Genomic DNA, 71,895 nt, shown 5'->3' with positions numbered 1-71,895 from the left:
TGCTAATCAAAAATTTGTTAAAGTTTTACAAAATATGAAATAATTAACGGAAACAATTCGAAATTCAAGATTTGTTCTTCCAGGTGCCCATTTTATATCCTTCAGCTTCAGGTGAAAGACTACGTTATAGAAAATTTGATGGCTCTATGTACCCTTATTTTTTCCACAGTGCGAGAAATATGATTCATCCAGATTCTTCATTATTTAATTTTTTTAAAATGGTGGCAACAATTTGAAAAGTGATACGCCGTTTATAATGATTCAATGTAAAATGCTGTTTGGAGATTAATATCCCATTTGGGCTAGAAATCATGTTTTTTTTTAGTATAGTTAATGTTTATTAGTATGCAAATTAAGCAAATATACCTGTAATATAGTTTTATTAGTGAATTATTATCTCTCAACTCTCTTAAAACTTTTATATAGGAATAATAAATCATTGACTGAAGAATAGAGAACTGTAGTAAAAATTCTTTCATTTTTAGCTCATTTTTTTTTAAATTTTGTCTTTCTAACCCCCCCCCGCCCCATGCGTGTTTAAAAATGTTTTCGTATGAATTTTTGCCCATATTTTCTTCTGATTCTTTTAAAACTGATTTAAAATTTTAGAACTAAAAAATGATTAAAGGACACATTCTAAGTACTGATCCCAAGTAACTTGTTTTAGTATTAAAACAAAACCTTAGATTAATTGAAACATTTTACTGATAGCAAGAACTTCCGATGAAACTCTGTTAGAATGAGTTGACCCAAAAAGATTCGAATACAGTGATAAAATAGCACTTCAAAAAATATGCTATGTAATTCGACAAATATTTAAACCTTCTCAAAAGCGCAGAAAAATTACTCCTTTTTTCAGATGAAAATTGATAGTTTGGATTATCCGAGTTTTTTAATTATCCGTGAACTGTTTTCCGGCATTAGCCTTGATGATTGAAAGTGCACTGTAAATGGATGTTGCCACGAAATGCTGTCACTATTTACTGTTTTTAAAGAAATATTATAGCGAATATAAAAAAATGTATGGCAGTATTTAATAATCTATCGTAAATTTTAAAAATCTGCTGCTTTTAAAAATTTTATAATTTTGTTTTTGCATTTAATGTGGCGTAAAATTGAAGAAAGTGATGTTTATTAAATAAAATTAAAAAGACAAAATGTTAATAATAAAAATATAAAAAAAGTTGTGCAAGTCCATCTTACTAAGAAATCTGAAGTTGATATGATAAACTGAGAAAAGACTGAAACAAATTAAATCCGAAATATAACATTGTATCGGGAATTCTAAAAACGCGCGGCTTTTAAATTTTTGAAATTTTATTGTTGAATTTTATCCGACATTAATGCAACGAAAGCAGTGTTTAAAAATAAAGCTAAAAAATGAAAACGATTGTGTTAGTGTTAGCAAGAGTGAGTCCAAGAGCGGACTGGTAAATTGCGAACTCAGCGAGAGCGTAAAAGATCTTAGAAAAAACCCTCTGACGCGATGTTAAAATCTGATTCTTTTCATATTTTTTTAGCTTTTTAATTCTGATCTTGAACTTTTTTTCACAAATATTTTTAATTAAGAAAATTCTTAAGATAAACCGTTGCTTCCGAAACTATGTCGTGTACCTAAGTAACTAAAAAATGGCCTCCCCACACAGAATATTCCAAACTTGAGGTCGACGAAAGATGCATTCCTTTCGCAATTAAACTGCGGTGCATTGTGGGTAATTGCGTGCCTCCATGCCTCGCCTTGATGTTTCAATTACATGTAATTGACCATTAAATGGAAAAGCGAGGTTAATAATTTGCCAGACCTTTCAAACGGATCTTTACTAAACACTTGTCACGCTTTCTCCCACACGTCGGACAAAGACGTTTGTAGGATAGGAGGCCGATGCCTACCACCCAAGTTTACAAATTTCCAGACAGATTTTGGTCTCGGACGTCACAAATAAGCAGAGTAAAACGCCAGTTAGCCAAAATAACGGAGGCGGAAATATTTCGGATAAAGCATACCTTTCGAAAAATTTAGTTTGGCCAGTTCGTTTTTATAAAACTATCTGAAATCGCACCTTTCACGCTTGGTATTTTTGATGATAATGCTATTTTTATATATTTTATACAAGAAATGTATGATATTTCTGCTTGTATTTTTCTCACGTTCCAATTTTAGGTTGAGTAATATATACTGAGATATGAAAAATCGGTGAATTTATTTAGGTAGGGCTATGAGACTATTAATCCTTACAGGATACTTTTATTTACACAATATATTATGATGTTATGATAGTCAGATTTAGTATTTTAAAATTACGTTCATAATCAGAACAATTTGCGTTCTTAAACATGAAAGTAGTCGCTTTTGCTAGGTATGTCCTCCCCCAAAATGCAGTGTAAAATTAAGGTTCCGGACTATACGAGAGGAGGTACGGTACGTTACATTTACCTATTAGGAATTTCTGTCTTTTTCATTTGTTGTTGCTGTTATTGCTACTACTCTCGCTTATCTGAAATCAGAGCAAGCTTAGAAAATTCAGGCAAGGAGTCAAGATTGCGCCTGTCGTTGGCAACGAGCCATGGGCACCATATAGGTGATAGTACTAGTTTGCTCAGTTCCAGTCCCAGATTTGAAATACAGCACCCCGGGAACACAGGTCTAATGGTCTTCCCTCCCTTCTTAAACTGAACGAATAATACTATAAATGTTTGTTTAAGACATTAAAATTATGTTTCGGAGTATGAAACATTTTATTTTCCGTATCTGTAGACATTTACTATTTTTTTAACTAATAAAAGTCAGTTCTTTCGAAACTCTTACTGTAGGTTTGGTTTGGTTTGGTTTATTTAATCATGGAAAAGCACACTAGGACCATTTGCCTAAGAGTAGGGATGCCCTCGTGGAGGACTTTCTAAGGAAGTCCTCCACGAGGAATGAACCCCGAGGAATTTGTCTCGTATACATGTTACACATTGGGGAAAACCACGATAACGCCCATGCAGTCAGCCCGTTCGCGGGATTGGAACCTCAGACCGAACTACCAGTGTTCAGCGACTTTACCGCTCTGCCGCTGGTGGATCCAAAAACTCTTACTGCAGAAACTTGGTAAACTGTTCATGTTGCAGTCAGCGTCTTATATTACAAAAGGAGAAGACACACAAACACCCCCTCTAAATAAAACTGTGTGTGAGGGAAACATTTAGCTAATGAATGTTCCCGTTTGCCGCCCAACTGGAATAGTGGTTAGCGACGCTAATGCCTCACGGAAGGACCCTGGTTCGAATCCCGGAAAAGACATGGATGTTCGTAAATGTATAAGTGTCTGTGCGCTAAGTATGTGGTGAACCGAAAGTCCTCTCAAGAGGCTGATGGTAGGGGAAAGGGGTCGGAGACTTCAAAATTGGAGGCGTTGCTGAGCAAAGTCGTACTGTCACCTCTATGGTGCCCAACGACTGGCACAATCTTGGTTCCTTGCTACAATGAATTTGTGGGCTTGTTCTGATATCAGACTAATCGAGATTAGTCACAACAACAACATGTTCAGTGTTCAAGTGTTGCCTATAATTTTTATAGTTGCTGCATCATTTATCTTTGGGATGTAAATTCATCAAGACATCAGGATTTGCTCCGGACATCTTCACCTGTAAAAATTGTTATTGCTTGGAATTCTAAAATTGTCTCATTTTTTTAATTCCCCTCTTTTCTGTTTATTCACAAATTCTATACGAACTCTTAACATACAAAAATATTAATTCAGCATTTGAAAATGTTGAAAAATATCAAAATGTTTAGTTTGATTATTCTTTGTTTTGAGGCTGAGGATGGCAAGGATTTGAAAAGCAATTTAAAATGGAATCTTAACCTTTAAGGCACTTTCCTTTTGGAAAAAGAAATAAGATGCTGCTTTTATATATTTAAAACTGTGAATTTTAAATATATAAAAATAACAACTTACATGTTTTTGTTAAATTTTAATTTTAAAAATTTAAATTTCAAATTAGGAATTTTAAACTTCTAGTATTATAGTCAATAGGATGTTATAAACCTTATTATTATGATCTAATTTTTATATGCCTTTTGCGAACAGTTTTAATATTAAATTGAAAATATTATGAGATGAGCTTTAAAGTATAAGCTGCCTATTTATTGTTTACTTTAGTTATTATTTATTGTTATTTTAATTATTATTTTCAGGATTACCAGTAACATCAGCCTCTTGGATAATATGAAAATGGTTAAATTTGAATTTATCCATTAATTTTTAATTTTGCTATTTTCTTTCCCATGCAAATAATACGTTACCGAGTTTTTATATTTTGCTTATTGAATTTTTTAGAGAATCTTGGGCTTAGTTTTAAAGAAAGAATGCCTTGGAATCCCCAGTGTTCTTAAAGCAAAATGGCTTAATGTGCCTTCTGAATACAAAATGAAAATCGCAACTATTTCATTAATATCAAATCTGTTTACTACCGAATCAGTTTTTCTATTAATATCAAAGCTTTTATCTATCATGCCTGAAACGTATTTAATTCCTAACATCTCATATAATGATCTTCAGTGAAAAGAAGGCCTAAATATAAGTGCTTTTGCAATTTGAGGTTTATAAAGAGGCAAATAGACAACGCAAACAGACTCCATAACCTTGATCGAGCCGTTATTATAAACTTTTGAAAAATGGCCTTTCACTTACTAGACACCACCAAAGCGTCCATTCGATTACAACCCATTCGGATAAACTTTTCAGACACAGCCCATCAATCAATCTTAATTTCCTAACTGGTTCTTTCTCTTTATATGTGAGTGAATTTAGAACAAGCTACCTTAAGGTTACGGCATCAAATTACAGGCTGGAACCTCTGACAACGGTTCATTATCCAATAGGCCACCATCATTTCTCAAAATGTATTTAGACTGCTTGTCCATGGGTAGAGATTAGTGGATCTCCTGAAGATACGTCGAGGGTGAATAAGATACTATTAGCTAATCACAACATATTTTGTCATGATTCCTCTGTACTTTCTTGACTTGGATTTGGACTGGAGGTGGAACCCCGATTCCCAGTTATAATTCATGATTTTCTTTTAAGAAGGCCAAGAAGTCAAGATGATAAGTCAGCTGGTAATGTAGTCTCTTAGTTACAGCGAAGTAAGCACTTTTCCAGACGGCCGAAAGGTATATTAAATTTTGAAGATGAATTACGTAAATATACCATGCCATAAAAGCGAGGTGTGACAAAAAATTAATTATTTGTAGTATAATATTCACTGTACGTCACCATATGCATTTAATTAAAAAAAGGTTCACAGCTTTGTATTTTAAATTACTCTAAAAATATTCATTTACAGAAAATGTTATTTCTCGATTTTTTGGAGTAACCATCATAAAAAAAATCTGATCATATTAAATGATTCCAGCTGTCAGAATCATTTAATTTCAGTTTCTTCTTGCCATTTGAAAGAGCATTTTTCGATGAAATCATGCAATAGAGTACTTGATGAAATCAAATATATTTTAAATAATATTTGACACACATAAAGACGACAAATGATTTTTTAACGGCGAATTATTTACAGTCTTTCAAAATGTAATGCACTGTATGTTAACAGAATATCTAAGGAAATTGAAAACTATTTAGCACTATTTGTCTAACACTCAGTTGTTCATTGAGCGTGAAATTGCTCTCTAAAATCAATTTTGATACCAATTTATCTGTTATTTAGTCGTAATCCATTTAACATAAAATAATTTGAAATAAATTATTATCAGTGGTCCGAAAATATCTATGAAATTTAAAAATTCTTAAATCGGCAATTCTTTCTGATATGACTTCTCACAATTTGGCATTCTTGTGTTATTTATAATATTTTCGTTCCAAACTGAATCAGATTCAACTTCAAGAGTAGGATAGAAAAATGTTTTATCAAACTTTAGCAAACCAAATTACATTTCTTCCAGTTCTGATCCCTCAATTGATGTTTGACAGCAAAATTATTATGCAGCTGAATATTTTAAGCAAATGATTCTGCCACTTTGGAAAGAACACTGTTTCATTAAATTATATTAATAAATGATAATTTTTGGTTCTATGAAATATATCAATAAATTTTACCTGAAATGGTATAAATCCCTCTGAAATGGTAAAAATCTGAAATGGTAGAATTTATTCGGATTTCATGTTTTCATTAGCTTTTTGATTCAAAATAAAATAATATAACTTTAAACAAGTAATTTTAAGCAAACTTTAGTTCCATGAAATCTAATAAATTATATTTTTAAGCTTACTTTTTTTAAACTTTATTTGTTATTTACCTGAGATATGAGATAAAAAAATTATGTAGTGTTGTTCATTGCAGTTACATTTTAGTTATAAATATTTTGAACCACCTTGAAACAGTTAACAGATAACAAAATTAAATGAATTTGTAATGACTTCCTTAGCATTTCATATATGTACTAGTGGGTCCATGCTATGTAAACTGCTAACTACTCTGTACATACTCTGGTGGATACACGGTCTATAATAGTCAGTTTGAACGCCTTGCAAGCACCAGACCACTCATAAAACCACATGTAACCACATAAGGAGATATAAAGCACCGTGCTTTATTGTATTGGAATTAAAATGCCTATATATATTCTGTAGGTTGGGTTATAATAATTGTTAGATTAAAAATTTTATGGTTATATTGCTCCAAACGTTTGCGGCTACAAAACGATCTTTGATATGCATTACATGAATGAATAGTTAGTTTGGTAATTTTATTTATGTTATAGCATACCCATTGTCTATTTCGCTCGCTTCTTGAACCTTCTAAGATATTATCAAAGAATGCATGAAGTTCGTTAGTTGAAATTTTATTATTGTACTTATCTTTCAATTTTGCATAGCTATCAGCATATTTTTCAAGAAAGGAGGAAAATCTGGGTTTAGAGGGTCCGCGAAGGCAGCTTCCTCGATCCAAACGGTTAAACATGGTTTTTCGAAATTTTTTATTTTACAGTGCATTTTGGATTCTTTGATATATTGTTCTGTGATCATACCAACATTAAGACATAGTAAGGAATAATGTCTTCCTGAAAATCAACGTGTTCTGATTTGATGGTATTTTTTCTTCATCCGTGAGAAAAAGCTAGTGTTTATTTTCTGTGCATTGAGCAGAATACTAAATTGTAGTTAAAGTTGTAGAGGCATTAGGATTTTTTGGAAGCAAGAGAGATTGAAAAATTAGCAACGCCTTCGCCGGGAACTGAACCGCGGATCACTGGAATACGCGTCCAGTGTACAGACCACCACACCACGAAGGCATGCCAAGAAGGCGGGAGAAATACCTTATAAAGTCTTCATGAAAAATAAGAAAATCTTATCAATTCTTTTAGGTAACAGAAAACTTTTGTTAATCGGACGTCGGAGGACTAGAGCTTCACTGCATTGGATTCATGAGCATCACAAATCCCAGAAGAATGCTATAACATGCTCCTTTCCAGACGACAAACTTTAAGCAAATTTTATACATATTAACACATAATTAAAATATATGAGATAACTTTATTGCTAAATTTACTCTTTATCAATGTTTTAAACACGCAAAATCATTTAAAAACCTAAAAATTATCGGTTGCTCCTCGACAAATATTCATCATAATCAGGCTGCTATTCTGTCTCACCTTTTGGGCGTTAGCAAGTGGCAATTTAAGGATCCAAGTCGAATTTTAATAAAAGTTTTCACAAAAGTGATGGATTAAAAAAATTTATAAGATTACGAGTTGCTATCAAGACTGATTTACTATCAATCACTTTTGTATCGACTTATCTTGCTGTACGAGGGTACACTTCCAGTTACAATATTTATTAATATCGAAACTGTTAAACATAAACATTGGTTGTCTCACGAATATTTATGTAAGCACTTGTATTACAGAGGTAAACTTCTCGAACACTGGTAGTTTCACCAGGGTTTAAATTCCGTGGAACGGGCTGGCTGCAAGAGAATTATCTTGGTTCCCCCCCTACATTTAGTACTCCACCAATAGCAGAAAAGTTAAGCCTACTGAATATTGAAAGTTCGATCCCACGCAAACAGATTTTGATTGTATGGTTGTTTATTATGTTTAATGAGCAATATGCCCTCGAGTTCTTGACCATATTCGGATAACCTAACCATTTCCGTTATCCTTAAAAATGTCTTCAGAAAAGCATCCCTTTGCTTAGAAAGTCAGTTTCCCTTTGAAATTCTTCCCATAGGCAGATAGCGCTCGAGTTATTTACCTTAACCAGTTAATCCATAAATATTGGTTTGATATCAAGCTTTGTATATATCTTAAACATTTAAATCTGATTTTGATGATATACACTGCTCGACATTGAAAATGCAACACCAAGAGAAAGTGGTCAGAAATTTATGCACATTTTAGAGTAGACGCACGTCACTGAGTTATGCGAATGATGTGAAATGCGCAGCTTTCCGACGCACGTGAAGTAAGATATAAGGGAAGGAACGTGCAGAATGGGCTTAAAATAAAATAATCTCCAGCGTGCGAGACTCTGTATCGGAAATTCTAAAGGATATGCTCAATTCAAAACTATTTTGGAATATTGCTCTTGAGCTGAATTTTATGGTTTAAGTGCAAACAACGTGATATTTAATAAATAAAGGTAACAGACAAAATGTTAAAAAAACGCTCCTTTAGACGTAATTTAAAATCTGAAACTTTTCAGATTTTCTTTTCTTTTTTTTTAAATTCTTTTTCTCCATTTTTCAGTCTAAAATGATCTCTTTGTCTCTCATTAAGAAAGAAAATATGCAACATAGAAAAGATAATAAAGATTATTAAATATTTACATTAAAAGGTTTTTTTTGTCTGTTCTTTCTATTTCTTGAGTCACGATGCGTTGCATTGTGTGTAATCGTAGTATTAGTCATTCATGCGGCTTTACAAATTGCTGGTTCTGATAGTTGTTTTCATTTAGTGGGAATAAGACATTTGTCTTTTAAAATTTTTGCAGTGTCCTTTGTTGATCAGTGAGAAGCCTGAGAAATTTGAACAGAGTAACTTTGCTTCTTGTTAATTTTACCTTAAATTTTTCTTTCAAATTAGCATTGCATTATCTTTCGGCATAGTATATTGAACTATTTAAGAGCAGTGTTTATCTGAGCAAGTTTTATGTATAAAAAGGAAAGTATTACGGATATTGTTTACGATATTTATACATTTTTACATCATAAGTAATATTAAGAAAAAACTTTTTCAGTATTTTATGCTATGTATCTCGCTTATAAAAATAGTCATATGTTTGTATAAATATTATAGGTATACATTTTTGTTCTGCCTTTTATAATTTTAAATTTCGAAATGCTTCAATAGCATTTATGCTCCCTTCATGCCTGTGAATTTTTTCTCAATTCATTATTGTAATTTATTGCGGCGATTTGTGTTCATTAAAATATTGTGATTTGTACATCATGCTTGTAATTTATGCTTATTTCATTCTCGTGATTTGAACTCACTAAATATTGTGATTTGTGATTAGTGTTCATTTCACAGTTGTGAAATGTGTTTTCCTTACTTTGGCGATTTATGGTAATTAAACCTTGTGATTTGCACCTTGTGATTTGCACCTTGTGCTTGGATATGAAATTCATGAAACTTTGTAATTTGCGTTTACTTCATTTTTATGATTGGTACTTATTTCCCTGTTTTGATTTGTATTCCTCTTGTTTTCCCGATTTGTGCTCACTAAAATCTTGTGATCTTTAATTACTTCATATTCATAATTTGCACTTACTTCATTCTTTCCATTTGAATCTTTAAATTTGTGCTTACTTCAATTTTGTGAATGGCACTTGTGATTTTTATTCTCCTTTTCGGTGATTTACGTTTACTAAAATCTTGCAATTTGAACTTCCCTTTTTTCTTTATTATTATTATTATTATTATTATTACGGCGGGGACTAGCCATTTCTAGACTTTCGTCACTACTAAGGCCAGAAGTGGTGACCATTTTTACTATGGAGTTACCTAATAGGCGGCCACCGTTACCTCCTATGAGAAGACAGACAATTTACGTCCATACCTTCTCCAGGATTCGGCCCTTCGGTATCGCAAATGGCTTCCCTAACCACTATACAGTCTGGGCGGCTATTTGTGCTTCAGACCTTGGGATTTGTGCTTACTTGATTCTTGTGATTTGAACTCAGTCTTGTGACTTGTGCTTCCTTCATTTTTGCAATTGGCACTTAATTCACAGTTTTGATTTATGTATAACCTTGTTAATTTATGTTCACTAAACCCTTTATTGGTAACTGAAATTTTGAGAGTGACTGACCTTTTAGAATTTGGCCTAGTTTTTTTCAAGTAAGGAGGAAGAAGCAATAGCATAAAGTCTTGTGTTTTATACACACTTTTCAACTTTGGACTTGTTCTGATTATCTGTTGTAACTTTCACTCATTTCACACTTATGATTTGTGTCTGTGATTTATGTTTATAAACTTTTTATTTTATGTTCATTTCACTTATAGTGACTTAATTTTACTTTTCCCTTGTGATTTTTACTCGTTTGATTGCGATTTGTGTTAATGAGTTGAAGTGTTTGTTTATCAACGGAAAGGAAATAAACAGTAGATATAAATTTTTATTTTAAGATACTTTTTGTCAATATATTCAAAACTATGTTACAAAAGTAATTATATCAATCATAAGAACAGAATGAACACATTTAAAGGCACTTCGAAAAGACATTGCTCATTAGATATTAAATGCTAATGAGATTACTTCTATCACAATGAATACATGAATGCAGTCCCTGATACTTGCTTATTTGAATAGAGGTAGAAAACAAGTTAACCGAAGCTGAAAGGTACAGCAAACGACAGCACACAAAAAGGAAGACGCTTTTAAAACAAGTGTGAAGATTCATTTTCAACGACTTCATAGCATTTCTTTAACAAAATTTATAAAAGCCGATTTTTGAATCATTTAAGAAAGGTTTTGAGCCATATTAATTCGTTTCTAAGGATCTTATATTTACTATTATCCTTCTTTAATTAAGAAACATTCAGAAATGTGTTATTTGAAGCTCGGTTATTCAAAATTACGATCCATACGGATCGAAACCGCTTGAAACCTTTTTTACACTGGTACTTAAAGGTTAGAGATAATTTTAAATATCAAGGAAACATATCAAGAGCTCTGAACAGTCAATTTTAGAGTAGAAATTATAGTCTCCGAAGTCATTCCGAGTCATTAGATGAGACAAGGATTTACAATAGTGCATTTGTATTGTGGAAAGAAGAATTAGATCAGTTACACTACCAGTAGGTTGTGATCTTTTTGCCCTTCGAAAAGTGGCACTTTTAGAGTCAATGGAAAAAAAAAAAAAAAAAAAAGAACTGACATGGCACTTAATTCATAACGTAACCAGTTAAGTTACTACGTCTATTGGAATGAATCTTACCCACCGGTAGCACAGACTCTGGCGTCGGTCCTGATCTTATACTAAGTATTCTTGCATTCAGAAACTTCAGTTGAATTGGAAATTCGTGCTGGAAAATTGATTTACTCTGAACTCTATACAGGTTCTAAAAATTTAATGATTAGATTCGTCCTGTGAATTAGATCTTATGTGGATGCTTATTTTCAGCCTATGTCGCTTTCATTTTTTTCATGAGCGTGAACGATATTAAATGATCAATGAAACGAAAAACTAAAAGTTCAATGTATTGCCGGCTAAAATCCTCTTCCAAAGACCGTAACAGTTATTAGTCTTTGTTTCTTTCTGCAGTTCTGTGTTGCCATTTAGTATTTTCTATATTTTGTTAGCTGTAAGAGAAATAAATTTAGAAAAAATTTTTAACTCTACTTCTATTTACAAGGAAAGCTCTTATATTTGGTAATAAAACAACATTTTTCTTTTCTCTGACATATTAGGTACTAAATAACGTATTGTGTTTATATATACATGATACCTAATACTTTCAGCTAGTCATTAATTTAACATCATCTGAATTAATTGCATTGAATAAAAATATTTTAATCTATAACAGAGATAAAAAAATTTCTTTCAATTTCTTAACTACTTACTGTAAAATTAAAAACAATTACATGTAATTGATGGGAATTCATAATTTTTAGTGTAGTATCTCGCAAACGAAAAGAAGAAGTGCTTTAGTAGCACCCAAAGTTTTTTCTTTGTATTCCTTAATGTTTTGTTTCAAATATTTCGAAATTCTGATTTTAAAGATGTACTTTAAAAATTGTTCCAGTATATAGCAGAAAGAAACAGAAACTAGTGACTTTTACGGTATATAACGTACGCTTTACAGTTTTTCATCCCTACCTTAAAACACTTATTACAAGGATTAAATATGAAGATGAATCTTAACATCATAACCTCTAAGTGAAATTAATTTTAAAATGCTTTATAAAGTAAATCACAATAGATTTTAAGCAATAAATATCATTGCTGCTTTTTAACGTTAATTATGTTCCCAAATTTAAAGAAATAAGAAAAGTGTTTACTTAAAGGAAAGCTATTGGACTTTCCGATGGCTATTGCCACGAACTTTTCAGCAGTAATCCAGCAACTGAAAAAAAAAAAAAAAAAAAAAAAAAAAAAAAAAAAAACACCCCATTTAGCAGTCGCTCTTAAGCCCCACCACAGGGCGTATTAAATGGTGTAGGAGCCCACAGTATTTACAGTCATACATTGATAAGAATAACGACGTCTTTATAAAATGCATTATTGCAACTAGTAGTCGCGTCGTAAGGCAGTGACTATTGCTTGAATAGTGTGATATGAGGCATGGACATGGACATGCTAACAAGTAACGTTTTGGAGCCTGTTGTACGATCAGCCAAATGGCTCGTATTCTTCATGTTGTGATACAAATTTTAGTGCTGGAGGTAACGTAGAAATGCCAATAGATGGCACTGTTCCAACATATAACTGATAAGCAATTTTCGAGAAATTGTTTATCCCGTAGGATGAACAAGAGCGTTTAACAGCAGTTGCCAGAAAATTCAGGTTAATACCGAATACTGGAACGAATTTGCCAGCTTATGTACATCAAATTCGGAAAGGCTTGTTTTCGATGACAATAAAACGCTGCATACTTCACAAATATAATAACGTATGTCAATTCTATGGCTATGAATGCAGCCACCAAACCTGCCTTTCTATACACCGTGTACTGAGGGTTGCCAGCAACTGCGAAATACAGTATTTCGCACCTGTAGTTTTGTTCATATACTTAATTCCGGCTGAAAGTTTTGTGGTAGTTGTCGTGGAAACGTCCAATAGGTTTAAAAAGAGAAAGTTATTTTAAGAATCATGCATACTGCAATATGGTGATAACAAAAAATATGAATTAGTTCTTTGCCAAACTGCCTTCCAAGTGTATTTCACATAAATTTAGGACGCTTAAGTTATATGTTAGACCTAAGCACGCTTAAGTTATATGTTAGACCTAAGGCCAAATTAATTATACAAATTAGTTTCATAGCTAAATAATAATTATAAATATCAAAATATCTCTACAGTTTTACAATAATAATACAACGGATACTATTAGATACATTTTATGGTTATATAATTTGCTAAAATGATGCATCACCAATATTACAGAATTATAACTTCTAATAACTTTATATATAAGTGATTCGAAATTAAACTTGGACGACATATAGAATAAATAATTATATGCAAAATAACAACAATAATAACTCGAATATCATATATGCATCAATAACATGTAAACTTGAGAACCAATGTTGTGTTACTCATTTACAGTACAATTTTTGTGCTGGTTTTGTATAGCATGAAATATGGATTTGTATATCTGAATCGTGAAAAGTAGGCAGTTTTATTTCCATGATCAAACCTACAGAGCTAACAATTTGTAGTAACTATAAGGAAAGACAATATTTCGGGCGCTTGCACAAATACCTCTGTATAAAGTGACAAAATTCAAAGAAAAGAATGTTAGTTATTGATAGTTAATAATTAAAATTATATTTCAAATAAAATAATAATTATCTTTACATACAAACAACGTTTAAAAACAATTATCAGATATATTTATGATGTAATTTTCATAAAAATTCATAATACAATAACAAATTTTAAAAAATACTTTATAAAATTTTCAAATTTAAAATGAATGATAATTGGGTAAAATACACATTTTTCTCCATATTTTTTAACTGCAGATAAAAATGAAGCAGGTTACGCAACAGGCTTTCTAATTATATAGCGCTGTGTATGACAAAAGGTTGTTGATGCATCAATCAAAGTTGTCAATGTTACATCAATCAAAGTTTATCACTTCTTGTGAATAAATCACAGATTAATTCACTTGTAGATAAAGCAATAGATACCCTTGCAACAGTTGAAAGAGCAGCTGTAAAAGGTTTCGGACAGGAGAATCTCCAAATATATTCCTAATGACCATTGGCACTGAAAGGCTCTTATTATCTGAAATGATAAAAAGTATATAGAACGTTACAGTACAGTCCAATGTAATCGAAAAGGAAGCATTTACTTTTTTTTAATAACTCATTTATAAAAATAAGAAACAGTAATTTTAATAAAAGACAAAAATACGTTTTTTGCGTACTGCAATAAATAACAATATTAATAATAAACTTATAGGAAACTTATAGTCTTTCAGGATAAAATCTAACATTTAACAAGGATTTCATTACATTAACAGAGGATAAAACCCAACTAATACATTCCCCTCCCTCCAAACATGTCGCCAGGTTGAAAGGTAGACAAAAATTGTTTCCACTCTCATAATGAAAAGAATCTTGTATTGAAAACATTCCATTTTTGCATCATAAGAATCAGATGATAAAAAATAAAATGCACACTAAATTTTAAATGGTAACAAAGAAACTAACATGCATCCCTCCACTGGGACTGTAAGAATTGCTTCGAAAATAGTTATCCAATATGAAATAACAGTAAAAAGAAAACGGAAACATGTAAATGACTAAAGTAACTAATTTTATTAGCATTTTTATATCGTTACTACAGCCAAACTTCCTTACCAGGTTATAAGGAATCTTTGCTTTTCCTACTGCGTGCTTTCGTTGTGTAAGGAGTAGCATGTCCGAGTGGCAATCTTAAGATCTCAAGATTGAATCCTATCAAATGTATACCTTGTTTTACGTGTTTCATGATTCGAAAAGATTAACATACTCCCCACTGATGCCGGATTAAAATGGGGTGGACAATATGTCATTATCACCCGACTTTGGCAACTGGGTTTCCTCCCTTCAGGCTCTTTTAAGTGAGAAAGAATATAAGGAGTCGTCGCCTTTTCCGCCTTTTCCATTGTTTGCCGTCGGTGTGTATATGATAGCATGCCTGGCTACCATCAGAAAATCCGAAGTTCAAATCCCGCGAAGGCATACCTGATGTTTCGTGTTTTCTGCTCCGATAATCTTATTAGATCCTACAAGGTCATCTGGATAGTAGGCCACTTCGCTTACTAGGTCAGAATAGCTTGGTCTCCATCAATTCTTATTTCATTTCCATTTAGCCCCACCAATGGTTGAGTGATTAAGACCGCTGAATACTGAAAATTCGACCGGGGTTTGATGCCAGGCAAACGGGCTGACAGCACATTTTGTTCCCATGATTATCAGTGGGGAGTATGTGAACATGAAATAGTTTCCATCAGAAAAACCTCCACGAATCTCCTAAGACATCCCTTCCTTTAGGCAGATAGTCCTCGTGAGCTTTGCCATATAAACACCATTAACCACTATTTCTGTATAATGGATACTACTTCATAGATCGCATTTTTGAAGCTAACTCTGACTCTCAGATCATCTTCAAACTCAAAGCGTAAAAAAAAATATTCGTCCAGCAGAAGGAAACAAGTTTCTTTTCGTACCAAGTCTTTTCCAAACTGCAGTTACTTTCCTTCTCCGTCTTACAAATCCATCAAATAAGTTATTATTTACGAATCAAAATGGCAAACAAATTTAAGGTAATCTTTTACACAGAGAAGTAACTACACATGCTTTCCGAATTCCATTACATAATCATTATAAATTTGTCTGTTTGATGTTATGCAAATTGTATTTTAAGTCAACTAATCTATTACAGTGTCTTTTGATGATATGCAAATTATATTTCAAATCACTTAGTCGATTACAGTATCTGTTTGATGTTATGCAAATATTACTTTAAGTCACTTAGTCCATTACAGTATCTGTTTGATGTTATGCAAATTGTATTTGAGGTCACTTAGCTGAGGAGCTGCTCAAAGGCAAATTAGTATTTTAAGTGTGAGCTTGAAGCTGCTTCAGCGGTTAACCAAAATGAAATTCGAGTTTTCGCAATGCTTGGTGAGCCGCCGTTTTTCAGCCTACGTGATGTCTTTAAGAAGAAAAATAAATGAATTTTGGTCAAGATTACGAGTGAGATTTATTAAGTTCAACTGATGATGCGCGACAGCAAATATGCAGAATAATCCACTAAATACCAGCGCCGAAAGATACAGTATCTTTTGTAATCCCATTGCTTGCCCCCGAAGTAAGAAAATCTATTATTTACAAATTTTGAACAGACTAAGCCTATTTTCTGATAGAGGTGAGAATATTATTTCTTGGGGAATGAAGCTTAGCAATGACGGAACTTCGAAAAGTGATAATGAGGAAATCTGTAAAAAAGTTCCACTCAGATGGAACGTTTTCAAAACTTTTGGTACTAATAAAAAATTTATGTTATTTATTGAAAATCAACATGAAAAATGCTTACATCAGATTGAACGCAGAATAGTCAGAAGCTATTTCAGGAATTAAACATTTGTTTTAAAATTTCTACACTATAGTCTGGTGATTTTGCCTTATTCTTTCATGTAAATGCTTTAAAATACATTTTTGATGCTTTCTAAAGATTTTTAATCATAATTTAGTTTTATTTATCTAAATATTTTTCAAGACTCCTTCCAGATAATAAGTCATTTCTTTCCTGGTCCCTCCTCGCTCTTTTTAGCGAAATTTGACTGTACGTCTAGGAGAAAATTTTTTGTGCTTTATATCATGTGCTTCAGTTACTGAGTTTCACTCTGACTCTTCCACCTATACACTATATAAAAAAACTGTTAAATGAATGAGCAACGAGCATTTACACCAGAGAATACACATGGAAGAAAATTTGACAATTCTTTGCATTATCCCATTCTTTAGGAGAGATATGAGGGAGGTGCAAGATCAAGTCGACCAAATCCAGGCGTCCAAAAATTATATTCCACCTACATTTTAGTTTGGTCATCACTGCAGAGACTGCTACGGGTTTTTTGAAGAATAATATAATTTAAAATCAATCAACTCTGACATTATCGAGATTCGAACCACGGATCTTCTAATTGCCAGTTGGGCATGACTACCACTGGACCACGAGAGCACGGATGGGAAAATGCAATAATTCTTTACAGTGTGAAACAGCTGGTCTTCGAACTATTGCAAACGTTCGACTTATAGTGCGCAAAATCATAACATTCAAACTGAACTTGCTATTAGAAATAAGACACCACAATTCCATCTTTCTCCCACTGATGTTTCTTGCATTCACATAGTATTTGCGTTAATTCAGTCGTTTGTTTATCACTAAATTTCGTTTGTTTTCACTAGTTTATTTCGCTTTAAAATTGATTCGAAAAACAAACCTGAATTTCAGCTGCCCTGGCCTTTTTTCAGTTTTTCCGGACAAGTTACTGTTGCCCTCTCAAGAGTATCTTAGAATGTTTTCTAAAGTTTAGGTCTGGTAGCTTGGTTGAGCAAACTATACAGTTAATTTTCTAACTTTTCAGAAAATCATCCACCAGCTTAGCTGGAAGTGGGTGAGTGTTATTGCCCATTAGGCTGAACTGAAGTTCATTTTCATCTCTGAAAAGTGAGCATAGTGCTCTAATATCTTTTCCCTATGTCTTTCAACAGTCACAAAGCTTTTGTGAAAGATATAATGGCCGGTGCGTCGATCCAAAAGAATATCAGCCGAGACCTCTGCTGCCATACTAATCCTTTATATGGATGTCGGGCGACAGGTAGGAGATTTTTAGTTTTCTCCAGATAAACATGAGTCAAGAATATATGGTTAGGCTTAATATGAACTCATCTGTGAAGAGAGCAGTTCCTCGTTGATGTTCAAGAACCCCATTAATAGTGGTGACTGGTACTGGTTAATTTTTAATTTATTGCGAGATTTAGTTTTAATAAACCATTTAGCTAGATTTCATCTCTTGTCTGTGTGAAAGTTTAGTTATACTTCTGTTTATTTGCGAAGACTGTAGAGCTTGACTTTCTTTGGTAGCATAAACTAATATCAAGCTCCCAACAGACTTGGACAGCATAATTGTTTGATATGAAGTAACAATACAGTTTTGAAAAGATTTAAAACAATCTTTTTATTAAATCAGAACTTTAACATAAACGCACTTTTCGTGCTTAAAAAAACAATCACAACTTCTGGTGATGAAACTTAAAATAACAGTACAGTTTAAATTTAAAACTATGCATAGTAGTCGAAGACTACGGAATTGATTTTAAATGCTAAGTTGCCTCAGAATTTCTCACAGGCGTAATATATTGAATATATAACACAAGCAGAATAATTACAGTTTTATTAGAGTTGCGGAGCTTTATTAGAGCTTTTCCCGTTTTTGACGGCCTTAAAACATTGCATGGGGCTAACAATTTTCATTCTTACTTAACTGAAATTTTAAGCAATGAAGTTGGATAAGAGATCAGTTTATTATTTTGGGTACTATGCTAAATAATGTTTCAGTTCAAGAAAGAGATCAGATTTTAGACATTTTAGGCGACAAAAATCTCATAAATGAGCTAAAAATAACTTATGACGCAATTTTTTGGTTAAAAAGAAAAGATGAAAATATTTCCTAGGAAGCGATAAGATTTTTAATGCTTTTCAACACATCATATTTTTTGCAAACTTGGATTTTCAGCCACGATATTAATTAAAAGTAAATGTAGGATATGGTCCCAACTTGAACCTGACTTACGCTTGAAATTAATGAAGATCGAAATTGCATACAAGGGAACAGGCTCATTCGTTGCATTAATCCTCATCAATAAAAAATCTTTATATTTACCCTTATGTATTATTACCCACTATTTACTATAATATATAGAAAATTGTATTTATTATAATGCAAAAGCTTCATTTAGGAATGTAACTGGATCATAATGTTTTATTCTTTGATTAAAAATGTTCCATTTTTAATAGGAAAATGCTTTTATGATGGTACATATATTTTTCATTTTTTATTTAAGTGGTATAAAAATTTAAAGGTTTGGAAACCCCTGCACCCTGCAGTATTTGAATTCTGTATGCATTAGAATGCTACAGAATGCTGCACGCAATCCATTTTTGCAGAATAATGTTCTACGTATTTAAAAAAAAAATAAAGTTAATTCAATATTTTAAGTTTCTTCTGTTGTACTTAATTTTCTTCTTTGTTTCTTGGTGGATTCCCGCTGTCCATTGGAACGTATGAGAGGCTTTCGATGACGTTAAAAAGTGACGGATAATCGAGTTTATGCGATACGTATATTCTAAGAAATTTTTCACAAGCAGAATGAGAATAGTGAGTTAGCTGCAAGAATCTTTATCTACTGAATGACCCAGCACTCTTCACACGGTCTTAAGGTGAGCTGAGAAATTTACACCAGCCACACAAACTCAGCTACACAGCGAGGTGAGAAATGATTCTCTTGTTTACACGTGATCGCGTGATATCCGCGATGTTCTCTCACGCGACTGGGCTTCCCCTCACGAAGCGGTTCACGGTTGTCATTCTCCGATTACCTTCCTCTAGCAGATAGCGGATCAGATTCCCATTGACGCTTTAGAATTCGCGTGAGGGGGAGGACTTCGTTTCTTAATTAGCGGTTTCTCTTGTTCGTTTTTATTAGTCGGTTTCTCTTCATCTTCAGATCAGATTGAACTTACTGCTCTGGCGTGAGGGGTAGATATAAATGCTAGCCCCCTTGCACGTGGATGAAAGGTAATTCCTTATGATTCGAGGATAATGTATATAGAAGGCATGGGAATGAAATTAGTAAAAATTTTTCCGTCTTTCCGAATTCCTTCACGAAAAATGCTCCTTTCCTAGAAGGTCTACAAGCGCAATCTGTCAAGTTTTCGTGTCTGGTAAACAAGAATCTGGAATTTATTTGGAAATGTTACCGTATAATTGGTGGTATTCAGTTGGGTTTTTCATTCTGTAGTCGACCACGTGATTGATAGGGTGGAAGAATCTTATCAGTCAGTCCTGAGACTGAAACATGAAAAGCCTCTTTTTTATTAAGAGTGTTAACCCATTTTGATTGATAAGTTACACTTTACACTATTTGATTCGGCATTGCAAATCAGTATTTTAAAATCAAATTGAAGACATTTAACCTTTTTGTATTTCTAACTTGTAACTTTTTGTATTTCTTGTCGGTTGAGAGATCTTTTGCTATTTTTGGCCTTTTCCCTAATTCTATTTTAAGACTAAAACCAATCACTTGAAAATTTCTTTGATTTTTCGAAATATTCTCCCCAAAAATCTGTTTTTTTGACACGTCATATCAAAACTTCGTTTATGTTTCATTTCTAGAAAATGTGCGTGTTACAGTATCTGTTATTTGTTAAGAATACATATGTCAAGACTGGTTTGTAAGACTGCAGTTTTTTCAGATAAATTTTAAAATATATGGCACATTTTTTCTAAGTTTTTCTTTTCATTTTATATTCCAGTCTGAAATTTTAAAATTTTGGTATGCTAAGAACTGAATTTTTCAAAACATAAAGTAAGAAAATCGCATGTACCGCTTATTTCTCATCTTAAATAGTGTCCAGCATATATCAAGTAATAAAATGAAATCCAAACCTTCTGCAGCCGAAATAGCTCAGTTGGGAGAGCGTTTGAGTGAAGATATGAAGGTCCCTGGTTTGATCACGGTTTTCGGCAGGGCTGTTTTTCGTTTTATTTATTTAGCTTTAGCTCCTTTCACTAAATTATTCTTTTCTTAATATTTACTTTTTTTATGGGATATTGGTCTCTCCCTTTTTACGATGTATCACTTTCCAAATTAAAAGTAGATATATATAGACATATCTATATACAGAATTTGGCCTTAGAAGGTGCTGTAGAATCGATAATATTGTAAATTTCTGAAATATTAAAATCCCGTCAACGACGCTTACCACGCTGTTGACGCAATAACATATTTTTATAACGCTAGAAAAGTCATGTTGACGAATACTTGCTTTCCGGAAGAAAATGTATATCGTTTATAACGCATATAACGTTAAAACTTATCCTCATTTTTGTCTCTAATCAGTTTCAAATAATACTTACACTGCTTGTAACTAATCTTCGGTTTTGCGAACTCATTTTCAATGCTTAACTTGTTTTTACTCATAACGCGCTTAACTTTAGCCCGGAAGGGCTATTAATTTCGTTTTGGCATGTTGCGTTGAAAACTTTAAATGTCGGTTAACTTTTTAAATTGTTGCCACCAAATATTATCCCCCTTACCCCCCTTAAAGAAATTAAATAATGAAGAAACTGCATAAATGTATGTATGTTTCTCCCATTGTGATAAAACAACGGTACCTAGAGCCATCCAATTTTAAATAATGCAATCATCCACCGATATAGGCATCTGGAAGCCCTAATTTGGAATTTGGATTATGCTTTATTATCTATTTCATATTTTATCAAACTTTAACGAATTTTTAATCAAGAAACTCAACGACTTCAAAGAGAGCAATGGCAACACTGTACGGGGGGGGGGAATCCATGTCCAGCGCACGAGACCGTGTATCCGAATTTCTAAAAGTATGCTCATTTTAAAATTCTTTTGCGATACTGCCGTTGAATCGAATTTTGTGTTTTAAGTGCGAAGAACATATTTAATAAGTGTAATATACAAAACGCCTCTTTCAACGTAATGCAAAATCTAAAAACTTTAAGATATTTTTTTTTTTTTTTTTTTTTTTTTTTTTTATGTGTGTGTGTGTGTGTAATAACACTTATAACGTTTAAAAATTTTATGTTATCGAATGTTTGTTTTTCATATGATAACATATAACGCTTATAATGCATTAACCTATTCTCATTTATAGGTCGAATTTCTTTTGCGGTATATATCACTATAAGGAACGCAGGGATGTTTAGAACTCTCAAAGATATCATGTTGCCGAATGTTTCCCTTTCGGATAATAATGTTTTTCGCTTGTACGTAATATTTATACATGAGCAGTGTTAAAACTAGGCTTTTTGATGCATGGTTAAAGCTTTTCGAGTCCTCATTTCTTCTGCCAAGTGCCTCCCTAAGCTCCGAACAATTTTGATATCTCTAAATTCTGCTGCCTAGTGCCTTCCCAAATTCTAAACAATTTTTTTTTACTGGAATTTGCAAATTTTGCCGCCCTTAGATTCTGTCGCTCGGTGCACACGCACCGGAATACCGGCTTTCCATATGAGAGAGTCGCAACATGGTGCGACTTTAAAATCTAAACCTTTTATGTGTAAAAAAAAAAAAAAAAGAAAGAAAGAAAGAAAGAAACGTACAGGCGATTATCATCTATACGTTACTGATATCGAAATTTTCTATTACCATCAAATAGTAAAGCACAGATCTTTTCTAATATTAGACTTTATTTTTGATTCAGATGGCAGCTTAAATATAGAACACAGACTACAGGAATTTTATAAAGAAATTTTGAGGTAAAAATGGGGGTATTAAAAACTCTTTTATTAATCTTTTGACGATTAACACAACTTCTTTTCACCAATAAGAAATTTAAATATTATTAATAATTTCATATAGTTTTTAACTGAGTCAAATTCTTGGTCTAATAAGCTCTGTTATAATTTGGAAAATGAATGAAAAACTTTATGCCCTTAAGATTGCCAACATTTCTTATTTTTCCATGGCGTGATCTTCACCGTAACTTTTATTTCAAATGCTAACAGATTGTTTTTGAAGATAAGTTGCGGATTATGCTGATGTGTTCAACCGATTAAATGTACCATCTATATAGGGTAATTTCAAACACTGTGAATTTCTACAAGCAAAAAGCGCGTCTTTCGTATTCTCAAGAAAATTATTCTGAACAATTGCATTCACTAAGGTCCAGGTATATATACAGCATGACAACCATTTAGAGCTAAACATTGAGGAAAATCTTGAAATTATTCTGAAAACTGCACTTATTCAGTTCCATAAATATACAGTAGAACCCTGAAATTATTCTGAACAATTGCACTTATTCAGTTCCAAAAATATATAGTAAGACTATGAAATTATTCTGAATCCTGAAATTATTTGAAACTCTGAAATTATTCTGAACAATTGCACTTATTCAGTTCCAAAAATATGAAATTATTCTGAATACTGATATTGTTCTGAAACCCTGAAATTATTCTGAACAATTGTACTTATTCAGTTCCATAAATATAGTAGGACTATGAAATTATTCTGAAACCCTGAAATTATTCTGAACAATTGCACTTATTCAGTTTCAAAAATATATAATAGAACCATGAAATTATTTTAAATCTTGAAATTATTCTAAGCAACTGCACTTATTCAGTTCCATAAATAAATAGTAGGACAAACATTTAGTGTCAGGCAATGAGAAAAATCTTGAAAAGAAATATTTCAAAGTGAGGTTTGTAAACACTGTTGGACGTTTAAAAGCATAAATGAAATAAGTTAACAAAATTCTCAGGTTTTCGATGAAGGCAGAAAACTTCATTAGTTAAAGTTAAGTAATTTTAATAAGGAAGAAAATCCCAAAAGTGTTCTAATGTACAGATGTTGACCATGTTATCCTAAAGGAACAACTGAAATATTTTTCAGATTAACGCCGAAAGCTTTGTGCAGAACTACTATGTAAATTCATTGTACTGCAACAATAGTTTATGGTACTGCTGAACGTTTGACGTCAGAAAAGTCTTTAAGACGTTAACTGTCACAGCAAAATTGGGTAAAATACTCTGTCGGGCCATTTTTTAGTTCTAGTATTTTTTGTCCTATTTATCCTAAAATTTTGTTTAGTACCCAATTTTCGTTTGAACTCGTAATTGTTTTGTTTATTTTCCAACTTCTACACTTTTTGTATTTATAAATAGATTATAACGTAATGATTGAAAAGTAACGCAAGAGTTCATTATCTTGATTGTAAAAATCAGAAAAATTAGACAAATAGTATGTTACAATACAAATAGTAAAATATCATACATAGCTAAAAATGAATAATTTAGTGAATGTATAAACATCTTGAAATGAACTACTAGTCTTGGGCACTTTCAACAAACAACACAATTTCCTTTAATTGCAACTTCATTGTCTTACTTCCACATAAATAATAATTACTTAAAAGTTATTGCAGCCACATATATATTAAAATCATACAACTTATAGAAGAAAATTTCCTAGAAGCCGGAAATCAAGAATAAGGAGCAACACTGAAGCCGTAGAAATAATTTAACGGTGCAAAACCTGTGAATCACATTCAGCGCACAAGGCTTCGAAAAGTAAGACCGCTGTGAATCATTGGGGATGCAGCAGTCAAGGTGTTAATAGATTCTTTCCAAAGTTTTAAGAGAGTTACTTTACATTATTTACAAGTGCCTTATCATCCACTGCTTTATATGGTTTTACCCATTGCAATAACTTTGCATTTGCACTTCCTGAACTGGAGGACCTACCAGTGGCTAAAACCACTGAATGCCACGCTTTCGACACTGTACCGATTTCAGGCGAACGAGTTTACTGTAAAACTGGCTTTCCTATGCGTTTCGCATATAATTTTCCCCTATGTAAAGTGATCCAGTATTTTCTAGAATTTTGCAAGAAGGCATTTCTCTTCATAGACAGATAGCCTCCCGTCTACTCCGCTGCATTCAAATAATCTAACCTAACCCTGCACTGACAAGTGAAAGGCTTTAGGTTACCGTGAAACTCATAGTCACTGATGACTATGCTGTGTCAATTGCTTTCGAGGGTATCCTTTAGCTTCATTTTAGCACTTTAGCAATTTATCTAAACTTATTTCACTGCCCCACACCAACTACATTATTTATTAACCTCCAATAACCAAAGTCGTCACTCACTAATACGAATAATAGCAATGACCAATAACTTTGATGGGCATTATGTCTTTATGTTTAATTTTACTTTTAAAATTTACTCCTCAGCCTCACGCTACTAACGTTCGTTTTTTTCTCCATGATCATCAAACCATAAGTACTATTTTGACTAACAGTCTTGATGAACACGTGATTCATTTTTATTTTAATTAGAAACCTATCTGTTGCAATAGCCCATACTGGTGATCCAGTGGTTACTGCTATGGGGTGATGTCTTTTGACCTCTAGGTTACTGGACACTGACCACCAACCAGTAGGCGACTGGTAATCGATAGTCTTCTTTGGTAAAATTATACTTCCATGTAATTTAAATGCTATTCAAAATTTATGATGTGTTCCACAATGATGATTCTTTAGTTGACCACGAGGAGTCCTCAGCCTATAGACTGAGGCTAGGTTATAAGCTGAGGTCATTAGTGGCCAACAGCCTTGAAGTGTACCGGTGTGCTCTCATTTGATTTTAACTTAAATATCTATTCACATTTATTGCTCTCCCACATCCGTGACTTATCAGTTGACCCAAAGTGACCCTCAACCTGTAGATCACCAGATGCCTTGATAGCATCCCTAAGCTCTGATGTAATTTTAATTTAAATTTCACTCTAAATTTACCACATTCCTCCATCGTTGTAGCCTACAAGATGAACCCAAGTGTGATTCTATCTGTAGATCAACAGTGATCAATACCCTTAACATGTACTAATGAACTGCGATTTAATTTGAATACCTATCTAAATTTAAATTTAATACTTTTACTTACTGCATCGCATCATATCGGTGATCCATGCACTAATCTCAAGGAACCCCCAAAGTCAAAGATACTTTGAAGGACACGGACAGATATTTAACTTTAAAATCTATTTAAATTTACCCCTTTGCCTCATACTGCTGACCTATGAGTTCAAATTTTATATCTGTTAAACTGTAGAAACAGTCTTCAGCTTTAATGAGCACCATTAAGCTTTGATTTAAGTTTAACATATGCATCTATTTAAATTTACTGTATCATCTTAACCTAGTGTCTCATGGATTGACCCCAAATGATTCTCAGCTTGTAGATCACAGTGATTAACAGCGAGGATTATCTGAACTGTGTTTATTATTTATATAGTTAGTTACACTTAAATATTGGCCATTTACAATCAAACGTTATTCTTTTGTATATCGATCCATTTTCATAAAGCCAAGGTAGCCGAAATCATTAAAAAAATATGGGAAATTTAAATTCGACGAACCCAGTAGATCTCCCTTTATTTAATTTTAATTTAAATACCTATCTATCTTAAACCAATGAGAGATTGGTTGACGTCATCTTTTCTTCACCTGTGAAGTCATAAGTGATCAACAGATAGAAGGCCCCTAAGCGTCCTTAATTTTAATTTTAATTTAAAAATCTATCTCAGTTTACTCAATTAATATGCACAAGTGATATATGGGTTGATTTCCTCTGAATCTGAACAACAGTTTTGACAGGACTGATGGACTTTAGTGCTATCTGAGTTTAAAACATTTGACCTATATCGGTAATTTATATGTTGAACAAAAGTGTTGCCAAACTGTAGATAACTTATGGCTTCGTTAGTCACCTTCAGTTTAATTTTGCTTTATTTTAAAAATATCCAATTGACAGATAACTTTTATTAACGTCTGGATTATTATTTTAATTAAAGGTACTACTCCTGATGCTATATATTCTGTAGCTGGGTTTAAACCCTGTCTTACTCATCTTTTATTAAATATTTGGTAATGAACTCATTTTTCAAACTTTGAGCTACATGAAACTGAATTAATAATTACGATTTTTAAAAACTTTTTATCGATAAAAAAGCTTCAGCGTTTGGTAATCATATGATATGCACTAAGAAAAATCTGAAAGGGGAAAATGGGAATTCAATAAGCTTTTAAAATACTTGCAATAGATTTAATTATTTAATACTGTAGATACTATAATAGCTTGTTCTATAATTTTTTTAACTTTTTTTAATATTTAATAATCTTGTACAATGAAAATGTAATGTGTACTCAAAATTTGAGGTTCATTTTGTAATATTTATATTATATACTACACTATTGTAAAGTGGGAAAGAATGGTATGCCAAGAAAATCTAAATGTCAAAAACGTAACGTCATTTTATTTCATAGGAAGAACTTTTAGCGATTCAACACTATTCCCGTCTTTAGCTGCAACTGAAGAAGCTGGTAGTGTTGAATTATTGCTTTTTTATCTATGTTTTATTTAGTTATTGCTGGGAAATTTGCATTCCCTGTAGCGTCTGCGCAGTACTAAAGACGTGAAAAGTCCAACACTGTATATCATCTCGTGGCAGAAGCTAAGAAATGCGTAAAGAATGTGTATCATTCAGAATATATGTCGTTCTGGTTATCGACGTGGACAGTAGCCGTGATTACCTCCAGCCTGGCGCGACGATGTGATGTATGAAATTTAGTTATCGAAGACAAGAACTGGAGTAGGAATCTAGCAGAGTATTGTTCAGAAGCGGTGAAACACCAGAGTACCTAGCTGGAACAGCTTATACCTCTTTTGAAGAATATTCCTTCCAAATCCATCACAGCGAAGTAGTGTAAAGTCTAGAAAAGAACATTACTCGAAAAGTCAATTATTCGAGATATTTAAATTTTTAATCTAGCAGAGTGTCCCGGACAGCATCAAACATAAAGCAAAGAACGTAGTCTAGTGCCTGAGTAATTAATGTAACAGCAAAGTAGACTCTACGCTGATACAACGCAGCAGTTTGTGCAAGTCAAGTTAATCAGGCTGAAATACCCCGTTTATCTCTTTTGCAAAGCTTAAAGGAAGCACCAATTAAAATCCTTTTATTTCACTTGAGTTAAATACGCTCCTTTGGTAGGCAACCACGTTTTCTATTATATAATATTTTCAGCAACACCAAAAACCAAACAGTATTTATTTATTTTAATTTAGTTCATTTTTACCCTCGCTGCTACTATACGATGTTAACAAAAAAATAAAAATTCAATTTGATAGCTCTTGTTAATAGAAATAAATTTTCATGTTCAGCATATTATAGTGGTATACAAAAACATATGGTTTCCTAAGCTGAATGATAATAAAATGAAGTATGAAATAAATACCTAATAAGAATGCCTAGGTGTAAGGAAATACAAGGTATACGTTAATTTTCATTTACTCTTTTAAATTTGTCATAAATATCCACTCCGGCCAGGATTTAAACCTACGATGTTTATTTAAACCCACACTGTCTACCTACGTTTTCTTATTAAACTGCCGAAGTTAAAAACAAACAATAATTTCTAGATTAAGACACCGAACTGTGATCTGTTGACCTGTTCACATAAGATATTTTTAAACGAACAGTCCTGCTCATTTAGAATGTCTTAACATCATTATTCGCATATAATTCATTATGTTTATCTCCCATATATTCTAAACAAATCATTAGCTACAAAGCGGTAAAGTATCATATCCAATGGTCCATTGGTGAGGACATATGCGCGGACATGCCTAGTAGATGACCATTGGTTATGATCACTAAATGTTAGTTTTTCGACGGCTCAAGATGAATTGACTGAATGAACGTTTTCATAGTTTTTTCATATATAAACATGAATACAAGTTAGCTTCCTTTTTAAATTCTTCCAAGAAGGCACCCTTCTATTAAGCCGATAGCTTTTTCAGTTCTTTATTATAATTAACTAATCAAGTAACACAATCAAGCAAACAATACATTATCCATTATGGAACTACGTTCGTACACACCATTGTGTGTACAGTGGCAGTAATCTATGCCTGTTTTGTCAAATTCATTATTTCAAATTTTCCAAGAAGTTTTTTAATAGATAGATAGATAGATAAGAGTGTGGAGGATACTTAACACGCGAAAACAGTAAACAAGTATCATCTCTCCTTACTATTTCTCTAAGACAAAATACTAACTGATGTGTTACCTCTTAGTATTCATTATGTTTATACAATTTCGAATATAAATCTGGAAACGAGATACTGGATTTCCGGTATCTAACGATGACTAGCTCTTCATCTGATAAGCCTCGAGCGAATTTTCCTCATCGCAGCAACATTTGCTATTATTTTAACATTTACCGTTCATTTTACATAGTTGCTATTATGATAGAAAATATTTTATTAAATAAGCTGTAAGGAATGCGTAAATAAGCTGTAAGGAATATGTGAGGGTGATACAGTTCAGTAGCGTAACACTGGAGAAGAGTCATTATTTTAATTACTTTACACTTCATCTGTTTGTTTTACTAGGTAACTCTTGAAAGATAATAAGTCTATAATGGAGCTTGTTGTAATATGCAGCCGTTAAGCAAAAATTTAAAAATATAATGTTCAGGATGAGATCTTTCCTTGCATAGGCAGCTGTCATTAAGAGAGAAATTCTTTTTTTTTAAAATTACATAGAAAATGGGCTCTATCCAGTCCAGCAGAAGTTTTTAAGTCATAAAACTTCTGCGTCCATATAATGTTGCGTAACGAGTTTTAATTAATAATTCGATACAGTGCAAATCAATAAATAACTAAAGGTTTTTATTGATTTGCATTGTATCGAATTATTAACTAAAACAATGCCTGTTGATTACCTTCAAAGGACATTTAATATATCATTATTGCAAGCCTGTATGGAAAGGATAAACAACCTTAAAGAGGATATTGAGCAAAGAGAAAGGATAGGTAAAAAACTGTTAAAGGGAAGCGATAAACTATGGGTTTCGGCTTCCCTGTTCCGAGTAACTAAATCTCACTACAGGTCGACTCTGCCTTTGGGCACGTCGTGGAGGTTCAACTTCCACTATTACCCTCCAGCAGAGCCGCGCACCACCTGGATACGACACCAGGCAGCACCCGTCGTCTAATGCTCCTGCCAGTCGCTCGGGCGAGCCCGTCGCAGCGGGACATTACCCAGCGACCCCGGGGGAAAACCCCGCGGGTTACTAGCACCACGCCGCGCTAGGACGTGCCAGACTCCGAGGCCGGCCAATAAGTGACCTTTCCCAGAGCCTTCGCAGAGTTCTCTACGTCGATCAAAAAGTATTAAAAAGTTAGGATAGTCGGATTTAGACAAAGCTTGTCTATTTTCTTAATCAAAAAGTATTCATTTATTAATTGGGTTTTCTCCTGAGAACATTCTAGCTCCCAGATTGCTGTTTTAATCAAGCATGCATTAAAAACTTAAAGTTTTGGGATATTTCAGCAAAGGATCCTGTGCTGTGATTTTAATTTTAAATACGTTTTCATCTGACAAGAATACGCATTTTTGTGACAGCTATAACTACAATTAAATACAGTAATATCAATTTGGTGGTATTACTTTTATCATTCGCTTAGCGATGCTACGTAGGAATAAACCTCGTTTTTACTTTTCATACTAATTAAACACTAATTACAAAACTAATAACTTAATAAAGAGACCATTAACATCCCATTCCTCTGATTACAATAATTTAACTTCTTATGCTAATTGAACACTGATTAAAAAAAAAAAAAAAAAAAAAAAAAAAAACTACATTTTTACTTTTTATGTTAATTGAACACTGATTAAAAAACAAAACACATTTTTACTTATTATGCTAATTAAACACCAAGTACAAAACTAATAACTTAATAAAGAAACCATTAATATCGGATGCCTTCGATATAATAAACCCCATTTTTTCTTTTTATAATAATTAAACACTGATTACAAAACTAATACTTAATCAAGAGCCCATTAATATTGGATCCCTTCGATATAATAAGTCACATTTTTCTTTTTGTGCTAATTACATCTTAATTACAAAAGTAATAACTTAAATAATATTAATGAATAGTTTACTTTTGTTCATTTAATACCTTGAAATGTAATTGAAGTAACTTTTTTCTATACCATTCTTTTAGTCGTCGCTTCGTTTGCCTATTTTTGAAAAACAAAATTAGATATCTTTTATGATATTTGACGGCTTTGCATTACATTTAGTGGCTTATTAATTGGGAGGTCATAATAATCAACTAAAGTGGAATGGCTAAGCTTATGTCATTATATCTTTTTAACGCAATGGCTATCACGGGTATTGTAACGCAAATTCACCTTTTACTTCAGAATTCAGTTTTATAATTTTTTTGGAGTAAAAGAGTATTTTATTCTGTCCTTACGTACAGATATAACGCAAAAACATCGTTAAATTGCATTCGATAGCGGTCAAAATGGATATTTTCGTTGAAATATGCTGCCTGAAACTTTTCGCCATTGCAATACTTCCTTTTTACTTCCTTGTAGGAAGTAAAAAGGAAGTAGCACTAGGAAGGAAGTGCTACTTCCTTGTAGGAAGTAAAAAAGAGATGAAAAAATGTACAAACTTGGTTCATCAATACAAAACAAAGTTTCAGTAAGGGACTTATGATTGTCGCAGGATTCTCTAACAATGGGAAATTAAAAATAAGAAATTTAGGAATAATGCTAAAATCAACTCAAGAAAAAATTTTATATCCTATATGTATAAAAGAAATGCTATTTCTTTCCCCCATGACTTTCAAAAAGTGAAACTTCACCAAGAGAAAACAATTAGTGATATTTCGAAAAATACTACTGCATTCCTTAAAAGATAAAAAAAAAAAAAAAAAAAAGAGAGCGAGAAAGGCTGATACAGTTATTACGTATATATATATTTCAACCTATTCCTGCAACGTCCCCTGATGTTTTACCAATGGACTATGTATTTGGTCTCTGAAAATAGCTCTTTCTAAGTGCTAACCCACCATTACTGATGGATTCCGGAAAGAAGTGGGAAAAGAATGGAAATCAAGAGCCCAGAAATTTAACGAAAGGCCATTTTTTCATGGAGATCAAGCAGACTTGTTATGGAGAAGAAAGGCAGTGAGCTTACACCTTTACAAAAATACGTTTTGTATTTTAAACATTAATTAAACTGCCCCGAAGTCGTTCTAAAATGTATAAGCACATTAGCTTACAAATTTAACAGCAGACATTCTCCGCTAGAATAAAGTAATACCTATCGAAAAGATTTTAAATACACTCTAAATGCCATATTTAAAGGCATTGAAAAGGGAAAGCAAAGCATACGAAACAATGACTGATGGTTTTCTGCAATTAATTTCACGCATTTGCTTCAGAACTGGTTTTAAAGCATTTATTATTTAGGTCAGCTGTTCCCACTTTCAATTACGCGAGTTTCTAATCTCATTTATTAAACTAGGCCCCTGCATGAAAACTTAAAATAAAGTACTTACTTTTCTAATATATCAATTTATGAACCTAAAATAGATTTTCCCTGTACGGTAATGCTCCTATATCAAGACCTTCCAAGGCAAGCGTGAAATCGTGAATAATACCAAACTCTATTAGTGACGCAAAATTCACGCAGCATAGGTAAAGATGTTAAAGTTTATGTGATAAATTTAGTTAGATATTAATGCTATTAAAGAAATATAAAAATCTGCTGTGAGTTGTATTATACATTATCATTGCATTTTTTTTTCTTCTCTGTGCGTAATATATAAGAAAGAAAACGATTGTAGCAATTTAATTTTCAGAAACAGAGATGAGATAGAAGAGTGATGAAAAATGTTGTATCTATATTATATGATAATCTAGTACAATCTAAACGGATGACAGAACATAAAAATCATGAAACTTTGCATTAGTAACTAAATGCTGATTCTAAGTGCGTAAGAAAGCTAGGGACTAATTGTATTAGGAGCAAGTAGTAATACACACGTTTTGCAGTAGTTTTTTAAAATTTTTTATCAGCATTTTCACTAAATATGATTTTTATGAGGCTTAAGCACAGTCACCACTAATTAACGGATCAGCTCTTATTAACTAGCTAATTAATCGGAAAAAATTATATATATATATTGTAAATTTTGATGTAAAGTAAATTAATTTATGTTTTTAAATAGTTTTATCTATTTAGTTTGTCTATGTGTTAAACCTTAAAATGCCGCTTTAATTTTATTACTAATTTAAATAGTTTTTTTAATGAATAAACAAAAATATCCGAAATTATGCGATGGAGAAAGTTGTAACAAATTTCGATATTTCGAGTCATTGTAGTTAGATTTTCTTCTTTAACTGCTAGAATGCAAATTAATTTTTCCTGTTTAGTTTTCTTTCCTGAAATATAAAAATCGATTTTACACCCTCAAACATTACATCTTTCTCTAAGACTCCACGACAGAAGCAGTTTAAGGAGCCGACGCAAAACAAAATCTGCCATCTTGATTGAAAAAGGACAGAAAAAGAATATTTAATATGAAGCGAAAAAGGAAAGGAAAGGGGATAGGAAAATTCGAAGAAAATATATCTAAAAACGAAAAAAGAAGGAAAGATAAAATGGATGAAAAAAAGGATTTTGAACTCAGGTACAGATTCTGAAAAGTGTTTACAAAAACTTTTATGAAGAAGAATAGGTGCAATACTTAATTTGCAAAATGGCGGCACATGTTAAATGTGTGAGAGGAAACAATCTATTGTTTGTTTGTGTTAACTGGAATTCTGATGAAGACTCACTTTTACTTTGATTAGTTAAATAATTTTATATTTTCTTTTACTATAGACCACTTGATATTTTTAGTGCTGTCATATCAGTTAATAATTATCCCCAAATGGGTTTTAAAAACGATATTTTGTATTGTTACAATATGCCCCGAGTCTACGGCAAATTGTAACATACGCATAGTTTGTGTAAAATAATTTTAAATTCCTACTATTCGGCCATACTCTCCTTATAGCTTGTTCAAATTTTCAATCGTTGATAAAATACTTTTTATTTATGTACTCAAGTTCAAATACATTTTTTTAAACTTGTGGATGACCCTTGAAGTTAATACAATATTTTCACATATTTAAAGTCAATTCCTACTTATTTATTCCTGTTTATCTGAAATAAGAATATGTTGTTTTCAACAAATATATAGTAGAGTCATTAAAATTTTTGTAAAACAGGAGATGAAAATAATGAGCAGTGCCTTCGCCGGGACTCAAGCCACGGACCTCATGAATACGTGTCGAGCGTGCTGACCACTACACCGCGAAGGCATGCTACGAAGGCGGGAGAAATACCTTATATACTCACCCTTTTATAGGTCGTACTGGGGTTTAGGGGAACCAATCACCAAATAACGGCAGCGAAGAATCATCATTAACAAACGCTTTTAGTTCGGACGACACAATAGAGACATAAGGTTGCTTTTATGAATGATAATTAAAAGGGTATATAACAATTAAGCCAGGGAAGCAGCCTTAGATTAGCTCAGAATTTGAATAAAACTCTATAGATTTTGAGGGGATTTAGGCATATATGCACCTCTTCCCAGGAGTAAAAACCTTATTGCTATAGTGGGAAGACCAAAACCATATTCATAAACTACTAAACGCTCGAAGCAAAGAGAAAACGAACGTCAGGCCATTGTCGAGCAAAACCGTAATGAAAAGTGAAGATATTAGAAATTTGGAAGCACTGAGAAAAACCTGCTTTAAAACTAAATTTTAAAAATACAATAAAGAATAAAAACGGAAGGAAGAAAGGCAAATTTAAAATACTCAAAGCATTTAACGGCAGCCAGTTCCGCAACCCAAAATCCTATAAACAAAATCTACGACAAATCTTTTAAATTAAAGTATTAATTAATTAATTAGTATACAAGACAAAAACGTATTTCAGATCGACCTAATATTTGGCTATTTGTTAAAATTGCGAGTATAAAGAGAACGGACTCGGATTTCGCGCAAAAGTGTGAGCTGTTTCTGCTTCACGTAAAACTGGTAGGTGGTGAAGCAAAATAAGTATAATATTCGCATTTAGAGATGTGAAATCTCTTAACAAAAGCCAAAATGCTTATTTTTTCCCAACAAATGTAGTGTACTTACCGACTAGCCTCAACTAATTATCTGCCTCTGGGAATAGGGATTCTCTTGTATTCATTTCTGGTAGTACTCAGTAAGCTATAAACAGAATCATCCATGTGATTATAAGCCTTCTCCTTGCATTCTAGTTTGAGCATATATTGTACATAGCACTCCTTATTACTTTCTTCATTATCTTTATCGAAATTTCTTTAATTGTATCTAATTTTACAACTTACTGCATTTTTGTCACTGTAACTTTTTTTTTTTGACGAAATGTATTCTTCTGAGAGTTAGTATTCTTTACCAACTTGTTATGTCATGTTTTGTACTTTCACAGTACCTCAACATAAAACTCATGATTGCTCTACCTTGCACTACTCCGTCTGCGGCTCGTCTTCTTGTATGCCCTAATTCTAGAATTGCGGCATCTTGTTCACCCCTCTTCTCCCATCGCCACAATCCCACAACTTTACTACGTCAGACTTACTACATTCATGTGCCTCTTGGCAACTCTTCAAGAACTGGAAACAGCGCGCTACCCCAGCAATACTTGTTCGGGTCGGATCGTATCTGGTTTCAGCCCGGATAGCTCAGTCGGTAGAGCGTTAGGCTTTTAACCTAACGGTCCAGGGTTCGAGTCCCTGTTCGGGCGGATTTCATTTTAGCAAAAAGATAGCACAGTTTACAACCATGAAGATAAGCTACCGTATTCCAGCACCGTAAGTTATATTACTCAAGCACTTTCACCCTTCCTTAATTTAGCGAACTATCCCAATAAATTTTAAAAATAGCTCGTCAGGCGGGCCGGACTGAGTCCTAAATAAAAATATAATAAATTTTAAATTCTTTTCGTTCGCCTAGAGACTGTTTTCGCTTTTCATCGTCAACTAACTGCAGAGATCACACCAGACGTTACTATTCTAAATGCTAAATTTTAGGCCCGCTTAATACAAGGACCGACATATCAAATCCAAGCAAACACAAACTGTCAATCAGTCTTTCATTGCGCTAAATCCTACACTCTCCTTTTCTAATTATTTTTGGATAATTTGAAGTGATCTGATAGAAACTACTATCAGATGAGAAATACTTAAGTAACAGGGATGTTAGGAATGAAGATATCTTATTGGATGTTTTAATATTACTGTTACTACGTATTCTTATTGGAATGCAGCTTTGTTTTACAGAAAAAATGCTGTGATAGTTACTTTATCAAGGACTATCTTTCTTTTGCTATCTTCTTGCTGTAACTGTGTCCTTCAGAATTTAAATTACCCGCGTAATTTCGCCCTCTTTATTTTTGGACGATAATATAACTTAAGAAAGGGGCAGAATACGCAAGGAATTACGGCATATATCGTAAACAAGTAGCATCTTCGAACTGCTTTCCGTGGAACTGTGGGGTTCTACATAAATCCATTGAAGGTTCCGCAAATCAAAATCTAAAATTGAACATGAGAAACTCGAGAGCACATTTTTGCCAATCGAGTATGCATAAGGTATTGTATTTATATTCAATGTTATCTCTACTTTTAAAAACTACTTTGTAGGAAATGTTATTTTACACATCAAAGAGCATAAGCAAAATAGTATTGTAACGTCTTGTACACCAGGTAGATTACAAAACTAACTGACCTACTTCTGCATGACTAGTATTTGAAGTAGGCAGGTTATCGCCTATCTAACAAGTCCCATGTGGTCTAGTGGTCAGGATACGTGGCTTTCACCCACGCGTCCCGGGTTCGATTCCCGGCATGGGAAAGGAGGTTCAATGGTGCAACGGTTAGCACTCTGGACTCTGAATCCAGCGATCCGAGTTCAAGTCTCTGTGGAACCTATACCCTTTTAGATATCTAGATGATACTAGATGAGATACGATTACATTCCTCTCGTACAATTAACACGGCGGAAGTCGCACCAAGAAAAGTTACTATAGTGGGCGCGTGGGGTATCACATACCCCAATATTTAAAATACAATAAAAATAGTGTTATTTAGTTTTAAAACTGGTTTTTTTTTTTTTTTTTTTTTGTTTGTTTGTTTGTTTGTTTGTTCTCGTGTATTATAAATAAATGAATAATAATCGGGTTTCAAAAAATTTATTTTCAAAATAATCTTACAGTTAAAATTAAGATAATTGAAAGTAATAAAAAATTAAACATCATGCCTCTAAGTTTCATTTCATCTCTATTGCACCATGCTTATTTTATTTCTTCACACTTTGAAAGAAATACATTCATGTGTTCTTGGCACAGAATGTTTTCACATTTTAAACATTGCATTCACGTTCTTCTGTCCTTCGAGGGCAAAAAATTTATCACATCTTTCATACTTAGTTGTTTCGAATTTCATGTATTCGTTTTAATTCTTCGCCGAAACTTCTCCTTTTGTTTTGCATGCAGTACGACAATTTCTTGGAAAAGTATTAATCTCTGATCTTTGTTCAATACATTTTTTCATTAATTGTAATGCTAAGTCCTTCAAAAACAGACTTCTGTTTCTGTTGGTGGATTAGCAGTTGAATGTAATATAATCCAAGCATTTATTACAACAACATTCAGTGCAGGAAAGAAAATTACCATTGGCCACCTCCTTGTTTATCTGGCAATTGAATAATTGGCTGACATTTCATCCCCTATATCCACTGCTCCTTTAGTCATATTATTAAAACATATAATTCCTGACGTTTTATTTTCTCCAATAGTATCATAATGTTGAAAGCATAAGAAGAGTTTCTTCGCTTTTAGGAACATCAGGAATTAATGTTTTATCTTTCTCAAAACCAAAACATTGTAGAAAATATTCTTAGTTTCATCTTCAGTTTCCGAAATGCAATCTTCCTCGCTTACAAATATTTCTAATAAATCTCACATGCGTTGCATCTCCAGTTCATAGGAACTCATTCTTTTTACCATAATGCGGTTAGAAATTTTTACGAATTTAATGTCAAGTACTTTAAAATCACTTGCGAGCAGAAGTATTTATTGTTACACTCTAGAAATAAATTTCTGAACTACATATTCAGTCAGAAAAACACTTACACGGACAGGCGCGTGGGGTGTGTCATAACCTAGTTCCAACAAAATACCGATAAATCTTTTTCTGAAACGCACAGGCAAAAAAGCGGTTCTGAAAGTCAACCACAACTAGAAACTCAGTTACTGAAAGCAGCACAGAATTTCAGTTTCACAAGTTAGGAATATTCCACATTTATGTAGGGTTCGAGTATGATACACCCCACGCGCTTTCCCGCCGGTTAAAAATGCAAGACTAGAATAATTTTAGTTCAAAAACTGCGAACTCAAACTCTACGCTTATTGGTACAGAAGTTACCTTGCATGTATTAAGGAATTAAATATTATACAAAATCTTATTCAATTTTATTTTTTAGCTACGTTACTTATTATCAGTTAATACGCTGAATACTTTAAAAAATAAAAGCAGGCACTGTTATAGTTTCGTTTTAATATGAGCCGTTTGATAATTAAACAGCGATAAAGAGAGAATGTCATTTGGCAACGAATTTTATCGATGAAGGCTTATTTGAAAATGTTCCCCAGAATTTTCTTTGTTGCACAATAATTTCTGGAATCCTTAACGCAAGTTCTAAGTCTCTTCAACCTCGAATTATGAGCACTTAGATTTGACTCTATGGTCCAATACGCAAAATCTACGAATATTTTGTAGAAAAAATTCTTCAATAAATTTTGCGTCTGACTACACTTACAGGAAATATTTAATGAATGATAATTTAAATATATATATTTCAATTAAGCCAGGGAAGCTGCCTATGATTGGATCAGGAATTGAATAAATCGCTATCGATTTTGAGGGCTTTCAGGCATATGCTCCTTTTCTCTGGAGTAATAAAGCATTTTGCTATAGTAGAAAATGCAACAACCATATTTATAGAAAATTCAACGTGCGAAGCAAGAAGAAAACGAACGTCACGCCATTGTCTATCAAAACAGCAATGAAAGGTGAAGGAGATAAGATGCTGGAAATTCGGAAGCACTGAGAAAACCCGATATATCACTAAATTTAAAAAATACAATAAAATAAAAAAACTGAGCGGAAAAATGTAAATTTTTGTGAATACTCAAAGCCTTTAAGGGCATACAGTTCCCCAACTCAAAAAAACCTATACTGGAAATCTGCGATAAATAAAGGTTGCTTCTTTTAATCTTATTTTGGTACTATTCGGTTTTGAGGGCCGTAGATAATCGCCAAACTATTGTTGATGCCAGTGCTGCCAAAAATATTTGTGGCAACCCTAATGCAAGAAAGGAAGTATAATAGTAATTAACTAACTAAGATTGATGTGTTAATTTAGATGAAAGGTTAATTTCATATAATAAATTTTTATTATTATAATTTATATAAAAAGGCTATACATAACTGAATGGATGGATGCCTGCATCGCTCTTTCGCTACCGAGTTATCGCTAAAGCATACTTTCATCTCGTTGGTTATTCAAACATAATTTTCTATAACGAATGATGCTTTTTTTTTTTTTTTTTTTTTTTTTTTTGAAAATATTCTAGGTAAAGTGCAGAATCGCCCTCTTTTTTTTTCCCGGTTTTTTACAAAAGTAAAAACAATTGGATTTTTTTCATTTTTCTTTTACTTTTTAAGTGAAAATAGGTCTATGTGTACATAGATAAAGTGAAGGGTGCGCGCATTGCCATTTTTATGTAATTCTGGGATTTTTTTAAGTAAACATAGGTAGATGTGTACATGCAATTCTTAAAAACGCGTCAAGCAATGGGTGATTCAGCCCTTTACCCGAAATTCTATTGCAGACTTTTCGTCATGGGCTATTCCCAAATTGTTAAATCCATAGGATATCAAAAAAGGATTTAAAAATTAAAATAGTATTTCAATGGCGTCTTAAGAAATATAGAACTACATAAACTTTCGCAATTTGAAATCAGTGCGTGTGCTAGATTTGGCGCTTTTGTGCTTACATTTTCGTTGCAATTTTTTTACAGTCCTCAAAACGGAATAGTACCCTTATGGTAAGGTAAAGTATTAATTAATTAATTAGTATAAAAGAGAAAAACCTATTACAGATAGACTTAAAATTTGGCCTTGGTAAACTTTTTGTTAAAACTGCGAGTATAAAGAGAATGTATTCTGATTTCTGTCAGAACTGTGTGCATTCACATAAATAGGTGACGATGCAAAATAAGTGCCATATTTCTATTTAGAGGTTTGAAATATCTTAACAACAGCCAAAATGCTTATTTCTTTCCTAAAAACTGTTCTGTACTTACCGACTAGCCTCTACTAATTATCTGCCTTTGGGAATAGGGATTCTCTTGCATTTATTTCTAGTAGTGTTCAGTATGCTATAAACAAAATCCTCCATTTGATTATAAGCCTTCTCCTTTCAATCTAGCTTAAGCCCGGATAGCTCAGTCGGTAGAGCGTTAGGCTTTTAACCTAACGGTCCAGGGTTCGAGTCCCTGTTCGGGCGGACTTCATTTTAGCAAAAAGGTAACACAGTTTACAACCATGAAGATAAGTTACCGTTTTCCAGCCCAGTAGTTTTTTAGTATTAGGTCCTAAAAATTATAAAATTATTCAAGTATTTTCCGCCTTCCTTAATTTAGCGAACAATCTCAATACATTTTAAAAATAGCTCATCAGGCGGGCAGGACTGCGTCCCAAATAAATAAATAATAAATTTTAAATTCGTTTCGTACGCGTACAGATTGTTTTAGTTTTTCTAAGGCATAACATCGCAAACTCCCTGCAGAGATCACACCAGACCATACCATTCTAAATGCTAAATTTTACGCCCGATTAATACGAGGACCGACATATCAAAGCTAAGCAAATACAAACTGCCAGTCAGTCTTCCAAGGACCAAGGAAGGGTTCTATTACGGGGTTCTTAAGCATGTAGCCTTTATCCCCACATCGTCAAAGAATTATCTTTATCACCAAAAAGAGGTTTCCGCAAAGAGGTAAATTTAGTGCCAAAATGTTAATTTAACAAAAAGAGTAACTGCCTTCCACAGTGAAAACACTTAAGGACTGAATTTAGTAATTTTGGTGTCGAATAAGGGCCAGACTCAATTTGGAGGGATTACATCATGAATTTTGCAAAGCATCTATGTTTCCTTGATCAATGGTCATGTGCTGTTAACAACACGAGAGCAGAAACACTCGCGAAAATCTTCAAGTCGCAAGTGCTTCGGTTCTGGGGGAGGGGAAAACCGGGAAATCGTTAGGCGAGTTTGAATTAAAGAGACACAGCCAGCAATGCCTCTGAGGAGAAACTTTTTTAAATATAATAAGATTGCGTTAACTTTAAGTGTTATGATAATGAATGAAAAACCATTAAGTTCTCTTAAAGAGATTAAATTAAGTAATCCTTGCACTAGAACCCTTTTAAGAAGGGAACAAAGATGTGCTTACAGCCTGATAACAACCGCTTACAGATGGAAGAAGTAAGATTGCGCGATTAGGGGACAAAGAGAGAGTGACCCTGATGGAAGCTGAAAGATCAGCGAATTCACTCAGGCGTGGGGGGGCAAGCGAACGAGTTTATTGAAACCTTCGAGGCGCCTCGTCTCTATAGCAACGTCTCTTGGCGAAAGGAAGCGCATTGCATGCTTTCTCCAGAATAGCTCTGGGTCTCATTTTAGACGATGCAATTCCCGGATGATAAGCAGGGAGGCTGTGAAGTACGGGGTTTCCGATTGAAGATATCTTTTGGAAAATGTTAGCCGAAGTCGCTGTACAAAGCGATTTATGGGGAGAATTTTGGCTACATTATGGATGTCCTCGTTCGTGACAAACCAAGCAGCTTTATAAATTTGCCGTAGCATAATGTGTTCTGAAAGATTCGGATAAGTTTCCTGTTAGTAATTCCTGCTGCGCCCCATACCGGGCTAGCATATGTCAGAATTGGCTTTATCATTGAGTTATTCCCAGTCAGTCTTTCTTTGCGCTAAATCCTACACTCTCCTTTTCTAATTATTTTTGGATAATTTGAAGTGATCTCATAGAGACCACTATCAGATGGGAAATACTTAAGTAACAGGGATGTTAGGAATGAAGATATCTTATTGGATGTTTTAATATTACTGTTACTACGTATTCTTATTGCAATGCAGCTTTGTTTTACAGAAAAATGCTGTGATAGTTACTTTATCAAGGACTATCTTTCTTTTGCTATCTTCTTGCTGTAACTGCGTCCTTCAGAATTTAAATTACTCGCGTAATTTCGCAGTCTTTATTTTTGGACGATAATATAACTTAAGAAAGGGGCAGAATACGAAAGGAATTACGGCATATCTCATAAACAAGTAGCATCTTCGAACTGCTTTCCGTGTGAACTGTGGGGTTCTACATAAATCCATTGAAGGTGTCGCAAATCAAAATCTAAAATTGAACATGAGAAACCCGACAGCACATTTTTGCCAATCGACTATGCATAAGGTATTGTATTTATATTCAATGTTATTTCTACTTTTAAAAACTACTTTGTAGGAAATGTTGTTTTACACATCAAAGAGCATAAGCAAAATAGTATTGTAACGTCTTGTACACCAGGTAGATTACAAAACTAACTGACCTACTTCTGCATGACTAGTATTTGAAGTAGGCAGGTTATCGTCTATCTAACAAGTCCCATGTGGTCTAGTGGCCAGGATACGTGGCTTTCACCCATGCGGCCCGGGTTCGATTCCCAGCATGGGAAAGGAGGTTCCATGGTGTAACGGTTAGCACTCTGGACTCTGAATCCAGCGATCCGAGTTCAAATCTCGGTGGAACCTATACCTTTTAGATATCTAGATGATACTAGATGAGATACGATTACATTCCTCTCGTATAATTAAAAATGCAAGACTAGAATTATTTTAGTTCAAAAACTGCGAACTCTACGCTTATTGGTACAGAAGTTACCTTGCATGTATTAAGGAATTAAATATTATACAAAATCTTATTCAATTTTATTTTTTAGCTACGTTAATTATTATCAGTTAATATGCTGAATAGTTTAAAAAATAAAAGCAGGCACTGTTATAGTTTCCTTTTAATATGAGCCGTTTGACAATTAAACAGCGATAAAGAGAGAATGTCATTTGGCAACGAATTTTATCGATGAAGGCTTATTTGAAAATGTTCCCCAGAATTTTCTTTGTTGCACAATAATTTCTGGAATCCTTAACGCTAAGTTCTAAGTCTCTTCAACCTCGAATTATGAGCACTTAGATTTGACTCTATGGTCCAATACGCAAAATCTACGAATATTTTGTAGAAAAAATTCTTCAATAAATTTTGCGTCTGACTACACTTACAGGAAATATTTAATGAATGATAATTTAAATATATATATTTCAATTAAGCCAGGGAAGCTGCCTATGATTGGATCAGAAATTGAATAATCGCTATCGATTTTGAGGGCTTTCAGGCATATGCTCCTCTTCTCTGGAGTAATAAAGCATTTTGCTATAGTAGGAAATGCGACAACCATATTTATAGAAAATTCAACGTGCGAAGGAAAACGAAAATGAACGTCACGCCAATGTCTATCAAAACAGCAATGAAAGGTAAAGGAGATAAGATGCTGGAAATTCGGAAGCACTGAGAAAACCCGATATATCACTAAATTTAAAAAATACAATAAAATAAAAAAACTGAGCGGAAAAATGTAAATTTTTGTGCCTCAAAGCCTTTAAGGGCATGCAGTTCCTCAACTCAAAAAACCCTTTCCTGGAAATCTGCGATAAATAAAGGTTGCTTCTTTTAATCTTATTTTGGTACTATTCGGTTTTGAGGGCCGTAGATAATCGCCAAACTATTGTTGATGCCATTGCTGCCAAAAATAATTGTGGCAACCCTAACGCAAGAAAGGAAGTATAATTGTAATTAACTAACTAAGATTGATGTGTTAATTTAGATGAAAGGTTAATTTCATATAATACATTTTTATTATTATAATTTATATGAAAAAGGCTAAACATAACTGAATGGATGGATGCCTGCATCGCTCTTTCGCTACCGAGTTATCGCTAAAGCATACTTTCATCTCGTTGGTTGTTCAAACATAATTTTCTATAACGAATGATGCTTTTTTTTTTTTTTTTTTTTTTTTTTGGAAAATATTCTAGGTAAAGTGCAGAATCGCCCTCTTTTTTTTTCCCGGTTTTTTACAAAAGTAAAAACAATTGGATTTTTTTCATTTTTCTTTTACTTTTTAAGTGAAAATAGGTCTATGTGTACATAGATAAAGTGAAGGGTGCGCGCATTGCCATTTTTATGTAATTCTGGGATTTTTTTAAGTAAACATAGGTAGATGTGTACATGCAATTCTTAAAGACGTGTCAAGCAATGGGTGATTCAGCCCTTTACCCGAAATTCTATTGCAGACTTTTCGTCATGGGCTATTCCCAAATTGTTAAATCCATAGGATATCAAAAAAGGATTTAAAAATTAAAATAGTATTTCAATGGCGTCTTAAGAAATATAGAACTACATAAACTTTCGCAATTTGAAATCAGCGCGTATGCTAGATTTGGCGCTTTTGTGCTTACATTTTCGTTGCAATTTTTTTACAGTCCTCAAAACGGAATAGTACCCTTATGGTAAGGTAAACTATTAATTAATTAATTAGTATAAAAGAGAAAAGCCTATTACAGATAGTTCTAAAATTTGGCCTTGGTAAACGTTTTGTTAAAACTGCGAGTATAAAGAGAATGTATTCTGATTTCTGTCAGAACTGTGTGCATTCACTTAGGTAGGTAACGATGCAAAATAAGTGCCATATTTCTATTTAGAGGTTTGAAATATCTTAACAACAGCCAAAATGCTTATTTCTTTCCTAAAAACTGTTCTGTACTTACCGACTAGCCTCTACTAATTATCTGCCTTTGGGAATAGGGATTCTCTTGCATTTATTTCTAGTAGTGTTCAGTATGCTATAAACAAAATCCTCCATTTGATTATAAGCCTTCTCCTTTCAATCTAGCTTAAGCCCGGATAGCTCAGTCGGTAGAGCGTTAGGCTTTTAACCTAACGGTCCAGGGTTCGAGTCCCTGTTCGGGCGGACTTCATTTTAGCAAAAAGGTAACACAGTGTACAACTATGAAGATAAGTTACATTTTTCCAGCCCCGTAGTTTTTTAGTGTTAGGTTCTAAAAATTATAAAATTATTCAAGTATTTTCCGCCTACCTTAATTTAGCGAACAATCTCAATAAATTTTAAAAATAGCTCATCAGGCGGGCAGGACTGCGTCCCAAATAAATAAATAATAAATTTTAAAATCGTTTCGTACGCGTACAGATTGTTTTAGTTTTTCTAAGACATAACATCGCAAACTCCCTGCAGAGATCACACCAGACCATACCATTTTAATGCTAAATTTTACGCCCGATTAATACGAGGACCGACATATCAAAGCCAAGCAAATACAAACTGCCAGTCAGTCTTCCAAGGACCAAGGAAGGGTTCTATTACGGGGTTCTTAAGCATATAGCCTTTATCCCCACATCGTCAAAGAATTATCTTTATCACCAAAAAGAGGTTTCCGCAAAGAGGTAAATTTAGTGCCAAAATGTTAATTTAACAAAAAGAGTAACTGCCTTCCACAGTGAAAACACTTAAGGACTGAATTTAGTAATTTTGGTGTCGAATAAGGGCCAGACTCAATTTGGAGGGGTTATATCATGAATTTTGAAAAGCATCTATGTTTCCTTGATCAATGGCCACGTGCTGTTAACAACACGTGAGCAGCAACACTCGCGAAAATCTTCAAGTCGCAAGTGCTTCGGTTCTGAGGGAGGGGAAAACCGGGAAATCGTTAGGCGAGTTTGAATTAAAGAGACACAGCCAGCAATGCCTTTGAGGAGAAACTTTTTAAAATATAATAAGATTGCATTAACTTTAAGTGTTATGATAATGAATGAAAAACCATTAAGTTCTCTTAAAGAGATTAAATTAAGTAATCCTTGCACTAGAACCCTTTTAAGAAGGAAACAAAGATGTGCTTACAGCCTGATAACAACCGCTTACAGATGGAAGAAGTAAGATTGCGCGATTAGGCGACAAAGAGAGAGTGACCCTGATGGAAGCTGAAAGATCAGCGAATTCACTCAGGCGTGGGGGGGCAAGCGAACGAGTTTATTGAAACCTTCGAGGCGCCTCGTCTCCATAGCAACGCCTCTTGGCGAAAGGAAGCGCATTGCATGCTTTCTCCAGAATAGCTCTGGGTCTCATTTTAGACGATGCAATTCCCGGATGATAAGCAGGGAGGCTGTGGAGTACGGGGTTTCCGATCGAAGATATCTTTCGGAAAATGTTAGCCGAAGTCGCTGTACAAAGCGATTTATGGGGAGAATTTTGGCTGCATTATGAATATCCTCGTTCGTGACAAACCAAGGAGCTTTATAAATTTGCCGTAGCATAATGTGTTCTGAAAGATTCGGATAAGTTTCCTGTTAGTAATTCCTGCTGCGCCCCATACCGGGCTAGCATATGTCAGAATTGGCTTTATCATTGAGTTATTCCCAGTCAGTCTTTCATTGCGCTAAATCCTACACTCTCCTTTTCTAATTATTTTTGGATAATTTGAAGTGATCTCATAGAGACCACTATCAGATGGGAAATACTTAAGTAACAGGGATGTTAGGAATGAAGATATCTTATTGGATGTTTTAATATTACTGTTACTACGTATTCTTATTGCAATGCAGCTTTGTTTTACAGAAAAATGCTGTGATAGTTACTTTATCAAGGACTATCTTTCTTTTGCTATCTTCTTGCTGTAACTGCGTCCTTCAGAATTTAAATTACTCGCGTAATTTCGCAGTCTTTATTTTTGGACGATAATATAACTTAAGAAAGGGGCAGAATACGAAAGAAATTACGGCATATCTCATAAACAAGTAGCATCTTCGAACTGCTTTCCGTGTGAACTGTGGGGTTCTACATAAATCCATTGAAGGTGTCGCAAATCAAAATCTAAAATTGAACATGAGAAACCCGACAGCACATTTTTGCCAATCGACTATGCATAAGGTATTGTATTTATATTCAATGTTATTTCTACTTTTAAAAACTACTTTGTAGGAAATGTTGTTTTACACATCAAAGAGCATAAGCAAAATAGTATTGTAACGTCTTGTACACCAGGTAGATTACAAAACTAACTGACCTACTTCTGCATGACTAGTATTTGAAGTAGGCAGGTTATCGCCTATCTAACAAGTCCCATGTGGTCTAGTGGCCAAGATACGTGGCTTTCACCCATGCGGCCCGGGTTCGATTCCCAGCATGGGAAAGGAGGTTCCATGGTGTAACGGTTAGCACTCTGGACTCTGAATCCAGCGATCCGAGTTCAAATCTCGGTGGAACCTATACCTTTTAGATATCTAGATGATACTAGATGAGATACGATTACATTCCTCTCGTATAATTAAAAATGCAAGACTAGAATTATTTTAGTTCAAAAACTGCGAACTCTACGCTTATTGGTACAGAAGTTACCTTGCATGTATTAAGGAATTAAATATTATACAAAATCTTATTCAATTTTATTTTTTAGCTACGTTAATTATTATCAGTTAATATGCTGAATAGTTTAAAAAATAAAAGCAGGCACTGTTATAGTTTCCTTTTAATATGAGCCGTTTGACAATTAAACAGCGATAAAGAGAGAATGTCATTTGGCAACGAATTTTATCGATGAAGGCTTATTTGAAAATGTTCCCCAGAATTTTCTTTGTTGCACAATAATTTCTGGAATCCTTAACGCTAAGTTCTAAGTCTCTTCAACCTCGAATTATGAGCACTTAGATTTGACTCTATGGTCCAATACGCAAAATCTACGAATATTTTGTAGAAAAAATTCTTCAATAAATTTTGCGTCTGACTACACTTACAGGAAATATTTAATGAATGATAATTTAAATATATATATTTCAATTAAGCCAGGGAAGCTGCCTATGATTGGATCAGAAATTGAATAATCGCTATCGATTTTGAGGGCTTTCAGGCATATGCTCCTTTTCTCTGGAGTAATAAAGCATTTTGCTATAGTAGGAAATGCAACAACCATATTTATAGAAAATTCAACGTGCGAAGCAAGAAGAAAACGAACGTCACGCCATTGTCTATCAAAACAGCAATGAAAGGTGAAGGAGATAAGATGCTGGAAATTCGGAAGCACTGAGAAAACCCGATATATCACTAAATTTAAAAAATACAATAAAATAAAAAAACTGAGCGGAAAAATGTAAATTTTTGTGAATACTCAAAGCCTTTAAGGGCATGCAGTTCCTCAACTCAAAAAACCCTTTCCTGGAAATCTGCGATAAATAAAGGTTGCTTCTTTTAATCTTATTTTGGTACTATTCGGTTTTGAGGGCCGTAGATCATCGCCAAACTATTGTTGATGCCATTGCTGCCAAAAATAATTGTGGCAACCCTAACGCAAGAAAGGAAGTATAATTGTAATTAACTAACTAAGATTGATGTGTTAATTTAGATGAAAGGTTAATTTCATATAATACATTTTTATTATTATAATTTATATGAAAAAGGCTAAACATAACTGAATGGATGGATGCCTGCATCGCTCTTTCGCTACCGAGTTATCGCTAAAGCATACTTTCATCTCGTTGGTTGTTCAAACATAATTTTCTATAACGAATGATGCTTTTTTTTTTTTTTTTGAAAATATTCTAGGTAAAGTGCAGAATCGCCCTCTTTTTTTTTTCCCGGTTTTTTACAAAAGTAAAAACAATTGGATTTTTTTCATTTTTCTTTTACTTTTTAAGTGAAAATAGGTCTATGTGTACATAGATAAAGTGAAGGGTGCGCGCAGTGCCATTTTTATGTAATTCTGGGGTTTTTTTTAAGTGAACATAGGTAGATGTGTACATGCAATTCTTAAAGACGTGTCAAGCAATGGGTGATTCAGCCCTTTACCCGAAATTCTATTGCAGACTTTTCGTCATGGGCTATTCCCAAATTGTTAAATCCATAGGATATCAAAAAAGGATTTAAAAATTAAAATAGTATTTCAATGGCGTCTTAAGAAATATAGAACTACATAAACTTTCGCAATTTGAAATCAGCGCGTATGCTAGATTTGGCGCTTTTGTGCTTACATTTTCGTTGCAATTTTTTTACAGTCCTCAAAACGGAATAGTACCCTTATGGTAAGGTAAAGTATTAATTAATTAATTAGTATAAAAGAGAAAAGCCTATTACAGATAGTTCTAAAATTTGGCCTTGGTAAACGTTTTGTTAAAACTGCGAGTATAAAGAGAATGTATTCTGATTTCTGTCAGAACTGTGTGCATTCACTTAGGTAGGTAACGATGCAAAATAAGTGCCATATTTCTATTTAGAGGTTTGAAATATCTTAACAACAGCCAAAATGCTTATTTCTTTCCTAAAAACTGTTCTGTACTTACCGACTAGCCTCTACTAATTATCTGCCTTTGGGAATAGGGATTCTCTTGCATTTATTTCTAGTAGTGTTCAGTATGCTATAAACAAAATCCTCCATTTGATTATAAGCCTTCTCCTTTCAATCTAGCTTAAGCCCGGATAGCTCAGTCGGTAGAGAGTTAGGCTTTTAACCTAACGGTCCAGGGTTCGAGTCCCTGTTCGGGCGGACTTCATTTTAGCAAAAAGGTAACACAGTGTACAACTATGAAGATAAGTTACATTTTTCCAGCCCCGTAGTTTTTTAGTGTTAGGTTCTAAAAATTATAAAATTATTCAAGTATTTTCCGCCTACCTTAATTTAGCGAACAATCTCAATAAATTTTAAAAATAGCTCATCAGGCGGGCAGGACTGCGTCCCAAATAAATAAATAATAAATTTTAAAATCGTTTCGTACGCGTACAGATTGTTTTAGTTTTTCTAAGACATAACATCGCAAACTCCCTGCAGAGATCACACCAGACCATACCATTTTAATGCTAAATTTTACGCCCGATTAATACGAGGACCGACATATCAAAGCCAAGCAAATACAAACTGCCAGTCAGTCTTCCAAGGACCAAGGAAGGGTTCTATTACAGGGTTCTTAAGCATATAGCCTTTATCCGCCCATCGTCAAAGAATTATCTTTATCACCAAAAAGAGGTTTCCGCAAAGAGGTAAATTTAGTGCCAAAATGTTAATTTAACAAAAAGAGTAACTGCCTTCCACAGTGAAAACACTTAAGGACTGAATTTAGTAATTTTGGTGTCGAATAAGGGCCAGACTCAATTTGGAGGGGTTATATCATGAATTTTGAAAAGCATCTATGTTTCCTTGATCAATGGCCATGTGCTGTTAACAACACGTGAGCAGCAACACTCGCGAAAATCTTCAAGTCGCAAGTGCTTCGGTTCTGGGGGAGGGGAAAACCGGGAAATCGTTAGGCGAGTTTGAATTAAAGAGACACAGCCAGCAATGCCTTTGAGGAGAAACTTTTTAAAATATAATAAGATTGCATTAACTTTAAGTGTTATGATAATGAATGAAAAACCATTAAGTTCTCTTAAAGAGATTAAATTAAGTAATCCTTGCACTAGAACCCTTTTAAGAAGGAAACAAAGATGTGCTTACAGCCTGATAACAACCGCTTACAGATGGAAGAAGTAAGATTGCGCGATTAGGCGACAAAGAGAGAGTGACCCTGATGGAAGCTGAAAGATCAGCGAATTCACTCAGGCGTGGGGGGGGCAAGCGAACGAGTTTATTGAAACCTTCGAGGCGCCTCGTCTCCATAGCAACGCCTCTTGGCGAAAGGAAGCGCATTGCATGCTTTCTCCAGAATAGCTCTGGGTCTCATTTTAGACGATGCAATTCCCGGATGATAAGCAGGGAGGCTGTGGAGTACGGGGTTTCCGATCGAAGATATCTTTTGGAAAATGTTAGCCGAAGTCGCTGTACAAAGCGATTTATGGGGAGAATTTTGGCTGCATTATGAATATCCTCGTTCGTGACAAACCAAGGAGCTTTATAAATTTGCCGTAGCATAATGTGTTCTGAAAGATTCGGATAAGTTTCCTGTTAGTAATTCCTGCTGCGCCCCATACCGGGCTAGCATATGTCAGAATTGGCTTTATCATTGAGTTATTCCCAGTCAGTCTTTCATTGCGCTAAATCCTACACTCTCCTTTTCTAATTATTTTTGGATAATTTGAAGTGATCTCATAGAGACCACTATCAGATGGGAAATACTTAAGTAACAGGGATGTTAGGAATGAAGATATCTTATTGGATGTTTTAATATTACTGTTACTACGTATTCTTATTGCAATGCAGCTTTGTTTTACAGAAAAATGCTGTGATAGTTACTTTATCAAGGACTATCTTTCTTTTGCTATCTTCTTGCTGTAACTGCGTCCTTCAGAATTTAAATTACTCGCGTAATTTCGCAGTCTTTATTTTTGGACGATAATATAACTTAAGAAAGGGGCAGAATACGAAAGGAATTACGGCATATCTCATAAACAAGTAGCATCTTCGAACTGCTTTCCGTGTGAACTGTGGGGTTCTACATAAATCCATTGAAGGTGTCGCAAATCAAAATCTAAAATTGAACATGAGAAACCCGACAGCACATTTTTGCCAATCGACTATGCATAAGGTATTGTATTTATATTCAATGTTATTTCTACTTTTAAAAACTACTTTGTAGGAAATGTTGTTTTACACATCAAAGAGCATAAGCAAAATAGTATTGTAACGTCTTGTACACCAGGTAGATTACAAAACTAACTGACCTACTTCTGCATGACTAGTATTTGAAGTAGGCAGGTTTTCGTCTATCTAACAAGTCCCATGTGGTCTAGTGGCCAAGATACGTGGCTTTCACCCATGCGGCCCGGGTTCGATTCCCAGCATGGGAAAGGAGGTTCCATGGTGTAACGGTTAGCACTCTGGACTCTGAATCCAGCGATCCGAGTTCAAATCTCGGTGGAACCTATACCTTTTAGATATCTAGATGATACTAGATGAGATACGATTACATTCCTCTCGTATAATTAAAAATGCAAGACTAGAATTATTTTAGTTCAAAAACTGCGAACTCTACGCTTATTGGTACAGAAGTTACCTTGCATGTATTAAGGAATTAAATATTATACAAAATCTTATTCAATTTTATTTTTTAGCTACGTTAATTATTATCAGTTAATATGCTGAATAGTTTAAAAAATAAAAGCAGGCACTGTTATAGTTTCCTTTTAATATGAGCCGTTTGACAATTAAACAGCGATAAAGAGAGAATGTCATTTGGCAACGAATTTTATCGATGAAGGCTTATTTGAAAATGTTCCCCAGAATTTTCTTTGTTGCACAATAATTTCTGGAATCCTTAACGCTAAGTTCTAAGTCTCTTCAACCTCGAATTATGAGCACTTAGATTTGACTCTATGGTCCAATACGCAAAATCTACGAATATTTTGTAGAAAAAATTCTTCAATAAATTTTGCGTCTGACTACACTTACAGGAAATATTTAATGAATGATAATTTAAATATATATATTTCAATTAAGCCAGGGAAGCTGCCTATGATTGGATCAGAAATTGAATAATCGCTATCGATTTTGAGGGCTTTCAGGCATATGCTCCTTTTCTCTGGAGTAATAAAGCATTTTGCTATAGTAGGAAATGCAACAACCATATTTATAGAAAATTCAACGTGCGAAGCAAGAAGAAAACGAACGTCACGCCATTGTCTATCAAAACAGCAATGAAAGGTGAAGGAGATAAGATGCTGGAAATTCGGAAGCACTGAGAAAACCCGATATATCACTAAATTTAAAAAATACAATAAAATAAAAAAACTGAGCGGAAAAATGTAAATTTTTGTGAATACTCAAAGCCTTTAAGGGCATGCAGTTCCTCAACTCAAAAAACCCTTTCCTGGAAATCTGCGATAAATAAAGGTTGCTTCTTTTAATCTTATTTTGGTACTATTCGGTTTTGAGGGCCGTAGATAATCGCCAAACTATTGTTGATGCCATTGCTGCCAAAAATAATTGTGGCAACCCTAACGCAAGAAAGGAAGTATAATTGTAATTAACTAACTAAGATTGATGTGTTAATTTAGATGAAAGGTTAATTTCATATAATACATTTTTATTATTATAATTTATATGAAAAAGGCTAAACATAACTGAATGGATGGATGCCTGCATCGCTCTTTCGCTACCGAGTTATCGCTAAAGCATACTTTCATCTCGTTGGTTGTTCAAACATAATTTTCTATAACGAATGATGCTTTTTTTTTTTTTTTTTTTTTTGAAAATATTCTAGGTAAAGTGCAGAATCGCCCTCTTTTTTTTTTCCCGGTTTTTTACAAAAGTAAAAACAATTGGATTTTTTTCATTTTTCTTTTACTTTTTAAGTGAAAATAGGTCTATGTGTACATAGATAAAGTGAAGGGTGCGCGCAGTGCCATTTTTATGTAATTCTGGGATTTTTTTTAAGTGAACATAGGTAGATGTGTACATGCAATTCTTAAAGACGTGTCAAGCAATGGGTGATTCAGCCCTTTACCCGAAATTCTATTGCAGACTTTTCGTCATGGGCTATTCCCAAATTGTTAAATCCATAGGATATCAAAAAAGGATTTAAAAATTAAAATAGTATTTTAATGGCGTCTTAAGAAATATAGAACTACATAAACTTTCGCAATTTGAAATCAGCGCGTATGCTAGATTTGGCGCTTTTGTGCTTACATTTTCGTTGCAATTTTTTTACAGTCCTCAAAACGGAATAGTACCCTTATGGTAAGGTAAAGTATTAATTAATTAATTAGTATAAAAGAGAAAAGCCTATTACAGATAGTTCTAAAATTTGGCCTTGGTAAACGTTTTGTTAAAACTGCGAGTATAAAGAGAATGTATTCTGATTTCTGTCAGAACTGTGTGCATTCACTTAGGTAGGTAACGATGCAAAATAAGTGCCATATTTCTATTTAGAGGTTTGAAATATCTTAACAACAGCCAAAATGCTTATTTCTTTCCTAAAAACTGTTCTGTACTTACCGACTAGCCTCTACTAATTATCTGCCTTTGGGAATAGGGATTCTCTTGCATTTATTTCTAGTAGTGTTCAGTATGCTATAAACAAAATCCTCCATTTGATTATAAGCCTTCTCCTTTCAATCTAGCTTAAGCCCGGATAGCTCAGTCGGTAGAGAGTTAGGCTTTTAACCTAACGGTCCAGGGTTCGAGTCCCTGTTCGGGCGGACTTCATTTTAGCAAAAAGGTAACACAGTGTACAACTATGAAGATAAGTTACATTTTCCCAGCCCCGTAGTTTTTTAGTGTTAGGTTCTAAAAATTATAAAATTATTCAAGTATTTTCCGCCTACCTTAATTTAGCGAACAATCTCAATAAATTTTAAAAATAGCTCATCAGGCGGGCAGGACTGCGTCCCAAATAAATAAATAATAAATTTTAAAATCGTTTCGTACGCGTACAGATTGTTTTAGTTTTTCTAAGACATAACATCGCAAACTCCCTGCAGAGATCACACCAGACCATACCATTTTAATGCTAAATTTTACGCCCGATTAATACGAGGACCGACATATCAAAGCCAAGCAAATACAAACTGCCAGTCAGTCTTCCAAGGACCAAGGAAGGGTTCTATTACGGGGTTCTTAAGCATATAGCCTTTATCCGCCCATCGTCAAAGAATTATCTTTATCACCAAAAAGAGGTTTCCGCAAAGAGGTAAATTTAGTGCCAAAATGTTAATTTAACAAAAAGAGTAACTGCCTTCCACAGTGAAAACACTTAAGGACTGAATTTAGTAATTTTGGTGTCGAATAAGGGCCAGACTCAATTTGGAGGGGTTATATCATGAATTTTGAAAAGCATCTATGTTTCCTTGATCAATGGCCATGTGCTGTTAACAACACGTGAGCAGCAACACTCGCGAAAATCTTCAAGTCGCAAGTGCTTCGGTTCTGGGGGAGGGGAAAACCGGGAAATCGTTAGGCGAGTTTGAATTAAAGAGACACAGCCAGCAATGCCTTTGAGGAGAAACTTTTTAAAATATAATAAGATTGCATTAACTTTAAGTGTTATGATAATGAATGAAAAACCATTAAGTTCTCTTAAAGAGATTAAATTAAGTAATCCTTGCACTAGAACCCTTTTAAGAAGGAAACAAAGATGTGCTTACAGCCTGATAACAACCGCTTACAGATGGAAGAAGTAAGATTGCGCGATTAGGCGACAAAGAGAGAGTGACCCTGATGGAAGCTGAAAGATCAGCGAATTCACTCAGGCGTGGGGGGGGCAAGCGAACGAGTTTATTGAAACCTTCGAGGCGCCTCGTCTCCATAGCAACGCCTCTTGGCGAAAGGAAGCGCATTGCATGCTTTCTCCAGAATAGCTCTGGGTCTCATTTTAGACGATGCAATTCCCGGATGATAAGCAGGGAGGCTGTGGAGTACGGGGTTTCCGATCGAAGATATCTTTTGGAAAATGTTAGCCGAAGTCGCTGTACAAAGCGATTTATGGGGAGAATTTTGGCTGCATTATGAATATCCTCGTTCGTGACAAACCAAGGAGCTTTATAAATTTGCCGTAGCATAATGTGTTCTGAAAGATTCGGATAAGTTTCCTGTTAGTAATTCCTGCTGCGCCCCATACCGGGCTAGCATATGTCAGAATTGGCTTTATCATTGAGTTATTCCCAGTCAGTCTTTCATTGCGCTAAATCCTACACTCTCCTTTTCTAATTATTTTTGGATAATTTGAAGTGATCTCATAGAGACCACTATCAGATGGGAAATACTTAAGTAACAGGGATGTTAGGAATGAAGATATCTTATTGGATGTTTTAATATTACTGTTACTACGTATTCTTATTGCAATGCAGCTTTGTTTTACAGAAAAATGCTGTGATAGTTACTTTATCAAGGACTATCTTTCTTTTGCTATCTTCTTGCTGTAACTGCGTCCTTCAGAATTTAAATTACTCGCGTAATTTCGCAGTCTTTATTTTTGGACGATAATATAACTTAAGAAAGGGGCAGAATACGAAAGGAATTACGGCATATCTCATAAACAAGTAGCATCTTCGAACTGCTTTCCGTGTGAACTGTGGGGTTCTACATAAATCCATTGAAGGTGTCGCAAATCAAAATCTAAAATTGAACATGAGAAACCCGACAGCACATTTTTGCCAATCGACTATGCATAAGGTATTGTATTTATATTCAATGTTATTTCTACTTTTAAAAACTACTTTGTAGGAAATGTTGTTTTACACATCAAAGAGCATAAGCAAAATAGTATTGTAACGTCTTGTACACCAGGTAGATTACAAAACTAACTGACCTACTTCTGCATGACTAGTATTTGAAGTAGGCAGGTTTTCGTCTATCTAACAAGTCCCATGTGGTCTAGTGGCCAAGATACGTGGCTTTCACCCATGCGGCCCGGGTTCGATTCCCAGCATGGGAAAGGAGGTTCCATGGTGTAACGGTTAGCACTCTGGACTCTGAATCCAGCGATCCGAGTTCAAATCTCGGTGGAACCTATACCTTTTAGATATCTAGATGATACTAGATGAGATACGATTACATTCCTCTCGTATAATTAAAAATGCAAGACTAGAATTATTTTAGTTCAAAAACTGCGAACTCTACGCTTATTGGTACAGAAGTTACCTTGCATGTATTAAGGAATTAAATATTATACAAAATCTTATTCAATTTTATTTTTTAGCTACGTTAATTATTATCAGTTAATATGCTGAATAGTTTAAAAAATAAAAGCAGGCACTGTTATAGTTTCCTTTTAATATGAGCCGTTTGACAATTAAACAGCGATAAAGAGAGAATGTCATTTGGCAACGAATTTTATCGATGAAGGCTTATTTGAAAATGTTCCCCAGAATTTTCTTTGTTGCACAATAATTTCTGGAATCCTTAACGCTAAGTTCTAAGTCTCTTCAACCTCGAATTATGAGCACTTAGATTTGACTCTATGGTCCAATACGCAAAATCTACGAATATTTTGTAGAAAAAATTCTTCAATAAATTTTGCGTCTGACTACACTTACAGGAAATATTTAATGAATGATAATTTAAATATATATATTTCAATTAAGCCAGGGAAGCTGCCTATGATTGGATCAGAAATTGAATAATCGCTATCGATTTTGAGGGCTTTCAGGCATATGCTCCTTTTCTCTGGAGTAATAAAGCATTTTGCTATAGTAGGAAATGCAACAACCATATTTATAGAAAATTCAACGTGCGAAGCAAGAAGAAAACGAACGTCACGCCATTGTCTATCAAAACAGCAATGAAAGGTGAAGGAGATAAGATGCTGGAAATTCGGAAGCACTGAGAAAACCCGATATATCACTAAATTTAAAAAATACAATAAAATAAAAAAACTGAGCGGAAAAATGTAAATTTTTGTGAATACTCAAAGCCTTTAAGGGCATGCAGTTCCTCAACTCAAAAAACCCTTTCCTGGAAATCTGCGATAAATAAAGGTTGCTTCTTTTAATCTTATTTTGGTACTATTCGGTTTTGAGGGCCGTAGATAATCGCCAAACTATTGTTGATGCCATTGCTGCCAAAAATAATTGTGGCAACCCTAACGCAAGAAAGGAAGTATAATTGTAATTAACTAACTAAGATTGATGTGTTAATTTAGATGAAAGGTTAATTTCATATAATACATTTTTATTATTATAATTTATATGAAAAAGGCTAAACATAACTGAATGGATGGATGCCTGCATCGCTCTTTCGCTACCGAGTTATCGCTAAAGCATACTTTCATCTCGTTGGTTGTTCAAACATAATTTTCTATAACGAATGATGCTTTTTTTTTTTTTTTTTTTTTTTTTGAAAATATTCTAGGTAAAGTGCAGAATCGCCCTCTTTTTTTTTTCCCGGTTTTTTACAAAAGTAAAAACAATTGGATTTTTTTCATTTTTCTTTTACTTTTTAAGTGAAAATAGGTCTATGTGTACATAGATAAAGTGAAGGGTGCGCGCAGTGCCATTTTTATGTAATTCTGGGATTTTTTTTAAGTGAACATAGGTAGATGTGTACATGCAATTCTTAAAGACGTGTCAAGCAATGGGTGATTCAGCCCTTTACCCGAAATTCTATTGCAGACTTTTCGTCATGGGCTATTCCCAAATTGTTAAATCCATAGGATATCAAAAAAGGATTTAAAAATTAAAATAGTATTTCAATGGCGTCTTAAGAAATATAGAACTACATAAACTTTCGCAATTTGAAATCAGCGCGTATGCTAGATTTGGCGCTTTTGTGCTTACATTTTCGTTGCAATTTTTTTACAGTCCTCAAAACGGAATAGTACCCTTATGGTAAGGTAAAGTATTAATTAATTAATTAGTATAAAAGAGAAAAGCGTATTACAGATAGTTCTAAAATTTGGCCTTGGTAAACGTTTTGTTAAAACTGCGAGTATAAAGAGAATGTATTCTGATTTCTGTCAGAACTGTGTGCATTCACTTAGGTAGGTAACGATGCAAAATAAGTGCCATATTTCTTTTTAGAGGTTTGAAATATCTTAACAACAGCCAAAATGCTTATTTCTTTCCTAAAAACTGTTCTGTACTTACCGACTAGCCTCTACTAATTATCTGCCTTTGGGAATAGGGATTCTCTTGCATTTATTTCTAGTAGTGTTCAGTATGCTATAAACAAAATCCTCCATTTGATTATAAGCCTTCTCCTTTCAATCTAGCTTAAGCCCGGATAGCTCAGTCGGTAGAGCGTTAGGCTTTTAACCTAACGGTCCAGGTTTCGAGTCCCTGTTCGGGCGGACTTCATTTTAGCAAAAAGGTAACACAGTGTACAACTATGAAGATAAGTTACATTTTTCCAGCCCCGTAGTTTTTTAGTGTTAGGTTCTAAAAATTATAAAATTATTCAAGTATTTTCCGCCTACCTTAATTTAGCGAACAATCTCAATAAATTTTAAAAATAGCTCATCAGGCGGGCAGGACTGCGTCCCAAATAAATAAATAATAAATTTTAAAATCGTTTCGTACGCGTACAGATTGTTTTAGTTTTTCTAAGACATAACATCGCAAACTCCCTGCAGAGATCACACCAGACCATACCATTTTAATGCTAAATTTTACGCCCGATTAATACGAGGACCGACATATCAAAGCCAAGCAAATACAAACTGCCAGTCAGTCTTCCAAGGACCAAGGAAGGGTTCTATTACGGGGTTCTTAAGCATATAGCCTTTATCCCCACATCGTCAAAGAATTATCTTTATCACCAAAAAGAGGTTTCCGCAAAGAGGTAAATTTAGTGCCAAAATGTTAATTTAACAAAAAGAGTAACTGCCTTCCACAGTGAAAACACTTAAGGACTGAATTTAGTAATTTTGGTGTCGAATAAGGGCCAGACTCAATTTGGAGGGGTTATATCATGAATTTTGAAAAGCATCTATGTTTCCTTGATCAATGGCCATGTGCTGTTAACAACACGTGAGCAGCAACACTCGCGAAAATCTTCAAGTCGCAAGTGCTTCGGTTCTGAGGGAGGGGAAAACCGGGAAATCGTTAGGCGAGTTTGAATTAAAGAGACACAGCCAGCAATGCCTTTGAGGAGAAACTTTTTAAAATATAATAAGATTGCATTAACTTTAAGTGTTATGATAATGAATGAAAAACCATTAAGTTCTCTTAAAGAGATTAAATTAAGTAATCCTTGCACTAGAACCCTTTTAAGAAGGAAACAAAGATGTGCTTACAGCCTGATAACAACCGCTTACAGATGGAAGAAGTAAGATTGCGCGATTAGGCGACAAAGAGAGAGTGACCCTGATGGAAGCTGAAAGATCAGCGAATTCACTCAGGCGTGGGGGGGCAAGCGAACGAGTTTATTGAAACCTTCGAGGCGCCTCGTCTCCATAGCAACGCCTCTTGGCGAAAGGAAGCGCATTGTATGCTTTCTCCAGAATAGCTCTGGGTCTCATTTTAGACGATGCAATTCCCGGATGATAAGCAGGGAGGCTGTGGAGTACGGGGTTTCCGATCGAAGATATCTTTCGGAAAATGTTAGCCGAAGTCGCTGTACAAAGCGATTTATGGGGAGAATTTTGGCTGCATTATGAATATCCTCGTTCGTGACAAACCAAGGAGCTTTATAAATTTGCCGTAGCATAATGTGTTCTGAAAGATTCGGATAAGTTTCCTGTTAGTAATTCCTGCTGCGCCCCATACCGGGCTAGCATATGTCAGAATTGGCTTTATCATTGAGTTATTCCCAGTCAGTCTTTCATTGCGCTAAATCCTACACTCTCCTTTTCTAATTATTTTTGGATAATTTGAAGTGATCTCATAGAGACCACTATCAGATGGGAAATACTTAAGTAACAGGGATGTTAGGAATGAAGATATCTTATTGGATGTTTTAATATTACTGTTACTACGTATTCTTATTGCAATGCAGCTTTGTTTTACAGAAAAATGCTGTGATAGTTACTTTATCAAGGACTATCTTTCTTTTGCTATCTTCTTGCTGTAACTGCGTCCTTCAGAATTTAAATTACTCGCGTAATTTCGCAGTCTTTATTTTTGGACGATAATATAACTTAAGAAAGGGGCAGAATACGAAAGAAATTACGGCATATCTCATAAACAAGTAGCATCTTCGAACTGCTTTCCGTGTGAACTGTGGGGTTCTACATAAATCCATTGAAGGTGTCGCAAATCAAAATCTAAAATTGAACATGAGAAACCCGACAGCACATTTTTGCCAATCGACTATGCATAAGGTATTGTATTTATATTCAATGTTATTTCTACTTTTAAAAACTACTTTGTAGGAAATGTTGTTTTACACATCAAAGAGCATAAGCAAAATAGTATTGTAACGTCTTGTACACCAGGTAGATTACAAAACTAACTGACCTACTTCTGCATGACTAGTATTTGAAGTAGGCAGGTTATCGTCTATCTAACAAGTCCCATGTGGTCTAGTGGCCAAGATACGTGGCTTTCACCCATGCGGCCCGGGTTCGATTCCCAGCATGGGAAAGGAGGTTCCATGGTGTAACGGTTAGCACTCTGGACTCTGAATCCAGCGATCCGAGTTCAAATCTCGGTGGAACCTATACCTTTTAGATATCTAGATGATACTAGATGAGATACGATTACATTCCTCTCGTATAATTAAAAATGCAAGACTAGAATTATTTTAGTTCAAAAACTGCGAACTCTACGCTTATTGGTACAGAAGTTACCTTGCATGTATTAAGGAATTAAATATTATACAAAATCTTATTCAATTTTATTTTTTAGCTACGTTAATTATTATCAGTTAATATGCTGAATAGTTTAAAAAATAAAAGCAGGCACTGTTATAGTTTCCTTTTAATATGAGCCGTTTGACAATTAAACAGCGATAAAGAGAGAATGTCATTTGGCAACGAATTTTATCGATGAAGGCTTATTTGAAAATGTTCCCCAGAATTTTCTTTGTTGCACAATAATTTCTGGAATCCTTAACGCTAAGTTCTAAGTCTCTTCAACCTCGAATTATGAGCACTTAGATTTGACTCTATGGTCCAATACGCAAAATCTACGAATATTTTGTAGAAAAAATTCTTCAATAAATTTTGCGTCTGACTACACTTACAGGAAATATTTAATGAATGATAATTTAAATATATATATTTCAATTAAGCCAGGGAAGCTGCCTATGATTGGATCAGAAATTGAATAATCGCTATCGATTTTGAGGGCTTTCAGGCATATGCTCCTTTTCTCTGGAGTAATAAAGCATTTTGCTATAGTAGGAAATGCAACAACCATATTTATAGAAAATTCAACGTGCGAAGCAAGAAGAAAACGAACGTCACGCCATTGTCTATCAAAACAGCAATGAAAGGTGAAGGAGATAAGATGCTGGAAATTCGGAAGCACTGAGAAAACCCGATATATCACTAAATTTAAAAAATACAATAAAATAAAAAAACTGAGCGGAAAAATGTAAATTTTTGTGAATACTCAAAGCCTTTAAGGGCATGCAGTTCCTCAACTCAAAAAACCCTTTCCTGGAAATCTGCGATAAATAAAGGTTGCTTCTTTTAATCTTATTTTGGTACTATTCGGTTTTGAGGGCCGTAGATAATCGCCAAACTATTGTTGATGCCATTGCTGCCAAAAATAATTGTGGCAACCCTAACGCAAGAAAGGAAGTATAATTGTAATTAACTAACTAAGATTGATGTGTTAATTTAGATGAAAGGTTAATTTCATATAATACATTTTTATTATTATAATTTATATGAAAAAGGCTAAACATAACTGAATGGATGGATGCCTGCATCGCTCTTTCGCTACCGAGTTATCGCTAAAGCATACTTTCATCTCGTTGGTTGTTCAAACATAATTTTCTATAACGAATGATGCTTTTTTTTTTTTTTTTTTTTTTGAAAATATTCTAGGTAAAGTGCAGAATCGCCCTCTTTTTTTTTTCCCGGTTTTTTACAAAAGTAAAAACAATTGGATTTTTTTCATTTTTCTTTTACTTTTTAAGTGAAAATAGGTCTATGTGTACATAGATAAAGTGAAGGGTGCGCGCAGTGCCATTTTTATGTAATTCTGGGATTTTTTTTAAGTGAACATAGGTAGATGTGTACATGCAATTCTTAAAGACGTGTCAAGCAATGGGTGATTCAGCCCTTTACCCGAAATTCTATTGCAGACTTTTCGTCATGGGCTATTCCCAAATTGTTAAATCCATAGGATATCAAAAAAGGATTTAAAAATTAAAATAGTATTTTAATGGCGTCTTAAGAAATATAGAACTACATAAACTTTCGCAATTTGAAATCAGCGCGTATGCTAGATTTGGCGCTTTTGTGCTTACATTTTCGTTGCAATTTTTTTACAGTCCTCAAAACGGAATAGTACCCTTATGGTAAGGTAAAGTATTAATTAATTAATTAGTATAAAAGAGAAAAGCCTATTACAGATAGTTCTAAAATTTGGCCTTGGTAAACGTTTTGTTAAAACTGCGAGTATAAAGAGAATGTATTCTGATTTCTGTCAGAACTGTGTGCATTCACTTAGGTAGGTAACGATGCAAAATAAGTGCCATATTTCTATTTAGAGGTTTGAAATATCTTAACAACAGCCAAAATGCTTATTTCTTTCCTAAAAACTGTTCTGTACTTACCGACTAGCCTCTACTAATTATCTGCCTTTGGGAATAGGGATTCTCTTGCATTTATTTCTAGTAGTGTTCAGTATGCTATAAACAAAATCCTCCATTTGATTATAAGCCTTCTCCTTTCAATCTAGCTTAAGCCCGGATAGCTCAGTCGGTAGAGAGTTAGGCTTTTAACCTAACGGTCCAGGGTTCGAGTCCCTGTTCGGGCGGACTTCATTTTAGCAAAAAGGTAACACAGTGTACAACTATGAAGATAAGTTACATTTTCCCAGCCCCGTAGTTTTTTAGTGTTAGGTTCTAAAAATTATAAAATTATTCAAGTATTTTCCGCCTACCTTAATTTAGCGAACAATCTCAATAAATTTTAAAAATAGCTCATCAGGCGGGCAGGACTGCGTCCCAAATAAATAAATAATAAATTTTAAAATCGTTTCGTACGCGTACAGATTGTTTTAGTTTTTCTAAGACATAACATCGCAAACTCCCTGCAGAGATCACACCAGACCATACCATTTTAATGCTAAATTTTACGCCCGATTAATACGAGGACCGACATATCAAAGCCAAGCAAATACAAACTGCCAGTCAGTCTTCCAAGGACCAAGGAAGGGTTCTATTACGGGGTTCTTAAGCATATAGCCTTTATCCGCCCATCGTCAAAGAATTATCTTTATCACCAAAAAGAGGTTTCCGCAAAGAGGTAAATTTAGTGCCAAAATGTTAATTTAACAAAAAGAGTAACTGCCTTCCACAGTGAAAACACTTAAGGACTGAATTTAGTAATTTTGGTGTCGAATAAGGGCCAGACTCAATTTGGAGGGGTTATATCATGAATTTTGAAAAGCATCTATGTTTCCTTGATCAATGGCCATGTGCTGTTAACAACACGTGAGCAGCAACACTCGCGAAAATCTTCAAGTCGCAAGTGCTTCGGTTCTGGGGGAGGGGAAAACCGGGAAATCGTTAGGCGAGTTTGAATTAAAGAGACACAGCCAGCAATGCCTTTGAGGAGAAACTTTTTAAAATATAATAAGATTGCATTAACTTTAAGTGTTATGATAATGAATGAAAAACCATTAAGTTCTCTTAAAGAGATTAAATTAAGTAATCCTTGCACTAGAACCCTTTTAAGAAGGAAACAAAGATGTGCTTACAGCCTGATAACAACCGCTTACAGATGGAAGAAGTAAGATTGCGCGATTAGGCGACAAAGAGAGAGTGACCCTGATGGAAGCTGAAAGATCAGCGAATTCACTCAGGCGTGGGGGGGGCAAGCGAACGAGTTTATTGAAACCTTCGAGGCGCCTCGTCTCCATAGCAACGCCTCTTGGCGAAAGGAAGCGCATTGCATGCTTTCTCCAGAATAGCTCTGGGTCTCATTTTAGACGATGCAATTCCCGGATGATAAGCAGGGAGGCTGTGGAGTACGGGGTTTCCGATCGAAGATATCTTTTGGAAAATGTTAGCCGAAGTCGCTGTACAAAGCGATTTATGGGGAGAATTTTGGCTGCATTATGAATATCCTCGTTCGTGACAAACCAAGGAGCTTTATAAATTTGCCGTAGCATAATGTGTTCTGAAAGATTCGGATAAGTTTCCTGTTAGTAATTCCTGCTGCGCCCCATACCGGGCTAGCATATGTCAGAATTGGCTTTATCATTGAGTTATTCCCAGTCAGTCTTTCATTGCGCTAAATCCTACACTCTCCTTTTCTAATTATTTTTGGATAATTTGAAGTGATCTCATAGAGACCACTATCAGATGGGAAATACTTAAGTAACAGGGATGTTAGGAATGAAGATATCTTATTGGATGTTTTAATATTACTGTTACTACGTATTCTTATTGCAATGCAGCTTTGTTTTACAGAAAAATGCTGTGATAGTTACTTTATCAAGGACTATCTTTCTTTTGCTATCTTCTTGCTGTAACTGCGTCCTTCAGAATTTAAATTACTCGCGTAATTTCGCAGTCTTTATTTTTGGACGATAATATAACTTAAGAAAGGGGCAGAATACGAAAGGAATTACGGCATATCTCATAAACAAGTAGCATCTTCGAACTGCTTTCCGTGTGAACTGTGGGGTTCTACATAAATCCATTGAAGGTGTCGCAAATCAAAATCTAAAATTGAACATGAGAAACCCGACAGCACATTTTTGCCAATCGACTATGCATAAGGTATTGTATTTATATTCAATGTTATTTCTACTTTTAAAAACTACTTTGTAGGAAATGTTGTTTTACACATCAAAGAGCATAAGCAAAATAGTATTGTAACGTCTTGTACACCAGGTAGATTACAAAACTAACTGACCTACTTCTGCATGACTAGTATTTGAAGTAGGCAGGTTTTCGTCTATCTAACAAGTCCCATGTGGTCTAGTGGCCAAGATACGTGGCTTTCACCCATGCGGCCCGGGTTCGATTCCCAGCATGGGAAAGGAGGTTCCATGGTGTAACGGTTAGCACTCTGGACTCTGAATCCAGCGATCCGAGTTCAAATCTCGGTGGAACCTATACCTTTTAGATATCTAGATGATACTAGATGAGATACGATTACATTCCTCTCGTATAATTAAAAATGCAAGACTAGAATTATTTTAGTTCAAAAACTGCGAACTCTACGCTTATTGGTACAGAAGTTACCTTGCATGTATTAAGGAATTAAATATTATACAAAATCTTATTCAATTTTATTTTTTAGCTACGTTAATTATTATCAGTTAATATGCTGAATAGTTTAAAAAATAAAAGCAGGCACTGTTATAGTTTCCTTTTAATATGAGCCGTTTGACAATTAAACAGCGATAAAGAGAGAATGTCATTTGGCAACGAATTTTATCGATGAAGGCTTATTTGAAAATGTTCCCCAGAATTTTCTTTGTTGCACAATAATTTCTGGAATCCTTAACGCTAAGTTCTAAGTCTCTTCAACCTCGAATTATGAGCACTTAGATTTGACTCTATGGTCCAATACGCAAAATCTACGAATATTTTGTAGAAAAAATTCTTCAATAAATTTTGCGTCTGACTACACTTACAGGAAATATTTAATGAATGATAATTTAAATATATATATTTCAATTAAGCCAGGGAAGCTGCCTATGATTGGATCAGAAATTGAATAATCGCTATCGATTTTGAGGGCTTTCAGGCATATGCTCCTTTTCTCTGGAGTAATAAAGCATTTTGCTATAGTAGGAAATGCAACAACCATATTTATAGAAAATTCAACGTGCGAAGCAAGAAGAAAACGAACGTCACGCCATTGTCTATCAAAACAGCAATGAAAGGTGAAGGAGATAAGATGCTGGAAATTCGGAAGCACTGAGAAAACCCGATATATCACTAAATTTAAAAAATACAATAAAATAAAAAAACTGAGCGGAAAAATGTAAATTTTTGTGAATACTCAAAGCCTTTAAGGGCATGCAGTTCCTCAACTCAAAAAACCCTTTCCTGGAAATCTGCGATAAATAAAGGTTGCTTCTTTTAATCTTATTTTGGTACTATTCGGTTTTGAGGGCCGTAGATAATCGCCAAACTATTGTTGATGCCATTGCTGCCAAAAATAATTGTGGCAACCCTAACGCAAGAAAGGAAGTATAATTGTAATTAACTAACTAAGATTGATGTGTTAATTTAGATGAAAGGTTAATTTCATATAATACATTTTTATTATTATAATTTATATGAAAAAGGCTAAACATAACTGAATGGATGGATGCCTGCATCGCTCTTTCGCTACCGAGTTATCGCTAAAGCATACTTTCATCTCGTTGGTTGTTCAAACATAATTTTCTATAACGAATGATGCTTTTTTTTTTTTTTTTTTTTTTTTTGAAAATATTCTAGGTAAAGTGCAGAATCGCCCTCTTTTTTTTTTCCCGGTTTTTTACAAAAGTAAAAACAATTGGATTTTTTTCATTTTTCTTTTACTTTTTAAGTGAAAATAGGTCTATGTGTACATAGATAAAGTGAAGGGTGCGCGCAGTGCCATTTTTATGTAATTCTGGGATTTTTTTTAAGTGAACATAGGTAGATGTGTACATGCAATTCTTAAAGACGTGTCAAGCAATGGGTGATTCAGCCCTTTACCCGAAATTCTATTGCAGACTTTTCGTCATGGGCTATTCCCAAATTGTTAAATCCATAGGATATCAAAAAAGGATTTAAAAATTAAAATAGTATTTCAATGGCGTCTTAAGAAATATAGAACTACATAAACTTTCGCAATTTGAAATCAGCGCGTATGCTAGATTTGGCGCTTTTGTGCTTACATTTTCGTTGCAATTTTTTTACAGTCCTCAAAACGGAATAGTACCCTTATGGTAAGGTAAAGTATTAATTAATTAATTAGTATAAAAGAGAAAAGCGTATTACAGATAGTTCTAAAATTTGGCCTTGGTAAACGTTTTGTTAAAACTGCGAGTATAAAGAGAATGTATTCTGATTTCTGTCAGAACTGTGTGCATTCACTTAGGTAGGTAACGATGCAAAATAAGTGCCATATTTCTTTTTAGAGGTTTGAAATATCTTAACAACAGCCAAAATGCTTATTTCTTTCCTAAAAACTGTTCTGTACTTACCGACTAGCCTCTACTAATTATCTGCCTTTGGGAATAGGGATTCTCTTGCATTTATTTCTAGTAGTGTTCAGTATGCTATAAACAAAATCCTCCATTTGATTATAAGCCTTCTCCTTTCAATCTAGCTTAAGCCCGGATAGCTCAGTCGGTAGAGCGTTAGGCTTTTAACCTAACGGTCCAGGTTTCGAGTCCCTGTTCGGGCGGACTTCATTTTAGCAAAAAGGTAACACAGTGTACAACTATGAAGATAAGTTACATTTTTCCAGCCCCGTAGTTTTTTAGTGTTAGGTTCTAAAAATTATAAAATTATTCAAGTATTTTCCGCCTACCTTAATTTAGCGAACAATCTCAATAAATTTTAAAAATAGCTCATCAGGCGGGCAGGACTGCGTCCCAAATAAATAAATAATAAATTTTAAAATCGTTTCGTACGCGTACAGATTGTTTTAGTTTTTCTAAGACATAACATCGCAAACTCCCTGCAGAGATCACACCAGACCATACCATTTTAATGCTAAATTTTACGCCCGATTAATACGAGGACCGACATATCAAAGCCAAGCAAATACAAACTGCCAGTCAGTCTTCCAAGGACCAAGGAAGGGTTCTATTACGGGGTTCTTAAGCATATAGCCTTTATCCCCACATCGTCAAAGAATTATCTTTATCACCAAAAAGAGGTTTCCGCAAAGAGGTAAATTTAGTGCCAAAATGTTAATTTAACAAAAAGAGTAACTGCCTTCCACAGTGAAAACACTTAAGGACTGAATTTAGTAATTTTGGTGTCGAATAAGGGCCAGACTCAATTTGGAGGGGTTATATCATGAATTTTGAAAAGCATCTATGTTTCCTTGATCAATGGCCATGTGCTGTTAACAACACGTGAGCAGCAACACTCGCGAAAATCTTCAAGTCGCAAGTGCTTCGGTTCTGAGGGAGGGGAAAACCGGGAAATCGTTAGGCGAGTTTGAATTAAAGAGACACAGCCAGCAATGCCTTTGAGGAGAAACTTTTTAAAATATAATAAGATTGCATTAACTTTAAGTGTTATGATAATGAATGAAAAACCATTAAGTTCTCTTAAAGAGATTAAATTAAGTAATCCTTGCACTAGAACCCTTTTAAGAAGGAAACAAAGATGTGCTTACAGCCTGATAACAACCGCTTACAGATGGAAGAAGTAAGATTGCGCGATTAGGCGACAAAGAGAGAGTGACCCTGATGGAAGCTGAAAGATCAGCGAATTCACTCAGGCGTGGGGGGGCAAGCGAACGAGTTTATTGAAACCTTCGAGGCGCCTCGTCTCCATAGCAACGCCTCTTGGCGAAAGGAAGCGCATTGTATGCTTTCTCCAGAATAGCTCTGGGTCTCATTTTAGACGATGCAATTCCCGGATGATAAGCAGGGAGGCTGTGGAGTACGGGGTTTCCGATCGAAGATATCTTTCGGAAAATGTTAGCCGAAGTCGCTGTACAAAGCGATTTATGGGGAGAATTTTGGCTGCATTATGAATATCCTCGTTCGTGACAAACCAAGGAGCTTTATAAATTTGCCGTAGCATAATGTGTTCTGAAAGATTCGGATAAGTTTCCTGTTAGTAATTCCTGCTGCGCCCCATACCGGGCTAGCATATGTCAGAATTGGCTTTATCATTGAGTTATTCCCAGTCAGTCTTTCATTGCGCTAAATCCTACACTCTCCTTTTCTAATTATTTTTGGATAATTTGAAGTGATCTCATAGAGACCACTATCAGATGGGAAATACTTAAGTAACAGGGATGTTAGGAATGAAGATATCTTATTGGATGTTTTAATATTACTGTTACTACGTATTCTTATTGCAATGCAGCTTTGTTTTACAGAAAAATGCTGTGATAGTTACTTTATCAAGGACTATCTTTCTTTTGCTATCTTCTTGCTGTAACTGCGTCCTTCAGAATTTAAATTACTCGCGTAATTTCGCAGTCTTTATTTTTGGACGATAATATAACTTAAGAAAGGGGCAGAATACGAAAGAAATTACGGCATATCTCATAAACAAGTAGCATCTTCGAACTGCTTTCCGTGTGAACTGTGGGGTTCTACATAAATCCATTGAAGGTGTCGCAAATCAAAATCTAAAATTGAACATGAGAAACCCGACAGCACATTTTTGCCAATCGACTATGCATAAGGTATTGTATTTATATTCAATGTTATTTCTACTTTTAAAAACTACTTTGTAGGAAATGTTGTTTTACACATCAAAGAGCATAAGCAAAATAGTATTGTAACGTCTTGTACACCAGGTAGATTACAAAACTAACTGACCTACTTCTGCATGACTAGTATTTGAAGTAGGCAGGTTATCGTCTATCTAACAAGTCCCATGTGGTCTAGTGGCCAAGATACGTGGCTTTCACCCATGCGGCCCGGGTTCGATTCCCAGCATGGGAAAGGAGGTTCCATGGTGTAACGGTTAGCACTCTGGACTCTGAATCCAGCGATCCGAGTTCAAATCTCGGTGGAACCTATACCTTTTAGATATCTAGATGATACTAGATGAGATACGATTACATTCCTCTCGTATAATTAAAAATGCAAGACTAGAATTATTTTAGTTCAAAAACTGCGAACTCTACGCTTATTGGTACAGAAGTTACCTTGCATGTATTAAGGAATTAAATATTATACAAAATCTTATTCAATTTTATTTTTTAGCTACGTTAATTATTATCAGTTAATATGCTGAATAGTTTAAAAAATAAAAGCAGGCACTGTTATAGTTTCCTTTTAATATGAGCCGTTTGACAATTAAACAGCGATAAAGAGAGAATGTCATTTGGCAACGAATTTTATCGATGAAGGCTTATTTGAAAATGTTCCCCAGAATTTTCTTTGTTGCACAATAATTTCTGGAATCCTTAACGCTAAGTTCTAAGTCTCTTCAACCTCGAATTATGAGCACTTAGATTTGACTCTATGGTCCAATACGCAAAATCTACGAATATTTTGTAGAAAAAATTCTTCAATAAATTTTGCGTCTGACTACACTTACAGGAAATATTTAATGAATGATAATTTAAATATATATATTTCAATTAAGCCAGGGAAGCTGCCTATGATTGGATCAGAAATTGAATAATCGCTATCGATTTTGAGGGCTTTCAGGCATATGCTCCTTTTCTCTGGAGTAATAAAGCATTTTGCTATAGTAGGAAATGCAACAACCATATTTATAGAAAATTCAACGTGCGAAGCAAGAAGAAAACGAACGTCACGCCATTGTCTATCAAAACAGCAATGAAAGGTGAAGGAGATAAGATGCTGGAAATTCGGAAGCACTGAGAAAACCCGATATATCACTAAATTTAAAAAATACAATAAAATAAAAAAACTGAGCGGAAAAATGTAAATTTTTGTGAATACTCAAAGCCTTTAAGGGCATGCAGTTCCTCAACTCAAAAAACCCTTTCCTGGAAATCTGCGATAAATAAAGGTTGCTTCTTTTAATCTTATTTTGGTACTATTCGGTTTTGAGGGCCGTAGATCATCGCCAAACTATTGTTGATGCCATTGCTGCCAAAAATAATTGTGGCAACCCTAACGCAAGAAAGGAAGTATAATTGTAATTAACTAACTAAGATTGATGTGTTAATTTAGATGAAAGGTTAATTTCATATAATACATTTTTATTATTATAATTTATATGAAAAAGGCTAAACATAACTGAATGGATGGATGCCTGCATCGCTCTTTCGCTACCGAGTTATCGCTAAAGCATACTTTCATCTCGTTGGTTGTTCAAACATAATTTTCTATAACGAATGATGCTTTTTTTTTTTTTTTTGAAAATATTCTAGGTAAAGTGCAGAATCGCCCTCTTTTTTTTTTCCCGGTTTTTTACAAAAGTAAAAACAATTGGATTTTTTTCATTTTTCTTTTACTTTTTAAGTGAAAATAGGTCTATGTGTACATAGATAAAGTGAAGGGTGCGCGCAGTGCCATTTTTATGTAATTCTGGGATTTTTTTTAAGTGAACATAGGTAGATGTGTACATGCAATTCTTAAAGACGTGTCAAGCAATGGGTGATTCAGCCCTTTACCC

At 34.2% G+C, this 71,895-nt stretch overlaps 23 non-coding genes across 23 annotated transcripts; all 23 read left to right on the top strand.

The window, feature by feature from the left end:
* The first annotated feature begins 35,616 nt into the window (after positions 1 to 35,616).
* TRNAK-UUU (transfer RNA lysine (anticodon UUU)) lies at positions 35,617 to 35,689 on the top strand. The gene has a single exon. It is a non-coding gene; the product is annotated as a tRNA-Lys (tRNA).
* Positions 35,690 to 36,726: 1,037 nt separating this feature from the next.
* TRNAE-UUC (transfer RNA glutamic acid (anticodon UUC)) lies at positions 36,727 to 36,798 on the top strand. Its single transcript has one exon. It is a non-coding gene; the product is annotated as a tRNA-Glu (tRNA).
* A 3,644-nt stretch (positions 36,799 to 40,442) lies between these two features.
* Positions 40,443 to 40,515, top strand: TRNAK-UUU (transfer RNA lysine (anticodon UUU)). The gene has a single exon. It is a non-coding gene; the product is annotated as a tRNA-Lys (tRNA).
* Positions 40,516 to 42,677: 2,162 nt separating this feature from the next.
* Positions 42,678 to 42,749, top strand: TRNAE-UUC (transfer RNA glutamic acid (anticodon UUC)). Its single transcript has one exon. It is a non-coding gene; the product is annotated as a tRNA-Glu (tRNA).
* A 4-nt stretch (positions 42,750 to 42,753) lies between these two features.
* On the top strand, positions 42,754 to 42,825 carry TRNAQ-CUG (transfer RNA glutamine (anticodon CUG)). Its single transcript has one exon. It is a non-coding gene; the product is annotated as a tRNA-Gln (tRNA).
* A 2,200-nt stretch (positions 42,826 to 45,025) lies between these two features.
* On the top strand, positions 45,026 to 45,098 carry TRNAK-UUU (transfer RNA lysine (anticodon UUU)). The gene has a single exon. It is a non-coding gene; the product is annotated as a tRNA-Lys (tRNA).
* A 2,161-nt stretch (positions 45,099 to 47,259) lies between these two features.
* Positions 47,260 to 47,331, top strand: TRNAE-UUC (transfer RNA glutamic acid (anticodon UUC)). Its single transcript has one exon. It is a non-coding gene; the product is annotated as a tRNA-Glu (tRNA).
* A 4-nt stretch (positions 47,332 to 47,335) lies between these two features.
* Positions 47,336 to 47,407, top strand: TRNAQ-CUG (transfer RNA glutamine (anticodon CUG)). The gene has a single exon. It is a non-coding gene; the product is annotated as a tRNA-Gln (tRNA).
* A 2,194-nt stretch (positions 47,408 to 49,601) lies between these two features.
* Positions 49,602 to 49,674, top strand: TRNAK-UUU (transfer RNA lysine (anticodon UUU)). The gene has a single exon. It is a non-coding gene; the product is annotated as a tRNA-Lys (tRNA).
* Positions 49,675 to 51,836: 2,162 nt separating this feature from the next.
* On the top strand, positions 51,837 to 51,908 carry TRNAE-UUC (transfer RNA glutamic acid (anticodon UUC)). The gene has a single exon. It is a non-coding gene; the product is annotated as a tRNA-Glu (tRNA).
* A 4-nt stretch (positions 51,909 to 51,912) lies between these two features.
* On the top strand, positions 51,913 to 51,984 carry TRNAQ-CUG (transfer RNA glutamine (anticodon CUG)). Its single transcript has one exon. It is a non-coding gene; the product is annotated as a tRNA-Gln (tRNA).
* A 2,200-nt stretch (positions 51,985 to 54,184) lies between these two features.
* Positions 54,185 to 54,257, top strand: TRNAK-UUU (transfer RNA lysine (anticodon UUU)). The gene has a single exon. It is a non-coding gene; the product is annotated as a tRNA-Lys (tRNA).
* Positions 54,258 to 56,419: 2,162 nt separating this feature from the next.
* Positions 56,420 to 56,491, top strand: TRNAE-UUC (transfer RNA glutamic acid (anticodon UUC)). Its single transcript has one exon. It is a non-coding gene; the product is annotated as a tRNA-Glu (tRNA).
* A 4-nt stretch (positions 56,492 to 56,495) lies between these two features.
* Positions 56,496 to 56,567, top strand: TRNAQ-CUG (transfer RNA glutamine (anticodon CUG)). The gene has a single exon. It is a non-coding gene; the product is annotated as a tRNA-Gln (tRNA).
* Positions 56,568 to 58,770: 2,203 nt separating this feature from the next.
* On the top strand, positions 58,771 to 58,843 carry TRNAK-UUU (transfer RNA lysine (anticodon UUU)). The gene has a single exon. It is a non-coding gene; the product is annotated as a tRNA-Lys (tRNA).
* Positions 58,844 to 61,004: 2,161 nt separating this feature from the next.
* On the top strand, positions 61,005 to 61,076 carry TRNAE-UUC (transfer RNA glutamic acid (anticodon UUC)). The gene has a single exon. It is a non-coding gene; the product is annotated as a tRNA-Glu (tRNA).
* Positions 61,077 to 61,080: 4 nt separating this feature from the next.
* TRNAQ-CUG (transfer RNA glutamine (anticodon CUG)) lies at positions 61,081 to 61,152 on the top strand. The gene has a single exon. It is a non-coding gene; the product is annotated as a tRNA-Gln (tRNA).
* A 2,200-nt stretch (positions 61,153 to 63,352) lies between these two features.
* Positions 63,353 to 63,425, top strand: TRNAK-UUU (transfer RNA lysine (anticodon UUU)). Its single transcript has one exon. It is a non-coding gene; the product is annotated as a tRNA-Lys (tRNA).
* A 2,162-nt stretch (positions 63,426 to 65,587) lies between these two features.
* TRNAE-UUC (transfer RNA glutamic acid (anticodon UUC)) lies at positions 65,588 to 65,659 on the top strand. The gene has a single exon. It is a non-coding gene; the product is annotated as a tRNA-Glu (tRNA).
* Positions 65,660 to 65,663: 4 nt separating this feature from the next.
* TRNAQ-CUG (transfer RNA glutamine (anticodon CUG)) lies at positions 65,664 to 65,735 on the top strand. Its single transcript has one exon. It is a non-coding gene; the product is annotated as a tRNA-Gln (tRNA).
* Positions 65,736 to 67,938: 2,203 nt separating this feature from the next.
* TRNAK-UUU (transfer RNA lysine (anticodon UUU)) lies at positions 67,939 to 68,011 on the top strand. Its single transcript has one exon. It is a non-coding gene; the product is annotated as a tRNA-Lys (tRNA).
* Positions 68,012 to 70,172: 2,161 nt separating this feature from the next.
* TRNAE-UUC (transfer RNA glutamic acid (anticodon UUC)) lies at positions 70,173 to 70,244 on the top strand. The gene has a single exon. It is a non-coding gene; the product is annotated as a tRNA-Glu (tRNA).
* A 4-nt stretch (positions 70,245 to 70,248) lies between these two features.
* Positions 70,249 to 70,320, top strand: TRNAQ-CUG (transfer RNA glutamine (anticodon CUG)). The gene has a single exon. It is a non-coding gene; the product is annotated as a tRNA-Gln (tRNA).
* The last annotated feature ends 1,575 nt before the right edge of the window (positions 70,321 to 71,895 follow it).

The sequence above is a fragment of the Stegodyphus dumicola genome, chromosome 8, assembly GCF_044657685.1.
Source record: "Stegodyphus dumicola isolate Sdum_Otavi_A_Nest chromosome 8, ASM4465768v1".
NCBI lineage: Eukaryota > Metazoa > Arthropoda > Arachnida > Araneae > Eresidae > Stegodyphus > Stegodyphus dumicola.
The sequence above is the reverse complement of the archived record's forward strand: the minus strand, read 5'-3'. Positions and strand labels throughout refer to the sequence as shown.